The sequence below is a fragment of the Girardinichthys multiradiatus genome, chromosome 22 (genome assembly GCF_021462225.1).
Source record: "Girardinichthys multiradiatus isolate DD_20200921_A chromosome 22, DD_fGirMul_XY1, whole genome shotgun sequence".
In the NCBI taxonomy this organism is placed as follows: domain Eukaryota; kingdom Metazoa; phylum Chordata; class Actinopteri; order Cyprinodontiformes; family Goodeidae; genus Girardinichthys; species Girardinichthys multiradiatus.
The window spans coordinates 42,160,237-42,213,275 of NC_061814.1; the positions used below are offsets into that span (position 1 = coordinate 42,160,237).

The 53,039-nt window shown below is 40.0% G+C and overlaps 3 protein-coding genes across 3 annotated transcripts; 1 reads left to right on the plus strand and 2 right to left on the minus strand.

Moving 5' to 3' along the window:
- Positions 1 to 1,193: 1,193 nt before the first annotated feature.
- On the minus strand, positions 1,194 to 15,694 carry LOC124858953 (cadherin-23-like). Its single transcript, XM_047351296.1, has 14 exons — positions 15,483 to 15,694; positions 13,861 to 14,070; positions 12,413 to 12,520; positions 11,359 to 11,461; positions 9,554 to 9,679; positions 9,266 to 9,469; positions 8,648 to 9,106; positions 8,434 to 8,550; positions 6,728 to 6,952; positions 6,422 to 6,591; positions 4,942 to 5,079; positions 4,379 to 4,498; positions 2,135 to 2,312; positions 1,194 to 1,351 (listed from the first exon to the last, which is right to left on the minus strand). Exons 1-14 carry the CDS (start codon positions 15,606 to 15,608, stop codon positions 1,194 to 1,196), a joined length of 2,442 nt encoding a protein of 813 aa, XP_047207252.1. The 5' UTR covers positions 15,609 to 15,694.
- LOC124858954 (cadherin-23-like) lies at positions 15,540 to 44,422 on the minus strand. Its single transcript, XM_047351297.1, has 7 exons — positions 44,338 to 44,422; positions 43,799 to 44,187; positions 42,755 to 42,883; positions 42,370 to 42,597; positions 16,217 to 16,438; positions 15,982 to 16,101; positions 15,540 to 15,872 (listed from the first exon to the last, which is right to left on the minus strand). Exons 1-7 carry the CDS (start codon positions 44,420 to 44,422, stop codon positions 15,687 to 15,689), a joined length of 1,359 nt encoding a protein of 452 aa, XP_047207253.1. The 3' UTR covers positions 15,540 to 15,686.
- On the plus strand, positions 22,410 to 41,224 carry vsir (V-set immunoregulatory receptor). Its single transcript, XM_047352232.1, has 7 exons — positions 22,410 to 22,603; positions 32,796 to 33,203; positions 33,395 to 33,445; positions 33,538 to 33,651; positions 35,061 to 35,088; positions 37,099 to 37,274; positions 38,900 to 41,224. Exons 1-7 carry the CDS (start codon positions 22,525 to 22,527, stop codon positions 38,935 to 38,937), a joined length of 894 nt encoding a protein of 297 aa, XP_047208188.1. The 5' UTR covers positions 22,410 to 22,524; the 3' UTR covers positions 38,938 to 41,224.
- Positions 44,423 to 53,039: the final 8,617 nt, after the last annotated feature.

The following is a 53,039-nucleotide window of genomic DNA, read 5'->3' on the forward strand; positions in this document are numbered from 1 at the left end:
GAATGCTTTTCCTCAACAGGGACAGGGGATCTGGTTAGAGTTAATGGGAAAATGGATGGAGCTAAATACAGGAAGGGCCTTGGGGGTAGGGCAGATGTTCACCTTCCAGCAGGACAATGAGCTAAACTTGCAGCAGAGCTACAATGAAATGGTTTGGATCAAGGCATGTTGTTGTGTTAGAATAGCCTAGTCAAAGTCTAGAGAGTGTTGAAGATCCTCTTTAAAGAGGCCTTCTGCGCGTTCGTTTATTCACCATAACCTGGAGGAATTTACACACATTATAATAAATCACACGGAGACAGCTGTATGCAATTCAAAAGTACCTGGACCCAGGGGAAGCTCTCATGTGATCAGGACACACACCGAGACGACTTCAGAGCTTCTCACTGTGCACATTGCTTTTATTAAAACACACATGAAAATGGGCAGCGCCCTTGATTACAATATTTTCTCACATGTAGTCACGTATACACTTTTTCCGGCTTTACCATATTTAGACAGTCATTGTTCCAGCACCTGCACTCGTATCTACTGATATAAGCAGAGAGTAAGTCAGTCTCTACTTTTTCACACACTCCTTCAGCTCTCAGTATTTTCTGCTTCATCACACTCAAGGCCAAGTTTGTGCAATAACAATTCTGCAGGCCACAATGTCTTTATACTAACACAGGTTATACATTTCATTTCCCACACTGGTTATGAACATAATAATAATGATGCACACACATAATATATCTCCACAATTTCCCCCTTTTGAAGTCTCCAAAGACTTCACCACTAATTGGAGATACTGCATAAAAGATTTGAACATTCATTACAACCTGTGGAGCAGAAGGAAATGTTTGTCATCATGCTTTTTGACCCTGCCTCCAATGCCATGCCATGTGCCCAGGGACTATTGCCTGTCCGGCCTTTGTAGTCCCAAGGATGCTTACAACCTTCTAAGTCTTGACAGGGAGTATTGACCCGTCTAACTGGAGGGTGTCTTTCCATGCTTTATTCCATAGTCTGTCAAAAAAAAAAAAAATATGCCAATATAATATTCTACCATCCTTCTGCTCCCTAGACAGTAATACATATCAGACAGTGCTGTGGCAGACGAAGATGCGGGCTTACTTGCTGCAGCCCTCACGTCAGCTGGCAGGGAAACCACCTCCTCGCCAGGCGACCGGCTGGGAATCCCTGCATGACGGTTATTCTTGCGGCGGAAGGAAGATGACGGCTTTGTTGCCGGTACGGAAGCAGGTGGGGAACGTCGGAGCTGAGGCGGAGGGACAGAACAGCCCCCCGAACTCTCTTGCGCTGGGCCGCCTCACGCTCCATCTGTTCAGCAGCAGAGGAGACGGCAGAACTTCCAAATCAGTCGGCAGAAGTCTCATCGCCTCCTTCATTTGCTGCTTAACCCAGCGATCCCTGGCGCTCTCCTGTCTACTGTCCGCGAGGTCCATGTTTGGCGGAAACATTCTGTCACGGTTCTGTCACGGTTTACTTGATATTGGACTCCACAATGCAGACGAGCAGGCAGCGTGATGGTAAGTGAAAAAAAAGATTTAATAACAAAAACTCACACTCAGCAGGAGGCATGAACAAAGCAAACGGACAGGCATGGCATGATAAAAAAAAAGACAAGACTTGGTTAGAGAACTAGACATGAGAATGAAAGATGTTTCCCCGAAGACTAACAGAACAGGTGTGAATATATGGCGTGAAAACCAGGTGGAGTAAGGAGACAGATTAACTTGAAGCAGGTGAACTGAATAAACTTAATTAACAGAACAAAACGCGACTGGAGCAAAACAGAGACTCTTGAACACAAACTAGAAAACCATGAAGCAAAAGCATAACCAGATCCGAAAACCAAACTTCACAAAACATGAACAAGATGACAAAACAAAAGCATGACCAGGAAAATAAACAGAAACATGATTCAAAACTTGAACAGTGAAAAACATAAGGAAAAACCCCGAAACCAAAAACCAAACAACCCTACATCATGACAGTTGAATAAAATCCCCCTAAAATACACCTTTGTAGTTCTAATGTGATAAAATGTGAAAAAGTTTAAACAGTATGGATATTTTGGTAAATTGCTCTAGAAAATCAGGTCTTCTGTCATTTGTTGGTAATTTCTTACCTACATTAGGTCCAAGTATGCTATAAATTATTGCAGCATTCTCTCCTTCATCCAGGTCAATGGCTGTGACTGTTATCACAGACGTACCGCTGGGTTTATTCTCAAACACGCTGGTGTTATACACTCGATTTGTGAAGCGCGGACGATAGTCGTTGACATCCAGAACCGTCACCAGAACCTGAGGAGTCACACAGAAAAGATGATTTATCCATAATATTTAACAGCTTTTCAGAGTTAATCCATACCACCAGACATTAAATCGGACTAAGGTTTTTCTGTTTTAGGTCAGTGAGGTTTACCACAATGTATTTATTATTTGCTAATTGCCAGAATAACGAGAGATTATTTCTTTATATTCAGAACCTTCCATCCATCCATTTTCTTGGTATTTTATAGAATTTCCTTTTAAACTGTTTAACTTGGGTCAAATGTTTTTTATATTCTTCCACAAACTTCACACTATAGCTTATTGGGATTTTGCCCCATTCCTCCCAACAGAGCTCGTGTAACTGGGTCAGGGTTGTAGGCTGCCTTTCAGACACACACCTTTTCAGATTAGCCCACAAATGTTCTGATACCGAGATGAGGGCTTTTTTCTGATAAAACACTTTCTGCAACATATGATGCTGTTTTCAGGCTAATATAGTCAAACATTAGTATTTTAGGTTCGTCATTTCTCTGAAAAAATTAAGCTCTTTGCCCCTGATTTGCCAACTGTAATCTGGTTTTCTATGTGGCTTTTTGGCATAATGGCTTCTTCTTCGCTGAGTGGACTTTCAGCCCATGATGGTCTTGTTTCACTGTGGATAACTGGCTTCATCCAGGATCTTGATCAGGTCTTTTATTGTCTTAATACGGATGATTTTGGCGTACAGCTCATGAAAACCCAAAATTCCTATCTCACAAAATTAGCATATCATTAAAAGGGTCTCTAAACGAGCTATGAACCTAATCATCTGAATCAACGAGTTAACTCTAAACACCTGCAAAAGATTCCTGAGGCCTTTAAAACTCCCAGCCTGGTTCATCACTCAAAACCCCAATCATGGGTAAGACTGCCGACCTGACTGCTGTCCAGAAGGCCACTATTGACACCCTCAAGCAAGAGGGTAAGACACAGAAAGAAATTTCTGAACGAATAGGCTGTTCCCAGAGTGCTGTATCAAGGCACCTTAGTGGGAAGTCTGTGGGAAGGAAAAAGTGTGGCAGAAAACGCTGCACAACGAGAAGAGGTGACCGGACCCTGAGGAAGATTGTGGAGAAGGGCCGATTCCAGACCTTGGGGGACCTGCGGAAGCAGTGGACTGAGTCTGGAGTAGAAACATCCAGAGCCACCGTGCACAGGCGTGTGCAGGAAATGGGCTACAGGTGCCGCATTCCCCAGGTCAAGCTACTTTTGAACCAGAAACAGCGGCAGAAGCACCTGACCTGGGCTACAGAGAAGCAGCACTGGACTGTTGCTCAGTGGTCCAAAGTACTTTTTTCGGATGAAAGCAAATTCTGCATGTCATTCAGAAATCAAGGTGCCAGAGTCTGGAGGAAGACTGGGGAGAAGGAAATGCCAAATGCCAGAAGTCCAGTGTCAAGTACCCACAGTCAGTGATGGTCTGGGGTGCCGTGTCAGCTGCTGGTGTTGGTCCACTGTGTTTTATCAAGGGCAGGGTCAATGCAGCTAGCTATCAGGAGATTTTGGAGCACTTCATGCTTCCATCTGCTGAAAAGCTTTATGGAGATGAAGATTTCATTTTTCAGCACGACCTGGCACCTGCTCACAGTGCCAAAACCACTGGTAAATGGTTTACTGAATGTTAAATGAATGAATGTTAAATTTTCATCATGACATTATGGAAAATAATGAACTTTATCACAATATGTTAATATTTTGAGAAGGACCTCTACTTTTTCCTATGTCTTGGCTGATGTCTTTTGATTTTTCCATGACGTCACTCGAGGCTGCTTGTTCGAGGTATTGCCTATAAATCCATCTACCAGTGTGCCTCCAATAAACTCACATGTTGCACATCAAGTTAAAAAGTACCAAAGAAAATTTTCTAAATATTCTCTCATTATTCTGGCATTTAGCAAAAAAAAAAAAAAATGCAATTCTAAAAGATCTAAAACCTTGTCTTTTTTTTTACATTGTGTATACAATTTTTATTTTCTAAACATCTGTGTATCCCTTGAAAAACTCTAACAATGTTTCCATTGGTCTGATATGATGCATTACTCTCTAGTTGTTTCTACCTGAACAGAGCTCTCTCTTCTGTTGTTAGGACTCCCCCCAGGGTTGTCTCGTGCAACAGCAGTTAAAGTGTAGTGGTCCTTTGTCTCCCTGTCCAAAGGGGAGAGGATGTAGATTTCTCCCTTACAAAGAAAGAGGACAAGGAATGATTAGGAAGGAAGTACTTAGTGGGAGTGGTGGAGTCATAAGGAATATTATTCTGCTTCTGCATATCTCACAGACAGCGTGGAGCTGAAATATGTAGACTGAGCATGAGACACTGATGTTTTGGTTGAGCTTTCATTTCCAGACATGATTACTTTCAGCAGTCCGAGAAGAGAAACACAGCAGGCCCCTTCTTACCAGTCAGTACATGTTTTTTCTATTGTTTAAGGTTGCCAAAAAGAAACTGTCTGCCCTGTCCACAAACGCTGCAGCTCAAAAGGTTCTAAGGAAAAGTAATTATGAGTACCCCAAAATACATTGAAAGTAAACATCATGATTTTAGAAGGAAAAAAAACCTATTCTGTAATTTCTAAACTGATAAGGAAATGGTTGAATTGTTGAGTTTTCTGGATGAACTTACAGTGGATGATCTGATGCCAAACCTGCTCTCTCCATCCACGAGGCTGTACTCAATGACGGCAAAAAGTCCAGAATCAGCATCTGTGGCTGTTACACGAACTATGGTGGTGCCTAAGTCCACATTCTCAAAGACGGGTTTCTAGAAACAAGAGAAACATTATGTGTAAATCTAGGTGAATTGAGGTGCCACCAAAAACTTTCTTTATTTCAGTAATTTGATAAAAGGTGAACGTAATCTTATATAGATTTATTACAAACAGAGTGATATAGTTCAAGCATTTATTTCTGTTTATTTTCATTATTATAGCTTAAACTAATAAAAACCGACATCAGTGTCTCAGAAATTTCGAATATTATATCAGAGCAATAAAGTTCTGACTTTGGAGTTAATAAAAGCCAATGGACCAATACCATCAGATGACAACTCCCCAAGACATCATTGACAGTGAAAACATTAAACTGGACCTTAAGCAGCTTGGATTTCTGCACTCTTCCTCCAGACTTTGGGACCATGATTTCTGAATAAAATGTTAAATTTAGTTTCATCTGAAAACAGGACGTTGGACCACTGAGTAACAGCCCATTCCTTTTTCTCCTTAGCCCAGGAAGGACGCTTCGGACATCTTCTCTGGTTCAGTAGTAGCTTGACATCAGGAGTATGACAGTTGTAGCCCTTGTTCTGGATCACGTCTGTGTGTGTTGGCTCTTGAAGCTCAGACCCCAGCTGTTGTGAATCTGTCTCTCTACTGTCCCTTCACTGCAGGCTCAGTCCTCTTGAGGCAGAACTTCAAGTAATGGTTTGCATTTACCAGTATGGACAAGAGAGTGGGGTCTACAAGAAGGGACAGAGCAGACTGCAATTCTTGAAGTTAAGGTCCTTTAGTGCATCCAGCAAGATGCTGCATATCTTCTATACGTCTGTTGTGGGGAGTGTGATGTCTTCTACTATAATCTGCTGGGGTAGCAACATCAGAGCCAAGGACTGGAAAAAACTCAACAAGCTGATAAAAAAGGCTGGCTCTGTTCTGGGGACTCCTCTGGAACCTCTGGAGATCATTGTGCAAAGACGGATTCTTCATAAAATGAAGAACATTATGGAGAACCCTGAGCATCCTCTTTATCAGGCTTTTGTACAACAACAGAGTTTCTTCTGTCAGATCCTTCTTCAGATCTGCTGTAAGACAGACCTCTACTGGAGATCCTTCCTACCCACAACCATCAGCATCTACAACGGCTCTTTGAAGAAACCTGCATAATATGAGCTACAACAATATTTAATTTACCTTTGGGATTAATTAAGTATTTTTGAATTGAACTGAATTGAATTGAAATAATATGACCTTTTAATGGTATTCTAATTCATTGAACTGCACCTGTTCATTATTAACAGTGGCAGGTCACACATTTCTCCCTAACTTCCTTGAGTTTATGGGAAACATTTTATAACCAGCATCTCTTTACAGGTCTAACCTGTTCAGTACCTGATAGGAGGGTTGCAGAAAAACCGGGTTGTTGTCATTGACGTCCACTATCTGCAAATAAACTGGAAGCTCACTGCTCATTGGAGGAGTTCCTTGATCCTGAGCCCGTATGGTGAAATTTAGCCACTGCACTTTCTCAAAATCCACCGTCTGATTGGCCACAATCTTTCCTAAAAAAGCAGCAGCAGTTATAATTCATATTTTTCTGTCTAAAACACGTGTTAACGTAAATTTCACTGTTGATATACAATAAATTATGTGTTTGTTCTTTGAAAGAAATCTGCAGCACCTTACAGGTGATCTTACCAGTAGAGGTGTCCTCCAGTCTAACATATTCCCCTCTAGGCAAGTGGAGGAGCTGATAACTGATCTGACCATTGGGACCTTTATCAGGGTCTACAGCTGACACAGACAGCAATGTTGTTCCTGGCTGAGCTCCTTCTAAAATCTTCTCTGTGAAGATTGTGACTCCGAAGGGCCGAAAACGAGGGGCGTTGTCGTTGACATCCAGCACATTAATGCTTAGCCTCGCTGAAGAACAAAAGCAGTGAAAATATTATATTATGGTATACATGTATATTATAAAATACATTCAGCTTTTACTGCAGGAGGAGAATTTCACACACACTTATTGGAACTCTAAACAGTTCCTATAAAATAGATATAACTGAAGCATTTTAAGCCTTTATGTTCATCATACTGTTGTAAAACTTTTAATTTGTAATCCGTGATTTAGTTTCTCTATTATGAAGGCAAATGTGTCTCAATATTCAAATTGAAATGTATTAATGAAATGCTTTTTCATTTTCAAAATGAAGCTGCATTTTTTGACTCAAAAATAAAATTTAAAATAAATCATTCAAACTGCATTTTCATTTTCTTCTCCAAGACTGCTCAATTTGTAAATTAATTAAAATGATAAATAAAATAAGGTTTAACATTTCATTTTCAAAACATGTCCCAGCAAAAAGTGACCAATATTCATTTTGAAATCTCAAATTTGTAAATTAAAATGTATTAACAGAAATGCTTTTTCATTTTAAAGTTATAGCTGCATTTATTGACTCATAAATGAAATTGCAAATCAATATTTAAAACTGCGTTTTCATTTTCTTCTTGAAGACTGCTCATTGTGTGACACAACGAAATAAATAACTAAGAGGAAAATGCTATTTTGTTTTCATGCTGTTCAAAATTGTTCATTTATGGAACGCAGTTTGAAATATCTATTAGCAATTTCATTTATGAGTCAAAAAATGCAGCTTCATTTTGAAAATGAAAAACCATTTCTGTTAATACATTTTAATTTGAATATTGGGACACATTTGCTTCCATATCTCTATAGCTTAAATATGACATGACACAGACACATATTACTTTGATCAAACTCTATTCAAAGAAGAAAGACAAGTAAAGATGGCATTTTAAAGAGGCAGTCAGAGCAATAATTAAGAAGTGTAGAGCAACTGGAATTGGAACCAACAAGGGTTGATGAGGACCCGGTTTCAGTGAAGCATATCGCTAAAATCTTCACGAACTTTAATTTGAACTGTGTTTTTTGAGCAGATGAGACTAACATTGAACTTTTCAGCAACCAACACTCCAAGTGGGTCAAGCGTGAAAAAATACGAATATGTGGAAAAGCAGCTATTGCCCAATGTTATGTAAAGTGGATAATCTGTCATTCTGTGGGCCTGTTTTCTGGGAACCCTGTTTCTGTACGGGACAATCCTGTGAAATGTAACAGGAGCTGTTTAATTGTCAAAAAGGGGGTTGTAGAAAGTATTTACAGTAAGGGTGCCAGTAAGTGTGGCATGCGATGATTTACCCCTCTAAATAAATCTACTACAACTAAAGGTTGGATTTTTGTAACATTTTCAGTTGGAGATCATGCTACAGCAGTAAAATACTGATTTATTTTAAACCTGTTATATATTTTTACCAGAGGAGCTAATATGTAAGGGTGGAGGTTGTTGTATTAGAATGTGAACATAGGTATAACCTGGGCTTACCATTAGCAACCCTGCTGGACTTGTCAATAACCTCGCTGGCATTGTCATGGACAGACACAATTATCTCAAATGTAGCTACAAACTCTCTGTTCAGACGGTTGCGCACAAATACCGCACCTGGAAATACCCCAAAATGTGTTAGTATTTTAATCCACCACATCAGCTATCTCGTATATAAAGCCATTGTTTAAATAAAAAAGAAGCCAAGTCTTACCTGTGTGCAAATCAATGCCAAAGGAGTCCTGTAGGCCAACCACTGGTTTGTCTCCATCATCCTTTGCCTCCACTGAGATGATGTAGTACTCAAGCCTTGGATTGAGATCAGGGTCTTCAGCAGTGAGGGTAGCTATTACCACACCTGGTGGGGTCGACTCATTGATGCTTATCACAGTTACAGGTTGTATAAAACGTGGTCTCGAGTCATTAACGTCGTCCAGGATAACCGTCAGAGTGGCTGTGCCAGACAAAGGGGGCGTGCCGCGGTCAGTTGCCATCACAACGAGGTGGTAGGATGCACGCTCCTCTCTGTCAAGTGTGGTATTGCCCACCAGGACAGCACCAGAGAGCGGGTCAACCACAAAGCGGTCTAGAGCACTGCTTTCCAAACGATACACCAGCCAAGCGTTGGAGCCAGAGTCTGCATCGGTGGCGGAGAGTTGAGTCACCACAACACCTGGAAGGGACAAACAAACAAAGGTAAGAGGGCACACATCGCCATTTCCATCAAATAAGCTTTAACTAATAACTAGTGAGGCTGTAATGTTTTCAGACACCAGCTAAGCCTGACAAACACAGATCATGAGTGAGATATTTCCCTCTCAGAAGTAACGACCAGTGGGGCTGTTCTCAGGCAGTCGAACACTAAAACTGGACGGGCTGAAGACCGGAGGATTGTCATTTTGGTCCAGGATTGTTATGGTGAGAGGTACAGTGCTGTTTAAACCTTCTATGTCTTCCCCAACCAGAATCAGCTCTACTCTAGGGTCCTGAAAAGCTTCACGATCCAACTTTGCTCCCTGGCGCACCAGTATAACCCCTGGAGAGAAAAACAGAGACATTAGCCTTATTTGACTTTTACAGTAAGCATTGAGGCTAACTGTCTGCAGGGAGATGAGGTTACCCGTGTCAGAGTTAACAGTGAAAAGGTCAACTCTTGGCCCCAACAGTCGGTATTTCACCACAGCATTTGGTCCAATGTCTTTATCCTCAGCCAGCACCGGGCCATTTAAAACAATTACAGTGCTGCCTAAAAGAACATGTGAAATGTTAAGGAGGATGGATTCTTTCAACAGAAATTACAGATCAGAACAACATTGGCAATCTACAATGAAAACTATAAGGGAGATTAACAACACAACAAACATCTGCTGGAGGAAAGTTCCTTTAGAGTACTGTAAAAATAACCTAACTAATAACCCTGGGACCTTTCACATTTTGTCACAGTGCCATAACAAGCTTGAATTGCACTGATAAGATTTTATTTCACGTGATAAGACATAGTAGTGCACTACCAGATATACAGTTTTCAATTGTTTTACATAAAATAATCTGAAAAGTGTGGCAAACATTTGAACTCTTACTATCCCTAAATAAAATCTATGGCCGCCAACTGCTTTCAGAAGTCATCCGACTAGTAAATACAGTCCAGTTGTGTTTAACTGAACCTCAGAATAAATACAGTTGCTCTGTGAGGGCCTCATAGGTTTATTTACTAGAGACCTGTGAGGTTAGAGTGGCATGAAGAAAGCAATTGTTGAAAGAAAGCCATAAGAAGCCTTGATTCCAGTTTGCCACAAGCAATGTAGAGGACACAGCATACATGTGGAAAAAGGTACTCTGGTCAGAGGACACCAAATTGAACCTTTTTATTTAAATGCAAAATTGTATCTGTGGTGGAAAACTAATACTGCATATCATCCTGAACACACCATTCCGACTGTAATACATAGTAGTGGCAAAATCATGCTGTAGGGATGCTTTTCTTCAGAGAGGGAATCAGGTCAGTACTGATCGGAAGATGGATGGAGCTATATGCAGAAACATCCTGGAAGAAAATCTGTTACCGGCTGCAAAAGACTTGAGACTGAGGACGATGACCCTAAACATAAAGCCAGAGCTACAATGGAATGGTTTGGATCAAAGTATGTTTATCAGAATCAGAAAGGCTTTATTGCCAAGTATGTCTTTGGACATACAAGGAATTATGTGTTAGAATGGCCCAGCCCAGTCCAGACCTAAATCAAATTAAGAATCTGTGGAAAACTTGAAAATTCATGTTGAGTTCTCTCCAACCAAGCAACACAAGCGACAACCAAGACCTTTATGCTGCATCTAAAGGCGGTGCTTCTACAAAGTATTATTTAATGGAGCATATAAATGGAAAATAAGGAATATAAATGCATGCCACTTGTCAGAATTTTTATTTTACTTCCATAACTGTGCTCTAGTTTGTGTTGATCTATGACAGAACATTCTAAGAAAATACATTGCAATTCATGGTTGTGTGATAAAATGTGAAAAGAGTATGAATACTTTTGCAAAGCACTGTAGTTGAAAGGGTACCTGTTTTGCTCAAATTGAGCTCTGTGGTAAAATGTTTTTGCACTCTGGTAGTTTTGACAGACAAACCTGTCATATTTTTACATTCACACCTTTTTTTGTTTTGTATTTATACCAATTTGTAACTAGCTGCTCATTTGAGGTTCAGGTTAAAGATTGGTTTATGCTTAAAAAACAGAATCAATGCCATTTAAAGGTACAGAGCAAATGACAGCTGTTAGTTCCTCTGTCTAAACCGCAAAGTGGAAAACAAATCAAGCATGAGTTGTGTGTAAACAAAGTCAGGAAGTTGTGGAGACTGCATTGCAATGTTTCAACCCTACATATACAGATTATCCTAATCAAGCCAAAGAGGAAGGTAGATACCTGCTGCAGAGTTCTCTGTGATTTCAGAATTGTAGCTGGTCCTTGTGAATACAGGCCTGTTGTCATTCTCATCCAGAATGGTGATGAACAAAAAGTCTGAGTCCTGAATATTTTGGAACAAAATATGAAAAAGTAAGAAAACATTTACATGGTCTACCTAAGCAATTATCTCAGTATTTGGCCCATTTAGCTCTCCCCAGAGCCCAAGGATTTGCAGCGTCATTTATCTTGGCTGTATAACTGCACGTGTGTCCCAGCTGACCCGTGGCAACTGGGATGGATTCCAGCCCAAACAAGGATTATATTGGATGCTTGGAAATATTTTATGATTTAGAGAAAATGAAGGGAACATAATTTAGCTCTTTATAAATCAAACCAGCACAGAGAACAATGGGCAGGCCTTGCAGGAGCTTGCAACAGTTTTGGTGGTTAACTTTGCAAGTGCAGTTTCTCACCTTTCTCTACATAAGCTTTTATAGCATACCTGCATGTTGTTTTCCTTTTAGAAACTCTTGCAATAACTGCTTGCAAAGATTGTGCACATTTGTCTCATTCTACTTTTTCTGTTTTTGAATTTATTGAGATGAGTTTCTGGTAGAATCCATTGCAAAGGATCATTATTGAAAATGTATATATGTTTTTGGTATTAGTGTCCTTTATTTTTTCAAATTTTTTTGACAGTAAGCTGACAGAAAAGGGCCGGGAGGTGAACCCACAACTTCTGCATCGAGGACTGAAGCCTCTGAATATGGGTCAAGCCTGTTACCCCTGCACCCACGCTGCACCCATTATTGCAAATATTTTGTAATCATCTTTGCAAAATAGAAACCATGGAAGGACCATAAATCCTGTGAAGAGTTCTGGTTGTTTATAGGTGAATGACAAGAAGAGGTTCTAGAAAATGACACATTTTCATGCAACATGAAAATTAAGTATTCAAAACTGTTTAGCATACTTAAAACCTTATTAAAAAATATTATCTCTGCCAGAACAATACAACTGCTCCCGTGATCTCCTGTGAGTTTTTCACAATACAGGTGGTCAAAAACATTACCCTGCGAGCAGTGCGGGGGTTTTCTGGGTTGTCCTTAACAGTGATGGTTAGAATGTACTCTGCCACTCGCTCTCTGTCCAGCGGTCTGTTCACCTGCACAACACCTGTCTATATGTGAGACAAAGAAGAGTCAGAGCTACAGGCATGAAAGACATATCACAACACATAAACTCTGAAAGGTTTATGCAAAAGAAAAACAAACCTAGACAGTTCAGGGTGCAACATGGGGCCTTGCAACGTGAAGTTTTCAAGAGCAACATGTTAAATGGGTTTAAATGTGGTAGTGCATAATTGTGAAATGAAAAAAAAGGGGACATGGTTTTCAAAGTCTTTAACTAATAAAAATCTGAGAAGAAGTGTGCTGTGCATTTGTCTTTTAGCACTCTGATTTAAGTCAATTTCTGCTGCAAGTACAGCTGCAAATCTTTTGGGGAATATCTCTACCAACAGCGATGGCAGCATCATGCTGTGCAGATGCTTTTCTTCAGCAGAGACAGGGAATGCTGGAGTGGATTGGAAGATGGATGCAGGGCAAGAATGGGGATGAGTTTCACTATCCAGCAGGAGATAGACACCAAATATACAGCAAACGCTACAGTAAGTTTAAATTAGAGCATATTAATCTGTTAGAGTGGCCTAGTCAAAGTTCAGGCCAGAATCTGTGGCAAGATTTCTAAAGGTTCACAATTGCTTTCCAACCAGTCTGACTGAGCATTCTAAAGCAGGTAGACAGGTGGTTCTACAAAGTACTGAGTCTGGGTCGCACACCTTTCTGATTGTTTTTAGTAAAATAATGCAAAAAAACATGGATCGTTGACCGTCCACTTCAAAATGATGTCTTCTGTTGCTGTTGGTTTGTCACTTAAATTCATATAAAATACCTTGAAGTTTGTGGCTGTTACGTGACAAAATATGAAAGGTTTAAGGGCTATGAAAACTGTTGCAAGGCTCTGTACATGTTCAGATATGGTCGTAGAAACAGATTTCATTCTGCAAACAGCTGAGAGACCACACTGATCCAACCCTCTTTTAGACCCGATGAAGAGTCAAGAAGAGCGTTATGAACTTTAGTATTATGGGAATTTTGGGTGGTGATTCTGTAACAAACTTGCAGTCAGAGTTACACGGACATTTCCATGTTTATGTAAGAAAAGTTGAAATAGTTACTGCTAACCACTGAAACTTTCTGTTCTCTGAAAAGGTGATTACAGAATGAGAGAGAGAATTAGGCAATATCTGTGCACGTCCTAATAATACTAGCTGCTATTACCACAGTATTGCATGTTTTAAATGCCTATAATGAAAGTATGGACTTCCTGCATCAGAAGTTGTGACAAGAATTAACACATTTTAACTCCTGTGTGGAGACAAAGTTAAGCTGAGATCTAATCTTTAATCAAGGAGAAATCAAAGTTTTCTGCTTGAACCTGACTTTTGATTTCCCTTACTGTGTCGTTGATGTAGAAGGCTCCACCCAGGTTTCCAGCAGTGATGTTGTAAGTGAGAAGTGCATTGCGTCCACTATCTGCATCTCGAGCTTGTACTCTGGCCAAGGAGTTGTGTATTTCGGCACCTTCGCTCACACTTGTGTTGTAAGGCAAATTAAGGATGACTGGGTCGTTATCATTGATGTCCAGAACGTAGACACCCACCAGCACCTGAGGACAGGAAAGGGCAATGTTAAGTGAATCTCAAAAGTATTCACACCCCTGGTAAAGAATTGATTTCGTCACACAGTCTAAAAACTCATACTTTGCGAGAGCCCCTCTTGATTCAGTTTCATCATTCAGCCTCCATTGGTACAAAACTGTGAGCTTGCCACATTTTGACATGATATTATTGTCCATTTTGCCTTGTAACAGTTCTCCAAATCATTCAGATTGTGAGAACATCTTTTGTCTTCTTCATGTGGCCCCACAACATTTCTGTCAGATTAAGTACTGGTTGGGCGATTCCAGAACTTTAACCCTTTCCTGCTGAAGTCATTCTTTTGTTAAATTTGGATGCAGGAATGGATTGACTGTGATGCTGAAAAATAAAACCTCTTCTCCTCTTCAGCTTGCAGTAGCTTGACGATTCTGGGTCAAAACTGATGTTGTGATTGGTATTTGTAACTGTTCATAACCTCAACAAGCACTGTGATTCCATGTGAAGAACAGTAACCCCATATTCCGATGATATCAGCACAATGTTTTACTGGGTGTATGTTCATCAGACCATAACTCAATCTTCCATAAGCTTTTGGAAGATTCTAGCCTGACCTGGATGTTTTCTCTGGAAGAAAAATGTTCTGTCTTGCAAACCTACTCCTTACATCAGGAACAAAGAGAAAACAGGAGGTTATTGTCACATGCCGAACACAACCAGTACTTTCTGCAAATTCCTGCTGCTCCTCAGTATATTTTTTCTCTTTTCCCGACTCAAACCTTCATACAGAGAGATCCTTTTGATCCTTTGAGGCTTCTCTGCCAATTATGGCTGTGGCTAAAAGATGCATATGAGGAAAATCCTACCAGGACAGCTTTAGGTTAATCAGATTTACAATAACTGATGGCAGGGTGATTTCAAAAAGACTGAATGCTGAAACTGAAAATAAAAATGTGGGCCAATAAGGTATTAGTTTAAGGGTGTGTAAATTTCTGAGACCAGGCTATTGTACCTTATTTAATTTTACATTTCGCTCCTAACATATTTGGTGTTTTTAGTTGAATTATACAGGATATACAGCATGTATACAGTAATTAAACAACATTAAACAAACAGTTTACACATTACAAATCCTGGTGTTTTCACTGTTTGAAATTCATGCCTCATCTCATGTCTTTCTAGCCTGGGAACAGTAAAAATACACAAAACCTGGCATGCATCAAAAATGTAATGTAGTCCTATAGCAGTAATATTTGAAGATAATGGATTTAGAAAGTAGTTTTGAGAGCATCCTGCTGTTCGCACCTAAGGAGAGTTAAATTACATTACAGAAGTGATGCTTTCAAGTTCCCATTTGTGCAAGAGGATATGATGATGAAGTATGTCTGCTTGTGTTTTCGAGTTTTGACGTAAAGTAGCTCACCGAACTGTTGAGAAAAGGCGTTCCCAGGTCTCTTGCGGTGACAGTGATGTTGTAAAAAGCTATAGTCTCTCTGTCCAGCTCTACATCCTTCCTCACCCGAAGCTCACCCTCCACAGGAGAAATCATGAACTCATCTGACAGTGAAACAGAGAAAACTCGGAGGTAAATAGAAATGCACACACAGAAAGAAAGAACAAGCTGATACTAACTCTGGTTATCTCCGCCAGTGATGCTGTACTCCACTTTGCCGTTGAGACCGGAGTCTTCATCAATTGCTCTGAGGGTCAACACCCGGGGGCCTGGCTGGCCCTCCATCACCTCAAATGGACCCTCGTAACTTCTGGGGAAAGTTGGCGTCACATCATTCACGTCCAAGACTTTTACCGACACCTGAAAGCCGGAAGGACAGAGTTTTTTTTTTCAAACAACCAGATAGCAAAATCTTGCTGATGAGAATGTGGATTGTCTCTGTAATGATGAATAACAAATGTGTCGTTACTGTTGTGCTAGATGTCAGGCGAAGAGCAGGGTTTGGACACTGGTCAGTAGCCGTGACAACCAATGCATAATGCCCTTTGCTGATCTCATAGTCCAACTCCTTCACTGCAGTTATTCTCCCCTGAACATCACATGCATAGTACATACATGGTTATTTATTTGTTTGCTTGTCTTCTTTAACTGTTTATCCCTCCATCCCCTGTACCTGCTACAGAATAACAGTTTAGATGCCTTACAGTGATGCTGTTGATGTTGAACGTCTGGATTAGGTTGCCCTTGATGATTGCATACCGCAAGGTCCCATTCAGACCTTCATCTGGGTCAATGGCTGTTACCGTGGCGATGGTGGCCCCCACAGTGTCGGGTCCCTCGCTCAGCACTGTGACATACTCCTCTTCGGGAAACTCTGGGGCGTTGTCGTTCTCATCCACAATTCGAATGTAGACGGTGGTTGAGGTCTAGAACAAAGACGTAAACGAATTCAGCTCAGTTCAGTTTGTGTTAGTGTCTCATCTCTAAGGTACAAATATGTCCATTTCATACACAATGCTATACAGTATATTCTAATTAGCTCCCATTGCATTTCAATTTAAACTAGGTCATCAAAATAAAACCATAGATTCAGATCTAATCAGATGCAGTTTACTTTAATCTAATTACAATACAGTCAATCCAGTTGATCATAAAATGCCAAGTTGTTAAAAAGCTGTCTAGCCCAGCCAACTGCATACCTGCCACTGGATCTTCACCAAAAATACATTAGGTAAGCATTTTGCTATGCTTCTCTCTGATGGCCATTTACAATATAGTGACAATAGGATGACATAGTGATGTGACTTCCAGGAATCGTTTTTCAAAGAGTGAATAAGAAAATGAAAGTATGAATAAATTTCTACAGTCAGAATGACAGCCTTCAGTGAGAACTGGAAGGGAAAGATAGATTTAAGAGTAAAACAGCCATAGAGCAGGGGACGTTAAAGGGGTTCAGGGTGTATTGTCATAAGTTGCGAGAAAAAAAAAATAAAAACAATATTGGTAGAAAAAATTATTCGTTGAGTAAGAAAAAAACATTTTAATATAATGAAAGATTTTAAAGTAGTAAGTAAAGTAGAATCATTAAACTGAAACAAAGGCTTAAGCAACTTTCTGCTTAACCAGTCGTACCAGTTGAATATAGAGAGCCGGTTCATTCAAAATTAAATAAAAAATAAATACTGCTATTGATAAATTGTTAATAAATATTCCATGAATTAAATAATGTTAATGTTAAAAGTTTTCATCTTATTTTATTTAATTAATTTCAAGATTTATTTAATTTAATTACAGATTTTTTAAATTTACTTAAACATTTATTTATTTATTTCATAATGGAATTTTATTTTGTGACACTTTTATTTTGTAAAGCTACTTTACGTATTTCAGTGACTTTTACTTTTTAACCCCGTTTTTCCTTTTAAGCTCTTTTTATTTTATGTTCTTATATTCAAATGAGGGGGCGGCGCTGGGACAGCAGGGTGGAGCTCCATTTGTGGCTGTGGCTGGCAGAAGCATGCCGCTGCCTGCCAGAAGACAGCATGCCGGAGCTGCTGCCGCCAGTGCCGCAGCATGCCGGAGGAGAGGGTCCCCTCGTGCCAGACCGGCCGTAAAAGCCTGCCACGGAGGTTGCCGCTGTTTTTGTGGAAGCCAATGCTGATTATCGATAAATGGGATGTCATTATTGTAATACCCTGTTACTTTTAAATGATGATGTCAAGTCAAGTTTATTTATATAGCGCTTTTTAGCAACAAGGCACTCAAAGTGCTGTACACAAGGAAAAACATTGATACAGAAAATCAAACACAGAAAAACAAATCAAATGACACTAATAATCCTTGGGAGTAATAATAATTAATAATCATTCTGGGTTTACAGGTAGAAATTGGTTCCAAGCCACTCTTAATAATAAAGCATCTTATGCTAAAAGAAGATGATAATATTGATAGTCTCATCATTCCACTGAATTCTAACTAGGGAAGCTGAGTCACTGGTACAAAACACCTTTAATCCACGTTTTCAGGTCCTAATAATATATTGCTTTTACTTGTACTGATGTTGAACTAAGTCTTTGATTGATCTTTGTTGGTTTTTATTTGATAAAAATGGCGTTAGACCTATAACATAAGGTGGCTGTATTTAATTGAGATGGGAAATAAATAGCATTATGTGTGTGTATGACGTGCTGAAAGGATGACAAAGACTTATTGCACAAACAGCTTCCACAAAAACATCGGCAACCACCGGGGCAGGCTTCTACGGCCGGTCTGGCTCCTCCTGGCATCCTCGCAGAACCCCCTGGCTCCCTCCGGCATGCTGTCTTCTGCCGGCCACGGCCACAAATTGAGCTCCGCCCTTCTGTCCCAGCGCCGCCCACTGATAAAACTCCGCCCCCTCATTTGAATATAAGAACATGAAATAAAAAGAGCTTAACATGAAAAACGGGATTAAAAAGTAAAAATTGCTGAAATTTTGGAGGACTGATCCTGACATAATTAAAAATAAAAGCAGAAATATATATATATTTTTTTTCCGTTTCCTTAGACATGCGTTTTCATCAAGAAATATATATATATTTTCTTTTTCCTTTCCTTGATGAAAACGCATGTCTAAGGAAACGGAAAAACAAAATATATATATTTCTGCTTTTATTTTTATTTGTCAGGATCGGTCCTCCATATCAATTACGTAAAGTAGCTTTACAAAAGAAAAGTTTCTCAAAATAAAGCTGCATTATGAAATGAATAAATAAACAGATACATCTTTAAGTAAATAAAATAAATTTTGAAATGAATAAGATAAAAGAAGATAAACATTTCTTTTAACATAATTATTTTGTTTTATTTCATGGGGATATTTATTTATTTGATGGAATATTTATTAATAGTACATCAATAGCAGTATTTATTTATTTATTTAATTTTGAATGAAACGGCTTTCCACAGTTGAACACCAAGGCTAAGGAAAGCAAAACACAGCTTATGTAATTCATGGTTTTCATCCTAATTTTTAAGCAAATCAATTAGGACAGAGGAGGTAGAAGCAATTATTCAATTCAATTCAGTTTATTTATATAGCGCCAATTCACAACACATGTCTCAAGGCTCTTCACAACAGTCAGGTACATACATTCCAATTAATCCTAACCATTGAACAGTTCAGTCAGATTCAGTTATTTAATCAAATTGGATAAAAAGTTTTTCTATCTAAGGAAACCCAGCAGATTGCATCCAGTCAGTGACTTGCAGCATTCACTCCTCCTGGATGAGCAAGTAGAGACAGTGGACAGTCACTGGCGTTGACTTTGCAGCAATCCCTCATACTGAGCATGCATGTAGCGACAGTGGAGAGGAAAAACTCCCTTTTAACAGGAAGAAACCTCCAGCAGAACCAGAACCAGGCTCAGTGTGAGCGGCCATCTGCCACGACCGACTGGAGGTTTGAGAGAACAGAGCAGAGACACAAAGAGAACAAAGAAGCACTGATCCAGGAGTACTTTCTATGGGAAGGAAAAGTAAATGTTAATGGATGTAGCTCCTTTAGTCGTTTCACCTAGAAAGAAAGAACAGATAAACTCTGAGCCAGTTTTCAAGGTTAGAGTCTGAAAGAGAGCACATAGAGTTAGTCACAGTAAAAGCTCAGTCAATTGCCATGTCTAGGAGAGAGAAAGGGTTAAACACTGAAAGACAGGGCCATGTGGATCATCGGTGATAAACTAAGCCACTCTAACTATAAGCTTTATCAAAAAGGAAAGTTTAAAGCCTAGCCTTAAAAGTAGACAGGGTGTCTGCCTCACGGACTAAAACTGGGAGCTGGTTCCACAGGAGAGGAGCCTGATAACTAAAGGATCTTCCTCCCATTCTACTTCTAGAGACTCTAGGAACCACCAGTAAACCTGCAGTCTGAGAATGAAGTGCTCTGTTAGGAACATATGGACCAATCAGATCTCTGATGTATGATGGAGCTAGATCATTAAGGGCTTTATATGTGAGGAGGATAATTTTAAATTCTATTCTGGATTTAACAGGGAGCCAATGAAGGGAAGCTAAAATAGGAGAAATATGATCTCTCTTTTTGAGCTTTATAATGAGAACTGAGGCCTGAGTCTTGTTATTGTCCCACTTCTGAAAGGCACAGTGAAGGTAATGCATGAACCAGCTGGCGTTTCTTTACCATGTGAGTGAATGCATAACATACTGGAGACAGTTAATGTTGGCAGAATAAGCAGACAGGTGGTTTTATAGAAAACCTTTAAATTCACATAAACTTTAAAAAAGGGGTTGAAAGACAATATTGCAATAGTTTATTTACAATGCAGCAAAGCACAGTTAAAAAAGTCTGTTATTAAGATCGCAGTAAAGGTGCTCTGAGGAAAAGGTCAGAAATAACTGCACACATGAACCCAAAAGCCCCTCTGCTTCTTTATGAGTTTAAGGTTTTTTTAGACGTGATTTAATCAAGAGATGGTCTTTGATGGCCAGTTCCTGCTTTGGCATTCCTCACTCTTGAACTTTTGCTTGTTTTGTACCCAACATCCGTCTGCCACAGAACATTTCATACCCACTGTTGGAATGTTTTGTACCCTCTTTGTAAGCAAACAAGGTTAAGCCACTCTGATGCATAATATCTACCAGTAGGAGGTCACTCAAGTATTTTGGCTTAATCAGAGGTCATAATGTGTCGTAATTCATAGAAGTAGACTGGTCCAAACCGGGATCAGAAAAAAAAACCAGTGGAAAAAAGAATCTATGTGAAATCTTAAGACATCATTACACATCATTATAAATATTTAACGTCATCAGTTCTTCAAAATACAGAAAGAAAGTGATGTGCAAAGGTTAAATAGGAGGGTAAGAAAGGGTAAATTTAAGGACATTAAATGAAAATCAAATGCTAAGTTGTGCAAATTGATGAAGCTATGTGACTGCACCCAGAGCCCAAATGGCTTAGTTTTCAATAAAACTGCTCCGTTTAGTGGATCGTTTTTAGAGCATCTCATCTCTGATAGTTACTAGAGAATTTGACCTGATCAAAGGGTCCTTAACATACTTTGTAACTATGAGGAACATAAACACCTCTTCAAAGAATTGAATGCATAAACTCTTTTCTTAGGGGCTCTATGACACCAATCCTTATTTTCTCAAGCTATGACAAGTGCCACTGGTGGTAACTGAGCTGCCTTTATTTGCATTCAGTGGAAATGTTTACATGAAGAAATCATGATGCAAAGCTAACAACCAAAGATGTGATGTTCTCAAACACATTGACCTTTGCATAATTAGAATCTTTGCAAAAGAGAAGTGCAGCGCAGAACAGGAAGTTCTAAAACAAACTGAGTTGGGCTGCAGGAAATCAGGAACAAGTGTTTGTGGCTACTTATATGATGTGTTTCATTTATGTCTGAAGTCTGAACCTGGTGTCAAATCCAGCGTAAACCTGCTTGATTTGCTTATTGATTTGCTCAGGGACCAGGGTAACTGCCATTAGCAATGAAAGCTAATAATAATTTTGTACTCTCAAACATCGCAGCAACTACAGGAGTGTGTAAAAGATTTGAAGAGATACAGATGCATTTTTTTTTACTGCAGCTATACCCAACTCTCATGTGCAACCATGCAGAATTTAAGGTGGTGTTTAGGAAACTGTCTTTAACACTTGAGGTTCTGAATTGGGGGGACTGTTCTGTTTTTAAAGATAAAACTTAAAAAGTAAAGATGGAACATTTAATATAACTGATCCTACTAAAAAACATGTAACATTTTGCAAATCTCTTTTACTTTTCACATTATGTCTTCTTACAACATCAAACTTTATTGTATTTTATTGGGATTTTATGTGATAGACCACCACAAAGTAGCACATATTTTCCAGGATTGTCTGGTATTAAGTAAAATTCATTTTCTCATCAACTCCAACTAGCTCCCCTGTCCCTGCTAATGAAAAACATCCCCCTGCATAATGCTGCCACCACCATGTTGCAACATGGACATGGTTCGTGGAGTGGGCTTTTAGTTTTATGACTCATCGTGTTTTGCCAGGAAGTTAAACAATGGTCTCATCTGGTCAGAGCACCTTCTTCTAAATATTGCTATGCCCCCCTGAATGACCTGGGGGAAAATGACAAACGGGAATTCTTCTTCTGTTTCAGATTTGTATTTGTAAAACAATTAAAACCATTTTTCTTCCACCTTCCAGGTACGCACTCCCCCTGATGAATCTATCACAAGTTTATTGTCAAAGTATAATCTGAATTTGTTGATGTTTTATCATGATGAAAATGTTGTTCTTGTCTGACAATCCGGGGGCGGGGCTCAGAAGGGGCGGGGCCTATCCCTTTGTCCAATCACGTTGTTTGGAGGTTGGTGGAAATCAGCAGGACTCTGCTCTCTCTTGCATTTTACTACGAGGTAAACCAGCGCAGGCTTAGAGTGAGTAAAGAGGTCAAACAGCTGCGTTCGTTCTGCAGTTGTTCTACTTTTTGCTTTATTGACGTTTTCCACCCTGCCAGCCATGGAAAGGCGACGGACATCAGTTTGGGAGAGAAAGTCTATAATTTGGATTTTCGGTTTTCTGTTTGCTGTAGCTGGAGGTAAGCACGTAGCTAAATCCCTCTGACATCTGACACTTCTGATCTTTTCTAAACTCCGTCTGAGGACTGACCGTAAACGTCATTTTAAAAGGATCTACTGCCGCTTTCCTACATTAGTTTATTTTAGAGACGTACAGAAGTTGTAAATGTAGCTTTAATGTGTCTGTTAAATAGTAACCCTACAGTGCTGATGTAATAAGTCTGCAGTGACAGCCCCAGCTTGCTGTAATTTGATGATTTTAACCACATCCCCCCCCCCCTTCTCCTCCTCATCTTCTCTGAAGCTCTTTTTCAAACAGCTGCACAGCATCACAGTTAATGCTGGAGTGCTTCTGTAAAAACTCTCCGAGGTGAAAACATTTTCCACATTTCTCGGGTTGCTGCTGTTGTTTTTGAGACAGAACATCTGGCGTGGAGCAGCTTTAACAGCTCCTCCCTGTGGGGAACCCATCTAACCCAGAGGGGTAGTTTTTAGTTTTACGTGTCCAGAAATAATGGCACCACACAAGGAGGAGGGGACGATTGCGACATGGGCAGCATTTTTTTCGCCTAATTTCGCTTGATGTTTGTAGGAATTGGCCGCGCTTTGCTGGAAGCTGTGATCAGACGCGGAGGTTTGTTCAGAGACTGGAGGAGAAGAAGCAGCTGGTGCCTCAGCAGGCGCTGGGTTATCTCTTCTAGACTTCACGGTTAAATCTATTTAGATATGCAAGCTCGAAAAGTTAGTCAAAGGAGGTGATTCCTTTTACCCAACACCTTAAAAATAGATGTATATGATCTAAAATCACTAAAGAAGAGCTAAATATAACATACTGGGCAACATTTTCTAGGGTTTGGAAAGAATGGGTGTTTTGCAGACAGGGTTATTATAATATTGGCCCCAGTTCAATTCTCCCCTTGCCCATTTACACCCCATTTCCGACCACGTTGCCAATTCATCCCTTCAAACGTCAGTCTCATACCTATGAACAAACCAGTCTGTATCAGCTTATTTTTTGGAAATAGTCATTAAAGTGCCCAAAACTTAATATGTCACCATATTTCCATTTATTATGGATCCTCCAACCCCTATTTCCAAATGAGACAACCCCAGATCCAGTTCACATCTAAATGGAACCAGCCATGCCAAATAGGGATGTATTTAGCCAGACAAGATGTCCATTGTGAGAAGAGGTCCAATGAAGCCTGAGGAAAATTAATTGAGGGGCCACATACATAGGACTATGGCTTTGATCCCAGTTCGGGCCAGTTGGCAGGTGTTGGTCAGGTCGCCTCTTCGTCCATTATATGGTACTTCACTACCATCTGGTGGTTGGGCTTATTGGTAATTGGTGTATTGACGGACTGCACGGTGGCACAGTTGGTAGCACTGTTGGATTGCAGCAAGAAGGTCCTGGGTTCGACTCCTGACTGGTGTCTTTCTGCACAGAGTTAGCATGTTCTCCCTGTGCATGCATGGGTTCTCTCCGGGTACTCCGGCTTCCTCCCACAGTCCAAAAGCATGGCCTGTACATACTCTGCAAGCACGGAGAAGTTTGTTCTCACTCACAGTGACTTCACTCTTTAATTGCAGCCCTGGCTAGGGAGTTCTTGCAGCTTGTTTTTCACACATCATCTGGGCAGAAATGTTTCTTGTGGTTGTTTATCAGCTATTGTTTAATTGGTCAGAAGTGACTTGGTAAGTGTGACGTATGCTGCAATAGGAGGGCCCTATAGAGACTTCCCAGGAAATCTGCTCTAGATTTCTTGTGAAAAATAAAAATGACCTGGGAAGAACGAATGTTATTTTTTCCGTCTCGAGGAAACAAAGGAATTTATCATAAAAGCATTTATTTTGATGTAAGAAATTCGTTTTTGGCTTGCCTTGTTGTGTTGACAAAGTCGGCTAATAGACTTCTCTATAGGTTGACTGACAACAGACATGTAAGCACTTAAAACCGTCCACTACTTTTAAATCATTTACCTGGCAGCATTTTGTGTACTCTGTAGAGAAGAGAAACCGCAACAAACACGACGTAAATAATTTGTAAACACTGAGAAAACTGCGACTAGCTAACCATTGCTGCTGGATTTGTGCATTTTACGAAGCTTTTCTGGAATTTTGATTATCTTGAAAATATTTGAAAAGCTGGTTTGCTTTGCTAAGGCAGTGCTTAGTCATTTTTTGAATGTAGCCAACATCTCCCGTATGTAAAACCAGTCAATATACAAAACAAATCAAAAATATGTTACAGTTGTTCGAATGGCAGGCTTTAGGCAAAGTGTACTGATTATTAGGTCAGCTGCAGGTATAATTATGGCAATAATTTATACTTTGTAGATTAATTTTACGTTTATTATATTTTTGTTCTTGTGAATATATTTATTTTTTTATAATTATTTTTGCTTGTTACGAAAAACAAAACAATTATACCAATTAAAATACATTATTTATATTAAACTACTCATAATAGTTGAGGTGATCAAATGTCATAAAATAAGAAATGTAATGTTTGTAACACTAAAACTAAATACATTAGTTATTGTGGGTTTAAAAATATTTACATCATAGAAACTAGTGGGACATCCTAGCCTGTTAGAAATATGTGGTGAATTCTTTCTTTCTTTCTTTTCTTTCTTTCTTTCTTTCTTTTCTTTCTTTCTTTCTTTCTTTCTTTCTTTCTTTCTTTCTTTCTTTCTTTCTTTCTTTCTTTCTTTCTTTCTTTCTTTCTTTCTTTCTTTCTTTCTTTCTGTCTTTCTTTCTTTCTTTCTTTCTTTCTTTCTGTCTTTCTTTCTTTCTTTCTTTCTTTCTTTCTTTCTTTCAAGAGAGACTGAGAAGCTCCATTAACAAGTCTGATGTGAAATGCCCTCACCCAATTTCTGTTATATCCTCATTGTTGGGGAGTTTCCTTCTTTTTAAGGCAATGATGAAAACAGTTGTTTGTGCCATTGCCAGTAATGGATTTCCACTCTGCTAAATATGACCTGAGGGAAAGCCAGCTGTAATCAGTGGCTCTTTTCCTCCCAGATAAGCATTAACTTGATGTGGAGGACAATGGCACAGAAAAAAGGTCAATGAAGAACACAGAATAGTACGGAGGCTCAAAAAAGGCACAGTGCAATAAATCAATAAATGATAACTATAAGACAAATATTTTCATTGTTTTGCAGCACATCATGAATTTATATAAGAATTGTAAGAATTGCTTCTCTTAGCCATAACCAATAAAATCAGTGGGCCGAGCTAACACAGTCCTGGTTAAGATAATTGATCTGAAGTAGGCTTACTGCGCAGGTTAACCAATCAGATGCTAGGATCCATTCAAAAAGCCACAGTGACACTTTGAAATATGTCATGGTGTAGTGCAGCAAAGAAACGATTAAATATTTAAATGATTCTGTATAATTTTAACATACAATGTTCCTAAAATGGTAATAATTTAAATATTTGTTATTCAGTTATGTGTTTAATACATTATTGACACTAATCTAATAAGAGCTACATTTATTGATTAATTAAATTTGTTTATTTCCAGTTTCATTTAAATATAAAAAAAACATACCTCATTATTTTTATTACATTTTGACACCTCTATCGTTTAAATAATGGAATCACTCACTTATCACAGGAGATATAGAATAATTTTACTTGAGTTTCATATAAAGAATATTTTTTATGTATTTTCAGTTAAACATTAATTTTGGCAATTTCTTTTATTTTTATTAAAACTATTCAGTACATTGTGGCAGTGTGTGCACTCCAACTGAATGAGACCACTTTTTCTCACAGCTTCTTTGAAATAGTTAAATTCTGAAATGATTTACTATGATTTGAATGTATAACGCCCCTTATTTCTTAAATATTAATTGTTAGATTTAAATTTATATTTAAATTATTGAGACATTTAACTAATTAGGTATACACTCATTAATTATTCCTTAAATACATGTCATTGCATGACACCTCTGGCACCCCATATTTTATGAAACCACTCTTTTTCTTTCTTTGCCTCTTTGATTTCCTTTCTTTCAGTAGCCTGTGTCGTGCACACATCGATCCTGAGCTAAATGAGTGTGCATCTTCATTGGGGAGAAGGTTTCCGTAATCAATCTCATTGACGATAACATGCCTACTGAGTGAGGAAGCCAGCGTATGGTTGTGCAACAGTTGTGTGGGCATATGCTGCATGTGCATGAGTAATAGCAAGAGAGTGGAGGAGGGGGAGCTTGTTTTGTTTGGGAGTTTTTGGGTACAATCATCTTTAAAGGTCTGTACATTTGTCACGTTTAACATGCAGTGATTTGTGCCTGACATTACCGCCAATGACTTCCATGCTGCTGGGAACAGTTTGTCCCCCATGTGGGTGATTTTTCTGGGCAGCCCAGGGTCACAACATTAACCACCACAGCTAGAGCCTTGAGTCTTCAAGAACAACATGAAAGGAACAGCAGAAATAGTGTAACACTAAGTAAAGCTACTACACTCAGCTGATAGGTGGCACTCCTGCAGTTTTTATATCAAGACCATGTTTTTTCTTCTGTGTTTTTCGGGACTGGAAACCTTTCAACAGACAGTGCTCAGCAACGGGTAAGGGTAGCCCTCTGTGCTCCATGCTGAAAACGGTTTTTAACTTTCTAAGGCATCTCATTTAGAAGACTTTAAGCTGTAGGAAGGATATGAGGGAGAATCTTTGCAGTTTTAAAACTAACTTTTTTGCTGTACAGTAAAAACCATGTGCACCTTTTAAATACGATGGGAAAGGCAGACATTAAATAATCAGCTAATAATTAGGTACATTTATTCAAATTATTAAATAATTAAACTTCATTTTAAAAGGTATGAATTGGCCCCTTTAAATTCACATAATTCAGATTAATCACAGATTAAAACATTTTATGATGCTTAAATTGTCTTAGCAAAGACAGAAAGAAAGCAGTTTTAACCAGATGTCAAGCTTCTCTGAACATGATGACCTGGTGACACCTAACACTTCCTTTTAATTCGAGCAACAGATTTTAACACTTGTTTTAACACCTGCTGCTGAATACCTGTATACTTTTTTATGACAGAACCTTCTTTCAAAACTACTACTCCTGGTTTTGCTGACATCCCATGACAGGAGAGACAAGAAAATTAGTGTGAGTAAGCAAGACTTGTTAGAACATTTTGCAGATATCAATATCCTTAGTTTAGTCGGATATCAAACGCTTCAAGTTTGAGAGCAAGAAAGCTGTCAGTGGCAACATACCCTGAACTGGTGGCACCGAGGCCTAAAACAAAGAGGGCCTGTTCCCGGGGCCCTCAGGGAGCTATCAGGATCCTGAGAACCGAGATCACAGGTAGAAAAATCTAGTTCTCTAATAGAGCCAAAAACAAATGTGTCAACTGTACACATATCAGTTAAGTCCTCACTGGACATATTAATAAACTGGTGTCTGTTTATACTTTCTGTTGGATCAGAACGGCTCAGGGGCTGATACGGGAAAAAAAAACCTCACTTGGCACCTTCACGAGAGCTTAAAACAGGAGATCCAACCTTGCTCCAAACACCTCGTCATAAAAGCCTGGTCTTGTTGGAGAGATATCTCTGAAATATAATATGTGTGAACCTATGACCCTCTAATGTGAACTAATTTTAACCAGAAACTCAACTCCTATGTAAATCAGGCAAGAAAAGGCGGCTCGAGCTGTGAGAAAGGCAGGGTGGGTGTGAAACAGAAGAGAAGCCCCCCATTGTCCCACAGAGCAGACAGGAACACCCAGAGGATACCAGTTTCACCTTAATCACCCTCCATGTTCTTCCTATTGCTTCTCTTTGCACACAATAGTGATTGTAGAGTTCAGTTTACACAGGAAAATACTCTGTGACACACACAGGATGCACACTTGATGTGCATACAGACACGCACGGTTGATCAAAAAGCAAAGGTTGCAGCATATTTAACTACTGTACTTCCTTTTCAGCTGATTATTAACGACTCATTTTGAACAGTGCTTGACATTTAGACAAAAAAACAAGCTGCTGTGCTTCCTAATTTATGTTTTAGCTGAACCCAAACCTGGCTCCCTTGCATGGTGCATGTGCACCCTCGTCTTAAATGCATTACTTTCAAGACTAGTTAAATTCCAAGAAGTTGCTGAAACATCTCTTTATCTATTTAAATTTTCACACATGTTGCAATAATTCCCACTCATGCAGTTTCTGGACAAACAAAATAGTGTGAATATACTTTAAATAAAAGAATACATAAGGTTTTTAAAACTGTTCATTAATAAACACAAAGAACCCATAGATTCAATGAAATATTAGCAAGTAGGAGGACAGAGGTCAAACATTTTCTCAGTTTCTAGATGGGGGCCACGGCGAGGACTGCCAAACCGGTGGGGCCAGTAGGGCCCGAGCCTCTAATTTTGAGCATCTTGTGTAAAACGAAGGGGAAAGAGAAAAGCATAAAAGATTAAGTATTAAGCACTGCATAAGCAATCTTATAAAGAATCCTGTTAGCGATCATGGCTGATGATCTGACCTCTTTGAATAAAGGATCATCTGTAGCATCAGCAGTGGATTTAACACATGTAACAACAAGGCTGCCTCCAGAAAGACTTAAAGTTTATGAAACTGTTTTACACCACAGCAGCTGTCCATGCTTTAAGACCTTTCTGCTGCTCCCCCACCAAACATGCATCATTTTGGTAGAGAGAGCTAAGTTATAGTGGTGGGCACAGGTAGGACTACAGTAACTCTTTCAGAGTAAATTCAGATTTAGGTTGTTAGGACGCCTACAGAAGGAAGATAGAGGGACCATTCTGCATGCCAAGACAACTCAGGAAGGAAGTCCACTCCTCAAGCTTGCTGCTGATCAATCTGCTCCCTCACATTCCAGATTTACATATTCACACACTTACTTGTAATACTTGTGACTTTAACTGTTACTATTTGTTATACTTCTCTATTGATGCTGTCCACCCCCTCACATAGCCTACTTGTAGGTAGCTTGTACACATTTCCATGCTATCTTCCTGTCCTCTTTAGCAGCACACAGCAAATTTTGAATGCTGCACCCGCTCTGCAATCTGATGCAGACACTGAGTGGTTGCTCTGTTGGTTTTCACTTCGGGTATACACGAGTCATTTATTGCACAGAGAGATACTTGAGAAGTTCTCAGCAATTCTATGAGTGTTTATATGTCTGAGTGGGTGGTTCACTGCAGCTTCGGACAGAAACCTGATTTTGTTGCAACATCAAGTCATGTTCATGAAAAACTCAAACCCTAATGCATTGTACTGCAGCTCTAAGGGTGTTAAAACAGGATGTTGTTAAACAGAACTGTGGTAGAGGTACAATGTGGTGTCTTACAGCTGTCTTGTGTGTTTCAAGATTTATAATAATACATATATGAGGAGATAATCTATTATTGATCAATATAATGTATATATATATATGTGTGTATATATATGTGTATATATATATATATGTGTGTGTGTGTATATATATATGTGTATATATGTATATATATATATATATATGTGTATATATATATATATATATATATATATATCTCAAAGAGGAACTTGCAATGTGGTTCCCAGAGGACTTTCAGTATACTTGTTTTAGTCAGCAGACACTGCGAAGGTTCTAACCGCAGTTTCAATCCAAAAATGAAAAACAAACTGTGCTGACCCAAAGGCACAAAAAAGGGCAAGCCATGCAGAATCTGAATGTGAAAAATGCTAAGCTTTGACTTTAGATCTTTGCCAGGATAGCTATTGGCTATGGAGATTTGTTTGAGCTGTGACATGTTGTGGTCACACACAAGAACCTGATTCACATGTAGTTTGGCTACTAAATGAAGCTGTGACTTGATACATTCATTTCTGCTTTGGTTTTAACTAAACCTGAATCTCTCATACCGAAGCAAAGGGCATCAACAGTAAAAATTCTTGCAGTGTTTATTTAGTCATATATTTAAAAAAACAGCTGATAGGATGCTCTTCTGTAGATGCCAATTGTAGCATCATTAGCAATTAGCTAGTCCCAGTATTCTCAAAGATCTTACAAATTATTTGTATCTTGTCTAAGACTCCATCTCAATTTGTTTTTCCTCAGAGTAGTAAAATGTTGTCAGACAAACAATTTAAACATGGTAAAGGCTTCTTCGAAGGCTAATGTAAAAGACTGTTGTCAGCTAGCTAGAACTACTTCCTTTGTTATTTCAAAATAAGAGTTTAAAACATTCAGTGCTGTTTAAAAACACTTGTCCCTGTACATATTTGATGCTTTTGCTTTTTGTCATACTTAAATGTTTCAGGTCATCAAACACATTTTATTGTAAGGCAAAGATAATCCTGAGTGAAAACTACATTCATTTTGTAAATGACGATTTCACTTAAAAAAAGAAAAAAAAACTTTTGTGAAGATGTTAGAGCCCCTCCCTGTGGGGAACCCATCTAACTGTGTGTGATGAATCACATCTTTTGGTTCAATTGCATCAGCTACACCCAAACCTGGAAAGTGCTTAAGCTGTAGAGTCAAGAAATCACTTCTTTCCAGTAACTAAAACAAATCAAGAGCTGATGAGAAAAATGTAAATATTTCTCATTATGACCCATTTTAAATTTGCACAAAAAATCCGTTTTTGATTATCCCCAAGACATTTGGGAAAACATTCTGTTGACTCGTGAGAAATAAGTGTAAGTTGTGGGAAGTTCACAAATATCTGATAGCAGTTCTTGCTACCAAGGTTGACATGCCTACTAATTAAGTTTGAGTCATTTTGTTTTTTTTTTTGCATACAACCAGGATGGTTTAGATAGCTTTAGATAGCAGGTTTGAAGAATTCCTGTTTTTCAGACTCCTAATCTTCCACTTAAAATGTTTTATCCCATTCAACTGACAGCAAACCAGCAAAAAAACATCTTACCAACACACTCCAAGAGTGTCGTGTCAATATAGCAAAATACTCCCAGGATGGAAACCCTAATCTTTACTTCTCCAAAGCTTTAATTCAGACAATTTTCCTCTGGGTCTGTGTAGCTTCCTAATGTAAATTCCCAAAATGTTTATTTTAGTAAATCTAGTTCTTGCAGGCCTAAAATAACTATAACCAAATGTGACTTTATTTTTTACTGTAGTACTCCCTTTATTCCTTGGGTTTTTCTTCGTCATCTGTTATCTATAAATATTGAGAAATTTTTTCCTCTCGGTTGAGTCTCTCAGGTTTTTCCTTTATTTTCCACAGCACACAAATGCCTCTTTTTTTTTACTAGCAGTTGCCAACTTTAATCTTAACCCCAACTAGATACAGTATCATGCACAGGTATTCATAGCACTTAAAACATTTTCACATTTTATCATGTTAAAAATACAACCTTTGGTGTGTTTATTAAGAGTTTGCATGATAGACCAACACAAAGTTGCACGTAGTTTGCAACAAGAGACAAATCAAACATGTGGAAGTCAGATCAGACGGGATTACCTGCAAAACTCTGCAAAAACTGAACACAGCATCATGATGAAACATGTTGGTGGCAGGATCATGCTGTGGGGATGCCGTTTTTCAGCATGGACATTGAAGCCGGTTAGGATTAATATGAAGATGAATGGAGTCTCCATCCAATCTGATTAGGCTTAAAATATTTTACAAAGGACAATGGTCAAAAGCCTCCGTTTCACAATGTGCAAACCTGGTAGAGACGTAAGAAAAATGGTTTGTGGCTGTAAAATTACTGACTGATGGGGGTTGAATACAAATACATGAAGCACTTCTTTTATTTGTTAAAAAATCACATCAGATGTTGTTGTTCTTTACAATTATCCTTTACTTTCTGGTATTTCTGGTACATAAAATTCCATAAATTACATTGACAACTGAAGTTGTAACATGACAAAATTTAGATAAAGTCCCCTTAACCTTCCATTGTGGCAGAGACACACAGGACAGAGAGCCATGCAGGTGAACTTGTATCGGAAGGCAGTTTAGAGTGGCTAGTTTACTAAGACAGTATTTGGACAGTGGGGGGAACCAATGTACTGAGAAGATGCAGAGTTCACACAGAAAGGGCAAGATTCCAACTCAGGAACATCTTGCATCAAAGCAACAGTGCCAACCACTCTCCCACTGTCCAGCCCTGAAATAAATCCAACTTTATTTATTTTTTTATTTTACCAGGAAGTGTAATTAGACTCTTCTGTGTTTGTCTTCTCTCTCTAGCTGAGGTGGAAATGCACCACGCCCAGTCTCCACTGACTGTTTCTGCTGCCCACCTGTACTACACCTGTCCAGAGGGGGTGACTGCCAAACTAGTGTGTAACCAGAAAAATGGCAAGTTATATCCTGAAGATTTTGTAAGGCAGCGCTGGCTCTTCACACCCCACGCTGACTTGCATTGTAAAAGTGGGCAAGGCCCACGCAATGTATCTCACACTCGAAAAGACCAAGTCTTGCCTCAAGGATTGCAGATGGGTCACACAGATAGTGAGATGTGGGTGATTCTCAAGAACGTGACCTATGCCGACCAGGGTCGCTACTGCTGCATGGCCCTAGAGGTTAAGAACGATCACAACCATCCGACAGTCGTGCAGAATTCCCACAGCCACATTATTCTTCACGTTACACCAAGTAAGCAGACCAATTAGATGGCAAGCTCATATATATTTTTATTTGAAGTAGTCAATTTAGAATCAGACTCATTAGTTTTTTTTTATCTGTGTGATGTTAGCAAATCATGTGGTACTCCATAACTAATGCTGCTGCACAAGGAGGGTTTTTTACAAACATAAATGTAAAAGGAAACTATTTGATTTTTGTAGGGAGAACTGGGACAACCGACTGCACTCTCTTGGATCCCGCACTTCCTCCAGGTATGAGAACTTACTCAGGCCTTTACAAGCAGCATATGACTGGCAGGTTATTTTTAAATTTCTTTTTAAATCTGTCTTTCTTTTTCGTACAGCGGCTTCGGTGCCCATGGCCTTGGCTTTAGCAGCTTGCATTTTGGCTCTTCTCTCTCTGCCTCTTATTCTGGTCCTGGTCTACAAACAGCGGCAGAATTCCCACTCAAACAGGCGTACGTATTAGCAATACAGTGCTGTGAAAAACTATTTGCTAATTTACAGATTTCTTATGTCTTTGCTTTTGATTACACTTGATTGTTTCAGATAGATTTATTATCAGACAAAGATAACCTAAGCACAACATTTTCAAATTCCAATTGTATTAATTCTTATTTACACTATTATTATTTATTAATAATGAAATGTATTTAAACCAAAATAAAAAGTACGTGTTACCCCTGGAGGCTTCTACATCGCTGAGGAAGAAGTTTCGACTCTATGCAGATTTGTTGTAATTCAGCCACACAGGAGGGTTTATGTGCATGAAAGGCCTTTTTAGGGTCATGTTGCAGGATCTCAATTAGATTTAAGTTCAGACTTAGTTTTATCCCAGATGCAACGTAATGCATACCTTCCAGAAAGATCGAATTTTGGGTTGTCAGTCCACAGAATTTATGTTTACAAAACGTATGTATCATTAAGATATTTTTGGTAAATATGAGATGGATTTTTGGGGTGTTTTGGGTCAGCAGTGGTTTGGCTCTGGCTTCCTCCCATAAAGACTATTTTTGCTCAGTCTCTTTTTTCATTGTTGAATCATGAACTCTGACCCTAACCGAGGCAAGTGAGGTTTGCAGACCTTTAGATGTTGTGACCTCTTGGAGGAGTCCTCGTTGTGCTGTTTGAGTAATTTTGGTAGGCTGAACCCTCTTGGAAGGTTCACCATTGTTCAGTGTCTTCTTCATCTGTAAATAATGGCTCTCACTGCGTTTCGCTAGAATCCAAAAGCCTTAGAAATTACTTTGTAACTCCTTCCAGACTGATAGATGACTTGTCTGTTAATGGGTTTTATATTTGTAGATCAGGGCATGATGTGTTGCTTTTTAAGATCCTTTAGCCTACTTCTAGTAGGTTTCTTGATTCTACTGGTCTGGTGGTAATAAGTCCTGGATGTGGCAGGTGAAACTGATCCAGGAAGATGTGGTTAATCACAGGTAATTCATGATTTAAAAAGGGGGGCAGTTATATTTTTACATAGGGCCAGGTTGGTTTAAGTTTTTTTCCTAATAAATGATATCATTTGAAAACTGCATTTTGTATTGACTCAGGTTAACCTTAAAATTAGAATTTGTTTGATTTACTCAAGCTTAATAAAAAACTTCAAAGCAGAATACATCTGTAAGGAGGCCAATACTTATTCAAAGCAGAGTAAACATAAACACACACAGACAGACTTATTTCCATCTCCTAGTTTTGGTTTAGATATGTAATTTTTATGCTGGGCTTCCCAAACTGTTCAGTCTGACACATTTCCTGTCAGTGTTGGTGGATTAACTGTAGTTCAGGCACTAGGAAGCATATTCTCACTCTGCTGTGTTTCAGTTCAGTCACAATGGCTCATGTACTGTTTCCTCTCTCCCAGGTGGACAAGAGCTGGTGAGGATGGACAGGTATGTTTTCCCACAATCAGCTGATCACACAGACCAGCATCCAAACAAAGCTGTTCCTTAGAATGGGTTGTTTCATTTCTTCACCATTTGGTACCTTTTGGGTTTTGGTCATTTTGGCCCAACGTTTTGGGCTTTCTTACAGATTTTGCGTAAATTCTTGTACTTATATGTTGTGGCTGAGACATCTCTCCAACATCGCGAGGCGGTCTGGGACAGTGCCTCTGGACTGGCAGACCAGGGGGGATCAAATGGTGTGTTCCAACTTCCAACTACAGGGGGATCACACTCCTTAGCCTCCCTTATTGAGACGGCCTATGCTAGAGTGTTGGAGAGGAGAGTCCAGTCAAACCTTGGCTCCAAGACGAGGCAGTGTGGTTTTTGTCCTGGTCGTGGAACACTGGACCAGCTCTACACCCTTTACAGGGTGCTTCAGGGTTCAAACGCTTCACATGTGCTTTGTTGACCTGGAGAAAGCATTCAACCATGTCTCTGTACAAGCAGACCGGAATTTTGGTTCGCATTGCCGTCAATAAGTCGGACCTGTTCTCGGTTCTTGTTGGACTCTGGCAGGGTTGCCCTTTGTCACTGGTTCTGTTCAAAGCTTTTATGTACAGAATTTTTAAATGCTGCCAAGGGCCAGACAGGGTCTGGTTTGGGGACCAGAGGATTTTGTCTCTCCTTTTTGCAAATGACGTGGTTCTGCTGGCTCCCTCTAGCCAAGGCATACAGCATGCACAGGGATGCATCGCAGCCGAGTGTCAGTGATGAGGATCAGCTACTCCAAGTCTCAACCGGAAAAGGGTGGCTTGCTCTCTCTGGGTTGGAGGGCAGTTCCTGCCTCATGTGTAGGAGTTCAAGTATAATTTTGTTCACGAATTAGGGGGGTATGGAGTGGGAGATCAACAGAGGGATCATTGGCCGCTGCATTAATGCAGACACTGTGCTGGCCTGTTATGATGAAAAGAGAGTTGAGATGAAAGGCAAAGCTGTCCATTTACTGGTGGGTCTACCCTTCCGCCTATGGGCATAAACTTTGAGTCATGACCGAAAGAAACAGGTCCCGGATACAAGCGGCTGAAATGAGCTTCCTCTGCAGGGTGGCCGGGCACTCCCTTAGAGATGGGGTGAGGAGCTCAGCCATCTGGGAGGAGCTCAGAGTGGAGCTGCTGCTCCTCCACACCGAGAGGAGTCAGTTGAGGTGGCTTGAGCATCTGTTCTGGGAGGTGTTCCAGGCATATCCTACCATGACACGATCCTGGATTAGTGGAAGACGACGAGTACAAGCACTGATTTTGTGTTAATTTTCCTACTTAAATGCTTAACAACTAATGATTTAAAGTATTTTTCCATAACCTACTCATAGTCTTCCATAAGGACATCTGGCTATGTGACTCCAATAAATAGTATGCACCTCTAGGAGCTCTCTTAAGAGTTATTTTGGTTTAATCCGGGGTCATAATCTAAGAGTCAACTAGCCCAAATGGGAATTAAAACAACAATCAAAGGAAATGGGGTATAAAATAAAATCTTTAGAAAGTAATATACAACTAAATTAAAGTTTAAGTCAGATTTGAGTAGTTCTATGACCATTTATCTGTTAAATCTATGAAAATACTTAAGTATTAACAAAAATAATCTGATATGCAATGGTTTAGTCCATTGGTACAAAATAGAAGCGTGAAAGGGACAAAATAAGGGTACAAATTGGTGAAGAGGCAAATTAACCTGGAGCCCCCTGAAACAACAACAGCATTATAGCAGTGTGTACATAAAAATATCATAATATTGTCATGATGATATATCTTGGATAAAATACATTTATGGTAGCTCAGAGCTTGTGCACATTGTTTTTGGGTATTGTTTAATCATTTACAATTCCCTAATCTATTTACTACAGAGGTGACACACACAAGGCTTCTGTCTTGAGCAACAGATGAGTTTTGAAATGGAGCTTTTAGCCTTATTTGTGGTATTTTTTAACTTCTCTTTATTGGGTGTTTGTGTTGCTAGTGAGGCTCAGGGCCATGAGAATCCAGTGTTTCTGGGAGGATCCCCGCAGACAAAGACCCGTACTGTTTCTCAGATCTTGACCAGGCAACCCTCTGAGACAGGTCGCCGCTTGTTGTCTGACCCAGGAACGCCCCTCTCTCCTCCCACACATGGGGACGTATTCTTCCCATCTGAAGGTAAGCATGGTAAAAATCTATACCTTGGGCGCGGCGCTGGTGGTGTAGGGGTTAAGCGTGCAACCATGTCCAGAGGCTATAGTCCTTGGTGTGGCTGTCCCAGTTTCGAGTCCCAGACCTGGCGACCTTTGCCGAATGTCTCCCCCTCTCTTTGCCCCTCTTTCCTGTCTACCTACTGTCGAATAATGAAAAATAAAGGCCTCTGGTGCTGCAAAAAAAAATAAAATCTATACCTTAGGACTGCAGTGTATCTTATTTTAGAGTTAGAAAGTAAATTGTATTTATTGAAAAGTTTCTAAAGGTTTTAATGTTATAAGAAAAAAAAAAACCTTGGTCTTTTCACATTCATCTCTTACTGTGACTATGAACAATGGTGCTTGCAGCATCATGTAAGAGTATTACACAAGAGTATAGCTAAGTTCCAATGTTAAAATCTACATTGACTTATGCAATCCAGTACAAGTATGACTCTATGCATATCTGCTGAAATATTGTCTTGCAAAAATGGATTTTCACACTTTAAAGAACCTGGTTGATGCTGATAAAATTGAAAGGTTTGACCTCTAGGAGTGTTTAGCTCAACAGTCTCTTCTGTTGCTTTCCCTGACTGAACTTAGAATATCAAAATATTAGGTAGGGTTAACAGGTTAAATTCCAGGGGATTTTTTTTTTATTCCACTGGCACCTGTATGCTTGGATGCAAGGAGATTCCAAGCATTCTGAGTTAGGATATTGAACTTCCTTGCAGAAAAATCTCAGATAATAAAAAAATACACCCTAAAACAATTCAAATGAACTTTTTCTGCTTCAAGTACATCAACATTGAGGACAAAATGTTGGTGTCTAATATGTCCCAACCGCTAACAGGTGCGCTGGTGAAGAGATAATCTGTGTTATGCACTTCCCCTGTCTGTGGTCATAATGTAATGCCTGACTGGTGTGAGGTAAACCTGGGCAATATCAGTCTGGTTATGCAGATGCTGGAGTTTTTGGCCTTATCTAAAATGTCTATTTCTTGTGGAAAAACAATGTTTGTAAGAAACATCTATGTTGGATTGGAACATCAAAGTCCAGCTATTTCTTTCTTTCAAAATCAGAGGTTCAAATACTTCTAAAAATCTATCTTCTGCATCTGTCATAGAGGATTTCCCTAGCATCTTTTGGGTCTTATTTCCTCCAGATGTTCTGTAGAAAGCTGTCTGAGGTTTGGTGCTGTGAGGACACTCCAGCTATCTTCTTCATAATTTTCAGACCTGCGACTTTCAGCTTAGCAACGTTTTACATGCAGCACTTCTCAGCTATCTTGACAATGTTGCAACACTGGGTTCTGGCCTTTTGGTTCTGCTTTTTTTTCTTCAGTTTCCAGCAAAACACCAGTTATTCTGTGAATGTTATCAGTCTGGGTCTGCCCCTGTTTGAGTCGATGTGGTGAAAAAACACAAATGCTGTCATTTGTCTTTTGACAAGATCTGTCATATTTGTGCAGGAAGTGTAGTGCTGAATATGCAGACGCCTTCACATGTAACTTTTTGTATGTTCGCAGAAAGGGTAGAAGTGCTTGATTTTGTAGATGGACACCGCTGTTTTCCAGGTTCTCACAGATTTTCACTTGTTTTCTTTTTCAGACATCATCCCAGAGTCTCCAGACCTGGTGCAGATTTAAAGCTGATTCTGCACCTAAACTGCTGACCCAGAACGACTCCTGCTGCTCTCCTGTTCTTGCCTTCATTTTAATACCAATGCTATCCTCATGAGCTGTCTCACAGCTATAAACACATATTGTTCCTGTCTGGATTTGTCATCTGAAAATTGTCTGGACTGAGAGAGAGGACGGCTGCATTTCTGATCCACATACCATTTCCACCTGCAACAACAGCTGCAGGCCAAACGTGAAGTTCAGTTAATATGTTTCATCTGATCTTTAGTCCAAATCCTCACAACAGCTCATAGCCTCTCAGATATCTTGCTCTGGCGGTGTCTTGACTAACCTTATAAGTGGTGAAGTGGGGGTCTTGCTGTATGCAGGGGAGAAGTGATATATTAAACGTTTTCCATGCTGCAACTGTTAACAGGGTTGAGACAAAAATCTAAGCAAGTTCTACTGTGCTCTTAGATCCCTACAGAGTCCAAATACAGCACCTGATCTATGTTCTATGTCACTATGTGAACTTTGTATGTGTCCAAATTTACAGTCAGATTTTTTTTATTGTAAATGCAGCAGTTTTCTTTGCTGGTCATTAGAGAACTGTCAGACAAGCAGTTTCATAAAATGACTTGCCATTATATAGATTTGACTTTCATGTGGTTTACAGCAATCATACAAAAAGTCTTCTTAGCCCCGATCAGAATACTTAAAGCTAGGACTTAGACACCTTCTGGCTATCGTTCTGTTTTCTATGAGGAGTTATCGTAAACCCGCCACCGTTACGTTTCTGAGCCGTCAAGCACAGAATCAACCGTGCTGTAACAGTGGACTTATGTAAGGGTTAGCTGGCATTGCTGGCTTGTAGTGACAGCCTCTTTCACAAAATACTTCAAGCAAAGATTTAGACACCTTCTGACTGTCTGGGTGTTTTCTAAAGGAGAGAAGAGGAATGAGGAGTTAAAGTCAAGCCACTGCTTGTATGAATCTGAGGTAATGACGGTGCTGAATGGTCAACTTTACAAACGATTAACCGGCTTCGTGACTTGAGGATCAAACAAATTATGCCAGGAGTTCTGGCTGTCTGTGTTTTTTTCCTGAAAGGACCAAGGTGGTAGGTGATGAGGCACAAAACCAAATATTCTCCTAAAAGTGGCATTATATTCCCTTTTGGTATGATTTCTTCTCTGCGTTGCTTTCTTTCTTTGTTCCTCTATGCTACCTCAGACACATACCACTTCTGTTTTCCTGAATACTCGCCTTCCGTCCTGTACTTTCAGAACTGCACCATTGCCTTAAACTTTCTTGTATATTGCTGAAAAATAGATGTACCTTTTTTTGGAAGATTTTATTGTTGTCTCTGTATATAATTATGAAGAAAAAATATGTTTTTCTCTGGAATGTAGCCACACAGATACCACCAAAACTTAAATCTTCCAGGAGTTGAACTCACTGCCATTAAGACACTTCCTCTGGATTTCACTGTGTTTGTGTTTATCAGGGTAAAGGTTCGATCCTATTTTTCTATGTGTGCAATGAAGTCTGATAAGCCAAAACTGTTGAAAAAATAGAGAGATAGGTCTTACATGCTAAGACCAGTCCCTACTAGATCCAGTTCCAGGATCTAGTAGGGACTGGTCTTAGCAGTCCGGGGGGGGGAGGGGTTGCTGCAGGCAACAACGAACCCCCCGTGTCCAGTGGACTGGGGGGGGGGTGTCTACAAATGAACCTGTTGGTTCACTTGGGCACCGGATAGAGGAGGGGGCCCAGTCTGCAGGGTGGAAGCAATGCCTTGGAGGGGAGAGACCCAGTCAGACTTCCAGTGGAATGAAACTGTGTTGCCAACTCCATTGTTGCTGCATAACCCCCCCCCACACACATCTCAACTACCCCTGTCGTAGAGTGTGACAGGAACATGGCTGTCCTGGCGGGCCTGGCTAGGTCCACATGTGACCTGGTTAACCCATTGGTGGTATTATTGTTAAACTGGGGCCAAACATATACAGCTGGTGCTAAGCCAAATCAGCTGAAAAAGAACATGTTTAAACAGGTTTATAGGACAGGGTAATCCTTTGTTTTAAGATGTGAGCCTGCTTAAGAGTTTGTGAATGTGTATTTGTAAAGTAGGGATTAAAGTTTTAAGAAGTAATTTCTGGTTTCCCTGAAAAATATTAAGCGTATACTTGGTCACTTTCATGTTGTATCTGTGTTTTTATACTGTAAAAAGCTTGCATGAGGGCATATTTCTCGCTTTAAATGGTCCTCTCTGTAGCCTGTACAATAAAAGTGGAACTCTCAAAGCCTTAAAGACGCCTTCTGTGTCGTCTCTAAAATCGTTCCTTTTAAATGAGAGATCTGCAGAACCATTGCCTTACAATGACATGCTGCAGTTGCTGTCCAGGGAGTCATTGCAGAGAAACAAGGTTGTTCCACTTGTGTGCTTCTGAGATGCCCTGGCATTGAGGTGGGACAACTACAACAAGGTTTTTTATGAGAGGATACAGAGAGCTAGACGGTCCTCTCTTCAGGGCTTTTTCCTCAGGCTCATATTGACAATCTGCACAGTGCATTACCAAGAACGTCATTTATCTCAGATATCTGCCACCCACGTCCTAAAGACTGATGACTCTGGTATTGCAACAAATGCTTCTCATCCAACAGACGCATCTAAAAAGCTTTTTAAAGAGCAGAAGCAATGTTCACCATTGTCTTTTAGGAACTATGAATTGAAACAACAAGGTGTTTCCTGAGTCTTTGCAGCTAGTTTGCACTGCCCTTAATTTTCTGGGTGATCCTTATCTGTGTTTCATATCTGTATTATTCGCTGAATCTTATAAAGGGTGTAAGGAGTACTAAATACCTTTAAGTTTAAGTTGGAATGCAGCATTTTAGATATATTTTTTATGTAAATGTTTTGAATCAGACCAAAACCTAATGAAATATTGGCTGTAAAATACAAACTCAGTAACAATAGTCAGGTGTTGGAGGAAGTTATTTGAGCTACTTTAGGTAGAGCATTTACGAACAATTGCATATAAAATCATAAAATATTTATAGATTAAATAAATAGTTAAAGATAAAGAAAACATGATGTTTTGTGCAAATGGCCAAACAGCCATTTTTCTCTATGAGCAATGATTGGTAGGTCAGATACTAAAAGGTTTATTTCATCAGCTGTTGCGTTTAGAGTAACTAGTAACTCAATCGTTCAAATATATCAGGAGGACAGAAAACAACGTTTCTCTATATTTGAAGTATAAACAAACAGAAAATATGAATTACACTCTTCAGAAAAGAGTATTTAAAATTTTGCTTACTCAAAGTGAATGACTTACTGCACAATAGAGACGTTCATTTAACTTTATCACTTTACTTTAAAGCCTTCAGGGATTTAAAATAAGAAAACATTTAAGGATTAACATTCCTGTTTTAGATTTTCTCTTTGCATCTTACCGACAGAGGGGGCGTGCCGTCATCTTCCACAGCGACGATGAGGCGATACTCCTGCTGTCGCTCTCGGTCAGGAGGGGCAGGCCGAGTCACCATCTCTCCAGTCATGCGGTCCATGCGGAAAGTCATGTCCAGGTTTCCATCAGTGATGTAATAAAACAGCATGGCATTCGGACCTATGTCCCTATCAGTAGCGATGACTCGAAGGACTGAGGTACCTCCTCCAACGTTCTGTAAAATGCAAAATGGATCAATCAGCACAACAAACCTGCACAAATATCTCTAAATCTCAGTATTTTGTAACAATGACCACAGTTTCAACTTAAACAGGCTTTGAATTCAGGGGTAAACCCTATTTGACTGAAAAGAAGCATAAATACATCTCTACCTCGTTTATGCTGACGTTGTATCCTCTCTGACTTTCTAAAACAGGCGCGTTATCATTGACATCCAGGATGTTGACGGTGAGTGAGTGGTCTGTGTGTCTGGTCGGTGAGCCATTGTCGGTGGCACGGACCTACAAAAGCACAGGTGAACAGATTCAGGATGTGAACCTCCTCAGATTATCTTCATGAAGCAACAACCCTCCAGAAAAAGATGTTTCTGAATCACAGCAGGTTAATGGATGAGATATATTATAGAAAGGTTACAGAGCTTTGCAGAACTATTCATACTTCTTAAAGTAGTGCATAATTGCAAAGTGGAAGAAAACAAAGTTTTCAAAGTCTTTTGCAAATAAAAATGTTAAGCATGCTATGTGTTAGTTTTCAGCCAGCAGATTTAATACTTTGTCAAATCATCTTTTGCTGCAGTTATAGCTTTAAGTCTCTTAAGGTGTGTCTCCACCAGCTTTGAACATCTCAAAACTGACATTTTTACACAATCTTCTTTGCACAATGAATAAAGTTTGGTCAGATCGGTTTGACTGATAATTTTTTTGTCATTGATTTTCAATTGGATTTATGCATTGCTCTAAACAATTTCAATGTATCCCTAGCTGTATGTTTAGAGTCATCCTGCTGGAAGGTGAACCTCTGCCTCAGTCTCTTTTGCAGCTTCTAACAGATTTTATCATCAACTCTGAACGGCTTCATTGTCTCTTGACCTGTTGAAGAAACGCATCACCATCGCAGGGCAACACAGAGACATACAGGACAAACAACCATGCAAACACCCATTCATATGTAATCGAACTGAGACAGATAAATTAACCTAACAGTCAGGTTTTTGGACTGTCAGAGGAAGCCAGAGTACCCAGAGAGAACCCACACATGCCCGGGGAACACTTGCTAACTCCATGCAGAAAGACCACCAGCTGGGAGTCAAACCCAGGACCTTCTTGCTGCAAGGCAACAGAGCTACAAAGTGCGCCACCATGCAGCCTGTGTATTCTTCAAAGTGTAAGATGATCTGTGACGTTTCCACCACTCACTGTGACGCTGTCGATCTTGAAGAGGGCTAAAGCTGCCGGTGATGTATCAGGGTCAAAGTGGTAAGTCAGCTGGTTCAAGTTGTCAGGGGACCTGACCTGAACCTGGACCACCTCCGTCCCCGTGGCGATGTTTTTCTGAAGAGTAGCCTCGTAGCCTGCAGAGAAGAAGGCCACGGCCTCATCCAGCTCATTCAGTAAGGTGACGTAGACTGTGCAGAAGACCTGGTGAAACGGTGGTGCCTGGTCGGTGGCTGACACATTCATGTGGTAGGAGGTCTTGGTCTCGTAGTCCAAGTAGTCCACAGTAGTAAGTAGACCGGTGCTGATGTCTACTTCAAACTTGTGGTCTGCTCTAGACACAATGGAGTAGGCAACAGCTCCACCATCGCCTGAACAGCAAGGTAGAAAGGCAAATATTCAGAATCCAGAAGCACATCATAAGAAAAAAGTTTTTTTAAATAGTTTTTGTGAAAGTCCTGGATTACAACTGGGATATTTAACTTCAGAGTTCTTTTGAGAGGCCTATACTTAAAAGTTACTCTGCCCTGACTTTTTATTTTTTTTTAAAACTCTCTTTGTGCTGATGTTTTGGAAAATGCTTGTCACAAACACCAGATGAGTCATAGTGTCTGCCCAAGGGAAGTGAGCAGACAAAATTTAAACTGTGGAAGTTGTAGGACTTTAAATGGCACTTAAAGAGAACACAATGTTTTGCACACAACAGAGTTCAAGAACAAGTCAGAACAAGCTTGAATAATATCTGATGAAACAGCACCCTCTAGTGGCAGGGTTAATACTCTGCAAGCCAGCTCTGCATAAGCAAAGATGAATTTAAATGTGAGGATAGGCTCACCGCTGTCAGGGTCCGTGGCACGCACCACAATCACAGAGGTCCTGATTCCTGCAGTTTCTCTCAGGCCCAGGCGGTTGTACTGTTGCTGGGTGAATACTGGCACCTCATCATTGGCATCGTCAACATATATGATCACCTGCAGGGGAATATGTTTTCTACTTTACTCATTAGCAAAGATTAAAATAATCTTTGGAAAATAGATGTGTGAAGAGCAATATGACCACCATAGCTCTAACTATGGGCCTAACTTGATTGGCTGAATTTTAGCTTCAACTTTTAAATCAGTATGTCGGAAACAAGCTGATCAATGATGAGAAGATTTTGAAATGGGACAAAGTTTATCTTTCAAACTTCAAATGTCTGCAACACATTAAGCAAAAATCAATGGTCTGTTGGGAACAGTTTGCACATGTTTTAAAGCCTTCACCCTGTGTGTTTTCGTTCGGGTCCATTTGCCTGAACTTCTCACCCTCACAGAGCTCCTCATGCTGCTTTCGTCACTGTTGTAGCCTTCAACCTCCAACACGTGGGAGCTGCTGGTCTCTCTGTCCAAAGCCCTGATGCCTCTTGTCACCAGCCCAGTCTGTCTGTCTATGCTGAACAGGTTGTTGTTGTTCCCTGTGCCCACAATCACAATAACATAAACACCACCACGCAGAGAAAAGATGGACAGAAGTGTGACGACAGATCTCTTGTAAAATACTCCTTAAATAGAGCTTTGAGTCTAATCTCAGAGACTGCCTTTTCATTCCTGTGTCATCCAGCATGTTGGTGAGGTGGAGCAGCGGGTTTCATCTCCTAGATGAAGCCAATGTACAACTGCCATTAACATTTTACTTCTTCTTAACATGGAAGGTATTCCTGGAACAGTGCTTCTGTGCTTTTTGTGTGCCTACTTTGTCTTCTCAAACTCCCGGTCAGTTCTGGCAGATGTCTGCTGACACTGAGCTTGGTTCTGGTTCTGCTGGAGGTGTTTTCCTGTTAAAGGGAGTTTTCCTTTCCATTGTTCCTACATGCATGCTCTGTATGAGGAATTGCTGCATGTCAATGAAACAATGCACAGTCACTGCTGTAGATACTTGTTGAAACCCTCTTTTGCACCAAGGAGACCACAGAGTCTGGTGCTATTACAATTAACACAGTTGAAGCATACACAGAGAAGGATCTTCTCTTTAGCTCAGCCCAAAGGTTTTCTTTAGGATTCATAAGTGTGGGTGCTGACATGGTCATGGAAGAAAATTGATTTTGTGACAGTTGACTCATTTATGTGTTAATTTGGCTATTTGCTTTAAATCATCCTGCAAAAGTCCCAATGATGACATATTTTCAATTTTCTAGCAGAGGGCCATGGAAATGTTTATGTAAGATACCCTGGTATTTCAAAGTGTTTATGATGGACAGTTAGTTAAAGACCCTTGACCACACTTAAATGTGGGCATAAGGGGCTTTTTTACATTTTCATTCTTTGTTTCAAGCCAGACCCACCTAGGCTGTTTTTTGACAAAAGGTTCTGTCTGCTAGACTCTGCTTCCGTCTCTCTGCCTGCTCAGACACTTTTCTCCTAAGCTCCCTGCTTAGTTCCTTCTAACCTTTTATCTCTTAGCCAATATTACGGAAATATTGGACTAAAATTACTTCTTACCAGCGACTCCCAAGGATTATTAATATTTTTATTTTATTTTATTTGTTTCTAAAGGACTTTGATGTTTTTATAATCGAACTCGAAAGAAGGATAAGTTGACGCCAGATAATCAGCACAAAATGCCTCCTTTCACCACAGAGGACTTCAACAAACTTTTAAAGAAATTGGCTGTTTTGGAGATGAAAATCCATCGACTAGAAGTGAATGTGGAGGTGAATATGGGGTACAATGATGATTCAACTCTGCCTGTGATCCCAAACAGTGACAGCCAGCTCAACAACTCAGCCGGCAATCAGAACACTGAGAATAAACCTACCGGCAGACCCTTCTGGCATGTTTTAGGGGCATGCCCAAAAAATCAAGGACTCACTGGAAGATCTCAGCAATTAAATAAATTAGAATAGCCAGAATTACAGAGAAATGCCTTGCCTTGACTTGATAACACATCAAACCTTGAGGCGGATGGGCAACAGCAGCAGAAGACCACACCGGGTGCCACTCCTGTCAGCTAAGGACAGGAAACTGAGGCTACAATTCGCACAGGCTCACTAAAATTGGACACTTTGGGCCCCTTACCAACTGAGCATTGTGTCAACGCTACAGCCTACCTGAGTATTGTTGATGACCATGTCCATCCCTTTATGACCACAGTGTACCCATCTTCTGATGGTTACTTCCAGCAGGATAACCCACCATGTCATAAAGCACGAATCATCTCAGACTGGTTTCTTTGGACTCTTTCTTTCTTTCTGCTCTCGGTGGAGGAGGACGCTTTTTCTCTGTCTCCCACCCCCTCCCATATCTGCCCTGCTTCAGCTCTGTGACTTGTCTTTGGAGCCTCTATTTGCAAATCTTCCAAATTCTTAGTTATGGATTTGGTCAGCTGGTCTCTCAATTGATCAAATTTTCTCGACAAGAAGACAGGGGTAGGGAGAGCCCACTTGCCTGGATGGGACGTTTTTCTCTGGATACACAATGGACTCCTGGCAGAAGTGGAGGATTGTGTGTTTGTCGATAATGTCAGTCGAGGATGTGGAAGACGTGTAAATAATTTGATGTTTGATATTAGGATTTCTGCTTTTTGGAGTCAGCGGTTACCTGGCATATCGGGAAATTTGGAGAATGTCAGCAGCTGTTCTGGCAATTGTGAGGCTGCCTGGCATGTGTGATGGGATCTTCAGGGCGATCAGCACTCAGACTGAGATGTTACGTGAGCTGAATCGCAGACTGGATGTGATCCTCACACAGGATCGCAGGCAGGTAGTGGTTCCTGGATTCAGGGGTGAAATGGGATAAATCTTGGAGAAAGTTGTTCGCTCGGATCTGGCGAAAGACCAGGAATTTGGCTGTTTGGATTTGTCTTTGAGAAGCACCAGCGAGACTCTCAAGGCTGACGGAATATTAAGAGTCAGCCTAACCCAAATAATTATTGTTTTTCTGCATCTGGCTCCCCTGCACGGCCTTGATGGCTGGTTATCTTCAACTTCTCCAGGAAGTTATGTAAACATGACGCTCTGCTCCCTCTGCCCTCTCCCTTCCCTGAGGACATCTGTGGACCTGCTCAGAACTTTGTGGCCGGTTGATGTACGTTCCAACGAACCATCAAGGACAATGGCCTCTGTGACAGTGCTTCATGGACTTACTTGCACACACTCACTTGCACACACACATGCTCAAGATAAACATATGCACCCCCTCACACCACCTTCACCGTTCCCGGCATGATGTTGTTTTGTAAACTTGTTGCATCTTTGTGCTGAGGTTTTTTGCAATCTCAAACTGTATCCTGCTAAGGATAAAGTGTGAAATATGATTTTTTTTCCCTCTACTTACGTAATGTGGCCTCTTTTCTCATCTAGCAAGGGCAGCGCCTGTGAGTGGGCAGCAAAGCCTCGGTGACCCGTCCCCCCCTTGTCTTGTGTCATGATGTATGTTTGGATGGGTTGTACTGGAATTCTAATTTCCCCTCGGGGATCAATAAAGTATCTTTGAATTGAATTGAATATTTCCTTACAGTGGAGTCTAGAAAAGTACTTTAAGTTGTCAGTTGTCAAAGCAGGTACCAAACGTCGTCCCTGGTGGGTACAAAATACCACGGGTTCATCACAAAGAGTCCTAAGGTAAACGGCTGGATTTTGTACCCATCAAAAATGAAAACTGCAAAAGTACAAAAAAGCAAAGGGCTGAAATCACTACTCGTCGTACTCATGCTCGTGTTATAAGGGCATTTCCAAAACACATGAAGTGTATCTGTAGCCACTTCGTTCCACAAATAAAGTCGCTGCCGGCTGAGTTGGTTTTGTTCTGTGACGCATCTTTAATGATCCATGAGTCAAACTTGCATTCTCCATATTTATTTTAAAACCAAAACAACGAACCACATTTCTTGTAATTAGGGCTGACAATTAGACTGTCAAACATGATGTTCAACAGAAAGTTTTACAAAAACCACTCACCCTACGCCTGTTGGGCTTGGCCGTATCAACACCCCCCCAACAAAAAAACAACACAAACATTCACTTTACAGTATCTTTCCTAGGAGGGAAGTAATAGACATTTAAAACAGTTGCCTGTTGGGACCATACAGCCATGGGTTTCAACACTAAAACTCCGGTAGATACTTTCCTGGAACTTTTCAAAATAAAGTGCATTAACCTTCTTCCAGCACAGCCAGGAAAGGGGGTAACTGCGGACGTCCTGTGGCGCCAATACCCAAATAAAAGTCCCACCTTTCCACAAGACTTTCTCTTTCCACACGGCCTCCGAGGAGGACGGTTCAGGAGAGTCCCAGCGCGCGAATGTCTTTTGCTGGCAAAAAGACATAAATTCAACTGGATCCAAGGACCGATCACCGATCATATGCAAAGTTAAGTAGAATGAAATACTGTCTGTGTATCCGGTATTTTCATTCATGAACGGGGAAATTAAGGTGTAAGAGTTGCTTACATTTTCTCATCGAGGCCCCACAGAAGCAAACGGTGTTCGAGAGAAGCCCCGGTGGAGAAGCTGTTTCTACAAGCCGAGTCTGGAGGAAAGACTACGGCCCGCAACCGTGTTTACGGTAACGAACAGCTGGTCACCTTCTGATCGGGAGAAACTGAGGAAATTAGCGGGAAGCTAACTCTTTGTTCACGACGGATATCTTCTTCAAACTTCGCCCTTGGACAACATTCCCTCAACAGGTACAGAGGTTGGGTTTGGGCAGATTAACAGATTAACAGTTAGGATGAAATAATCTGAACGTTTTCATTCTATGAAGTTTGTTTTGTGGAACCTGGCGATCTTTAGCGCTAGTAGGCTAGCTACGGCACGCTCCAGTTCCGTGTTCTTTGTATGTTTTAAAGCTAAGATAAACTTTATTTAAAGGGTGGTTTTAACCAGAACATTGCTCATAACGCGCTGTCCGCGCTTATGCATTTTAACCCTGGTATTTTAAAGGTATGCGTTGATTCTGGTGCTAAGCAATCTTCTAGCTTAACACTTTAGCTAGCTTCTTTGTTAGCCCAACGGCCAGCCGGTAAGAACACGTGTGCTAGCATTAAGGCTAGTCAACAGAAAGGTTGTTAGTTTTCAAGCTAGTGAATAATAGTCCCTGAACATCATTTGCTAGAGTTGATAACTAAGTAAACACCATTAAGCCCCATTTCTCCAGAAAGATTTGGCTCTTTTCCAAAATACTCAATAATATTTTTTCCAAATATTATTTTAATAAATAAAGGCAGTTAATTAGACACTGTTGAGAATTAGTCATCCAGGAGGTTGGTTTTATTCAGCAGATCATTATTTAAAACATTATTTTATTAAAATAATATTTAATCTGATCTTGCATTGTGAAGGGTTATCTAAATGTTGCTGATTACTTTCTAAGTTAGTTCCAAAACGAACTTAACTTCACTTCCAGATTCTTCAAGATAATCCTTGGTTCTCAAACATAAACATTGCATGGTAATGTTGCATCACTCTTTTTGGTCATGATTTCTAATCATCTTTAATCAACTTGTTTATATTGTACATAGGCCATTAGTCTTCACTATTCTTTAATTCTGCTTGGTAGTTTAGTTGGATTGTTTTAGCATAGTAAAGAGTTTGTTGATTGAAATATGTTTGACTTTGAGCTGACTTATTTTTGTTAATAAATTCTTGTATTTTAAGAAATTGTGTGAATTCATTCCATATGTGTGCAGAGTTTATGCTGTTCAATAATGCCAGAGCTCGTCTCACACCTTTCTATTCTGTCCTAATACCATCGCCTTAATGGGGCTGGTATTCACAGGACAATCCTTAACATACCGGAATATTATTTGGTAAAATATTAAAATTAAAATATTAATATTAAATAATATTCTCAGATTCATATTTCCAATATAGTGGCGTCCCTGGGTGGGCATTATCATGAACAGCTTGCACTGTACATAAATGTGAATGAATAAAACCACAACTGCACATTATTGAGGTAGCAAGTGATTAGCTTAAAACCAGCTGTCACTGGTCACAATAGGACTCAAAACATCGGAGTTCTAACATCAGATGTCACTGATTATATTTAAGAGAACATTATAACTCGTGACAACTCCAGGAGTTCACAATTTTAGACGTTCGTCAAAATTAATAACTCCAATATCTCCGTGCTAGTAACAATCAACTCTGCTACATAAGCAAAATTTTAGATGTCTGACTCAGTCTGGTTTCTTCTGTGCAAACAATAACTTGAGACTTGGTTTAACTTCAGTTAACCTTGCTGTCCAGACAGTTGCTGCACATCTGTATCCAGAGGCTGTGTTTTGTATAAGACCACAATTTGAAACCGAATTAACTCTGCAGTTAATCTCAATATCTGACCTAATTTTGATGCATGTACCTATTCAGGAACTTTGTAGTTTGTTTTATGGTTTGAAAGAACAGGATTTTTGCCAGATTAAATCCCAAATTTAAACTAATCACCCTGCCATAAAGGGGGGTGAATCAAAAGTCAAATTGCAATTATTACACTTAGGAGGTGTAGTAATTTTCTTTTCCCTTTGCATTTTAAACAAAATTCCCTTAAAGGTTAAGAATAGTGTCTAATCACTAGTTCTCCCAAAGAAAGGTGAAAAATTAACTCTAAAATCACAAATATCCTTAGAGAAAGGAGTAGAATTATAACAGCATAGTGTTATCATAAGTCACAGGTTGAATGATCAACTGGTGCACCCATTTTACAATCAAATGTTTCCAATATATGTATAGTCAGATATACATATATAGCTGGACATACATTTGTTAGATGTTGTTGCTTTTAGCAACATCCTCATAACTTTGTTGTTGTTTTGTATTCTCTGCCAGAATGATGGAATCACACTCCATTATGAATTCAGCAGACGTGGAGATGCAGAAGGTGGTGGTTGCTGATCTCATCCGTTTGTCTCCAGATGAGCAGGATACTTTAAATCAGTTTGACCTTGCTGCATGTGATAAACAGATTCAAGAATTACTTGACCTAATTGGAAATCCAACTAGAGAGATTCTGATTTCAGATGTTCTTTGTCAGCTTACCTTGTTGTATCAGCAAAAATCACAACTGGAAGCTAAAAGATATTCTCAGTTACAGGCTGACCATCAGATGACTCTTCAAAGAGAGAATGCTGCAAAGCTTGAGCTCTCAAAAGCTGAGGAGAGGATGGAGAAAGCTGAAGCAAAGTTAGTGGACCTGAAGGCAGATGAGCTCAATAGATCTTCATCCCAAAAGCAGGAACAAACCCCCACTGTTCAGGTACCCAATTTGCATTTTCACTCATAGCAGCTGCAGCAGCCACAGCAGGGGGCAGACTCAGACAGCAGACATCCAGCACCTAGGTCAGAGTCTCCCCCTCCTAAATTTAGCCAAAGTGTCCAACTTACTTCCACAGACCTTAACAGAAATGTTGGAAGTCAGATGGTCTCCAGTGGTGTCCTGCCAAATCCCATTGCAGGAAACAACCACCAAGATGACCAAGTGCCGGACTCAGCGTGCACAAGTGGCCCAATTTAGTGGGAGGAGCACCCTTCCAGCCTGATCGGCACCCCTCTCCTTTCTGACTCTGTGTCGACCCCTACGGACCAGGAGAGAAGCACATGGCTTTCAGGTGACTCAATCCAACCTGACCCAGCACCACTTGCACGAGTCCATTCATTACAAAGCTCTCATTTAAATCATGAGAAAACTTGTTTCCTTCCCCAGAGGTTTTATCATGATCTTCCACCATTTCATGAACTTAACCAACGTGAGTTCTCAGATGGACGTGGTCCACCTTGGGAGCATCGTGTCCGTTTCAAACAGCTTGAATCCTTTGCTAAGGACATAGAAGTTTTTGATCCAGGTAGCCAGGAGTCAAATATTGATGCTTACCTGTTTGAGGTTGAACATTGTCTTCTGGACTTGTGTTTTCCTTCTGATCGTGAGAAGCTGAGACTTATTTGGAAAACAACAGCTAAGAGTGTTCATGTGTTCATAAAGACTCTTCCACCAGAAATTAGTGACAGCTATCCAGCTCTCTGCCAGGCTCTTAGAGAAGAGTACTATGTTTACAGAGATGAAGCCGCTGCCACTATTAATGCTTTGACAGTTTTGCAAAAACAGTTCGAACCTCCCAGAGAATATTTCCACCGTTTGAAGACAGCTTATTTTCAGGGATGTTGTGCTCCAGGTCTTGAAGAAGACCACACGTTTAAGTCGTTGTTTCTTCACAATCTCCACGTTAGCGTGCAGTATGACGTGACCATGCATTGCA

Excerpts from the sequence above, each read along its gene's own strand:
- LOC124858953 (XM_047351296.1), bottom strand. The coding sequence starts at position 15,608 with ATGATTTCTCCTGTGGAGGGTGAGCTTCGGGTGAGGAAGGATGTAGAG. Across the intron at positions 12,521-13,860 it reads CCTTCTACATCAACGACACA|ACAGGTGTTGTGCAGGTGAA; the intron begins GTAAGGGAAATC and ends TCTCACATATAG. Across the intron at positions 9,107-9,265 it reads GCCTGAGAACAGCCCCACTG|GTGTTGTGGTGACTCAACTC; the intron begins GTCGTTACTTCT and ends TGTCCCTTCCAG.
- vsir (XM_047352232.1), top strand. The coding sequence starts at position 22,525 with ATGGAAAGGCGACGGACATCAGTTTGGGAGAGAAAGTCTATAATTTGG. Across the intron at positions 22,604-32,795 it reads TCTGTTTGCTGTAGCTGGAG|CTGAGGTGGAAATGCACCAC; the intron begins GTAAGCACGTAG and ends TTCTCTCTCTAG. Across the intron at positions 33,204-33,394 it reads TATTCTTCACGTTACACCAA|GGAGAACTGGGACAACCGAC; the intron begins GTAAGCAGACCA and ends TGATTTTTGTAG.
- LOC124858954 (XM_047351297.1), bottom strand. The coding sequence starts at position 44,422 with ATGACTCATCTGGTGTTTGTGACAAGCATTTTCCAAAACATCAGCACA. Across the intron at positions 44,188-44,337 it reads AAATAAAAAGTCAGGGCAGA|GCGATGGTGGAGCTGTTGCC; the intron begins GTAACTTTTAAG and ends CTTGCTGTTCAG. Across the intron at positions 42,884-43,798 it reads TCAAGATCGACAGCGTCACA|GTCCGTGCCACCGACAATGG; the intron begins GTGAGTGGTGGA and ends GTGCTTTTGTAG.